Consider the following 72,089-nt stretch of genomic DNA (forward strand, 5'->3'; position numbering starts at 1 on the left):
GCACAGAAAAAAATTTAGATTGTAGAACATAAGTGTGCTGAGTGTAGATAGGAAGGAACAGGAGGAACTGTAGATATCTAAGAGCCAGGAGGCACCAACACACTAATGTTGGTTATATACTAAATATTTGGTAGTCTTAGGAGGCACTAAATACATGTGAGCATTGAATATATCTGAGGGCTTAATTCCGTTGTCCTTTGGAGACATTCTTTCTGTCTCTATTTATACTCTATCCAAGAAACACAAATAAAATAGAAATTAACTGTTCATCTGGCCAACTGGCCAGTGTACTTACCCTGTGTCTTTTCCATAGAGCCAGGATGTGTTACTGATCCAGGGTCCCTTCCATTTGAGTGCCTCTTTCTTGGGTTTCAACCCTGGTCCCTGTTGCCACATCATCATGGAGAAGGCCAAGGCTGCAGAACATGGACAGACATCCAGAGACAATGAATCCCTAGATTCAGGTCTGTGGTCCTCCCATCCCACCTCCAGGCTCTCTGAAGTCCCTTCGAAGTGGCTACTTACACCATCTTTTTCCCTTTGCTTTCCACTGTGTGTTTCTATTGACTTAATGAAGGGTATGATTTCATCTCTGAGTCCTCCTGCACTGAGGTCTCTGGGGTGGCCAGAGGAAATCACACTGATTTCCCACATAGCACAAGTCAAATTTTAAGTTAGGCATGCTTTTTCTACTTTCTCAAGAAGTCACTCTTTATCTTTATTTCCCTGATACTCGTAGAGATAAAAACTTAGCAGCTATGTGCCTATAAAGAAAGTGCTTCTTGTCTACAACCTCACTGCCTTGAGTTTGCCCTGCCCACTTGATTTGAACATTGATTGTTCTCTGGGATGAAGAGGTGTGACCATCCTGGCTCAGTCTTTGTTGGGTTAATTTGGCTCCTACTAACAGTAAATGTGTTCTGGATTGGCTGTTTGCCTCTGGTCACCAAGTCGTTGCATTTTGCAGCATTCTCATCTCCTCCAGTATATACTGAGGACACTGAATACCCTGTTCATTACATATCATATAAAGGAGCACCCAAATTGGTGCCAGCATAAGCTGCGGGCATTGGAAGATCTGTATGAGGTTTATCCACCTTGACATCTTCCTTTTATAGGAATGCAAATTTCTCTCTTACCATGTAGAGTGTGGCAGGAAAGAGACACCACATTGAATAACCTCAAATTACTTCTCATTTTCCTGAGTGTTTCATCAGAGATTTTTATGATCTGTGTTAGTTAGTTTTCTGTTACTATAACAAATACCCACATTAATCAAATGATAAAGATAAAAGGTTTATTTTGACTCACAATTTTGGAGGTTTGCATTCACGATGAGTTGGGCTCATTGTTTTGGGGACTGTTGTGAGGCACCACATCATGGTGGGAACATGTGATGGAGCACAGTCATTCCCCTCATGGTCAGGAACAAAGCAGACAGAGAGGAAGAGACTGGGGTTTGACAATCCCTTTCAAGAGAATGTCTTCAATAACCCAAAGACCTTCCTCTAGGTTCCACTCCTTAAAGTTTCCCCCACCTCCAACAGTGTCAAGCTGGAGACCAAACCTTTAACATGTAGGCCTTTAGACCTGAATGTAATATCATTTTATCCCTCCAAACAGCCCAGCCCAGTGCCTATAAAAATTGAGTTTCTGCTCAGGATTAAGACATAATAATTGGCCCCAGTATGAAGATTTTGTTTTCTTTCCAGTTTTTGAGAATCTGGTCTGTATCTCGCCATGCTGTTTCTTAGAATAAAACCCATTAGGAAAACCTTAAAGTTTTGCTCTTAAATTTTTTAATTTACTCCTCTTTACCCACCCCCTCCCTGTGCAGTCTGAGTTCGCTCACCTCATCAGCATCCCCGTTTTTCCAGGCCCCCCCACCCCCCCCGGACAGGACCCCCTTGAGCTCGCCCCTCAGCTGCCACCATGAGCAACCAAGCTTACTCCATGGATGAAATAATAGCAGTGGGGAAGATTGAAAAAGGAGTTGGTGGCAATAATGGGGACAAATGGAAATGGTGATGGTGCCTTTTCTCAGACTTGAAGCAGCTGCACAGGCAGTAGCAGCAGCAGTGGAGGAGGAGGTGGAAAAGGGGGAGGGCAGGAATCCCAGCCATCCCTTTTGGCTCTGCTGGCAGCAGTCTGCAGCAGAATTGAGTCACCCAACGAGAACAGCAACAACTCCCAGGGTCCAAGGCAGTCAGGGGGCACAGGTGAGCTTGACCTCATAGCCACACAACTTTCACAGGGTGCCAATGGCTGGCAGATCATCTCTTCCTCCTCTGGGGCTACTCATACCTCAAAGGAACAGAGTGGCAACAATGCCAATGGCAGCAGAGGCAGTGAGTCTTCCAAGAATCGCACAGCGTCTGGTGGGCAGTCTGTTGTGGCTGCTGCCTCCAACTTACAGAACCAGCAAGTTCTGACAGGACTGCCTGGAGTGATGCCTAACATTCAATATCAAGTAATCCCACAGTTCCAAACCGTTGATGGGCAGCAGCTGCAATTTGCTGCCACTGGGACACAAGTGCAGCAGGATGGTTCTGGTCAAATACAGATCATACCAGGTGCAAACCAGCAGATCATAACAAATCGAGGAAGTGGAGGCAACATCATTGCTGCTCTGCCAAACCTACTCCAGCAGGCTGTACCCTTCCGAGGCCTGGCTAATAATGTGCTCTCAGGACAGACTCGATATGTGATCAGTGTACCAGTGGCCTTGAATGGGAATATCACCTTACTACCTGTCATCAGTGTTTCTGCAGCTACCTTGACTCCCAGCTCTCAAGCAGTCATGATTAGCAGCTCTGGGTCCCAGGAGAGTGTCTCACCGCCTGTCACCTCAGGGACTGCCATCAGTTCTGCCAGCTTAGTGTTATCACAAGCCAGTTCCAGCTCCTTTTTCACCAATGCCAATAACTACTCAACAACTACTACCACCAGCAACATGGGAATTATGAACTTTACCACCAGTGGATCCTCAGGAACCAATTCTCAAGACCAGACACCCCAGAGGGTTAGTGGGCTACAGGGGTCTGATGCCTTGAACATCCAGCAGAACCAGACATCTGGAGGTTCACTGCAAGCAAATCAGCAAAAAGGAGAACAAAACCAGCAGACACAGCAACAACAAATTCTTATTCAGCCTCAGTTAGTTCAAGGGGAACAGGTCTTCAGGCCCTCCAAGCAGCACCATTGTCAGGGCAGACCTTTACAACTCAAGCTATCTCCCAGGAAACCCTCCAGAACCTCCAGCTTCAGGCCGTTCCAAACTCTGGCCCCATCATCATCTGGACACCAACAGTGGGGCCCAATGGACAGGTCAGTTGGCAAACTCTTCAGCTGCAGAACCTCCAAGTTCAGAACCCACAGGCCCAGACAATCACTTTGGCCCCAATGCAGGGTGTTTCCTTGGGGCAGACCAGCAGCAGCAACACCACCCCTACACCCATTGCCTCAGCTGCCTCCATCCCTGCCGGCACTGTCACTGTGAATGCTGCTCAGCTCTCCTGCACGCCAGGCCTCCAGACTATTAACCTCAGTGCGCTGGATACTTCAGGAATTCAGGTGCACCAACTTCCAGGCCTGCCGTTGGCTATAGCAAATACCCCAGGTGATCATGGAGCTCAACTTGGCCTCCATGGGGCTGGTGGTGATGGGATACATCATGACACAGCAGGTGGAGAAGAAGGAGAGAACAGCCCAGATCCCCAACCCCAGGCTGGTTGGAGGACCCGGCAAGAAGCATGCACCTGCCCTTACTGTAAAGACAGTGAAGGAAGGGGTTCTGGGGATTCTGGCAAAAAGAAACAGCAAAGGCTGTGGCAATGTATATGCAAGACCTCACTCCTACGGGCACACTTGCACTGGCATACAGGTGAAAGACCATTCATGTGTGCCTAGTCATATTGTGGGAAACGCTTTACACGTTCGGATGAGCTGCAGAGACATAAACACACGAACACAGGTGAGAAGAAATTTGCCTGCTCTGAGTGTCTTAAGCGCTTCATGAGGAGTGATCGCCTGTCAAAGCATATCAAGACCCACCAGAATAAGAAGGGAAGCCCAGGTGAAGCACTGAGTGTGGGCGCTTTGCCCCTGAAAAGTGGGGCAGGTTCAGAAGGCAGCAGCACTGGCACCCCTTCAGCCCTTATTGCCACCAATATGGTAGCCATGGAGGCCATCTGTTCTGAGGGAATTGCCTGTCTTGCCAACAGAATTGTCCTCAAAGCCCAGCCATTAAAGCATTGTCTCTCTTGACCTTCTGGTATCTTGTTATGAGAGCTTTTCACTGTGAGGAAGTGTGGAAATGGCTGTATGTTTGTGTGTTATCTGTTAGGTTGGGGATAGGTTTTGTTAGCCAATATTAAAAGAGACCTGCAATAAAAAATTACCCTGATCTGATAGAGAAGTGTTTGTGTATGACCGTGTGTATGACTGTGTGTTCGTGCCTGTGTATATCTACATACAGATGAGAAATTATATTTGAAATTGTTGGAAAATAAATTCAGATCAAAATTCCTTTCAGGTCCATTACCTACAAATCTGTCTTAAAACCTGGGTATGTTTCCTGAGGTCATTTCTCTGCTTTTGCTAAATCAGTTATAATTATGACTGGGGGATATTCTGTACTTTCTAAAGAAGAAACTATTTTTGTGTAAAAGTGAAACCCATCATCCAGCTCTATAGCAGAGTCCTTGTTCTTAAGTCTTTTTATCTTGGCTACCAATAGATGATGCTATGATTCTACTGTATATTTCATATAAAATCCACTCAAATTAAGTTTTGGGTAACTTTATGTTGTTGTTAAAATGAAATATAATAGCTGTTAATACTCTAAACAATAGTTCACTCCATTTGATCCTTTATCTACAGACTTAATACTGTTACCAACACTCAGGAACTATTGCAAGGAACTTTACCCAGATCAGATTCAGAATGCTGAAGTAAAAGTCATCCATGACTGTCCACCATCACACCCTTTATTCCCACTGAAAAGCAGAACTTAGAGTCGGTTATTTGATGTCTGTAATCATGTTCTTTGGCATCTTTTAGAAGAAAGGGACAGGATAATGTGCTGGAGTATATAGTATTTTGCTCCATAGAGCATTTCCAGAAATGGAATCTTCTCCAGTATGAAATTATTAGATGCAAACTAGCTTATTGATGCTGAGAACTACAAACTTTTAGATAAGGCTATTTGATGGTGTTTCTCTCTTGTGTGAAAAGTTGCTGGTTCATTACCAGGAGTGAATTTATATCCAATTCTTTTCACTTATCCTTTTTCTTTCCCACAGAGGAAACTCCAGATCCAGCATCTTGTTTGGCCCCCAAATGAAATCAGCTTCTGCTTCTATCTCCCAGCAGCAGCAAGCCATTCATTCAGTCTTTTCCAGGAGAAGGTAGGTGGCTACATTCCTTGAGTCAGGAGCTCTTTACTGAAAGTACCCCTTTCCTGAACTTTTGGTCAGCAGAAATTAATGAAATTGACATGCATGTTCTGAACATTTCTTCATGATTTTTTAAATTATTTTTTTTTGATGACCAAACCTTGCATGAACAGGACTAGTAATATGAAAGCACTCACTGTCTTGTACTTTCAGGTTCACCATTCACATTCATCTGCTTATCACTTATGTCTCACTTTTTACCCAGAGAAGTAACAACTCACACCATCTTCCTTCAGGGACCTCCCAGCTGGCACTCTGTTTTTGGGTGCTATGCAGAATGCAGTTTAATGGATATTTCTCAGCCTGGTTTCAGAATAAATAGAACTTTTGATTCTCCCCCCCCCACCAAAATAATTTTAATTTAGTAATCTTCTCACTTAAAACCAATCTTAGACTTTAAGACTACTGCCTTGCAATAGACTTGGAGCCTTGAAGCAGAGCAGTGCTCTCCCTAGTTCTAAGTTGGATCCATCTTTTCCATTGACCGGAGAATGCTACTGATCAACCCAAGTAGACACATATGCAGAGCAAAGGATGATCAGAAATGCAAATACAATGAATTAAAATCTCACTAAGATTATCACCCTAATTACAAGGTGCGCCTTAAGCTTGCATTTTAATCACAGCACCATTAAGCTTAATTCTTTTTAAATTTTTTTTAATTTTTATTTTTTTGTGACAGTAGAATGTGTTTTGACAATCATACACATATGGAGTATAACTTCCCATTTTTGTGGTTGTACAGGATGTGGAGTTACACTGGTCTCGTCCAGCGAGTACAACGAAGACTCGGCTCTCAAATGAAGTTTTAAGGTCTTTATTTTTATGGGAGAGCTTCTGAGCCGAGTGCCTGGTTCTTCCTCCTCCTCCACCGCCGCCATCTTCTTTTTCTTCTCTTGTCGCGCAGCTCTCTCTCTCCTTCTTCTCTTGTCGTGCAGTTTTCTCTCTCCTTCTTTTCTCTCGTGCAGCTGTCACTTCTCTCTTCTTCCTCTCTCGTCGCGCCGCGGCCGCCTCTCCTCTTTTCTCCTCCCGCAGCTGCTGCCTGCCCTCCTTGCCTTGCTTGCTCTGCCTTGCTTGCTCCCGCCGCTGCGCAAAATATGCAGCTTTATGGGATATAACAGCCAATCACCTTAATGGGTCAGGCGTTTGGCTCGTGGAGACTTAATGGTGGGTAATGAGGACATGTACTGATCACGAGCTAAGCACGGACGTGGAGGAGATCAGTCAGCCAATAGAAAGCACTTGCAGCTGGGCTTCTTGGCGCCATAGGGCGAGGCCAGCCACCACTGCGGGCCCTACAGGGCAGTGGCCTCCAACAACACTAGTCGTGTATTCATATACGAACATAAGAAATTTATGTCTGATTCATTCTACTGCCCTTCCCATTCCCGTTTTCCCTCACTTCCCCCCACAACCCTCTGTCCAATCCAGTGAACCTCCACTCCTCTCCTCCCTTCCTGATTATTGTGAGTCAGCATCCACATATTGGAGAGAACATTCAGTCTTTGTTTTGAGGGGATTGACTTATTTCGCTTAGCACGTTAGTGTCCAGTTTCATCTATTTACTGGCAAATGCCATAATTTCATTCTTCTTTATAGCTGAGTAATACTCCATTGTGTATGTGTACCACATTTTCTCTATCCATTCATCTGTTGAAGGGCACCTCGGTTGGTTCCATAGCTTGGCTATTTTGAATTGTTAGTTTGATTCATTTAACATATATTCCTTGAAGGCCAATTATGTTCCAGGAAATGTGCTATTCAACAACAACAAAAATATACACAGGAGTACAATCGTAGTAGAGCTTATATTGTAATAGAAGAGATTGACAAGAACTACTTAAACTAGGTAAAAATATTTTTCTTTTCTCTTTATTTTTCTCAGAGTAATAAGCATAAATTTATCAGAAAGGTTAGGAGAGGGGAAAGAGGGACGCTCTCATAGGAGACAGTGAGTGCTCTCAGAGGAAAGGACTAGCATTAGCTTTCACCCCTCCTGCCCTCCAAATTTATTGGGAATCCTAAGGAAGTTTCCAGAGTTCCACCTAAGTCCACCGTTTGATTTTTGACTGACAGCATAGAAACTCCATGGCCCACCTCTGAGAGAGAATGGTGTAGTACTCAGAGTTAGAGTTTTTAAGGAAATTGAGTCCCCCATTTTTTGTCTCAATTTCTTGCCCTTCTTCATTGGTTTATTGCCCTTGGAGTAGTCCCCATCAAACTTTCTTTGTGAGGGTCTTGATGTTTTAGTTGTCAGGGCAATTGGGGGTACTGTGATAGTTTCTGTGATAAGGGAGGGTAGAGGCCACCCTGGAGGGGGTGATCTTGAAATAATAGGATAATGGTGCTGTGAATGGAGAGCTTCGGACTGGGTGCAGATTCATTGGGAGGCTCAGCAGAAGTGATGAGGATAAGGGATATAATGGAGCCATCTAACCAGGTGGACAGTGATGCAGCTTGCAGAAATGAGGAAGACTGGAGAGGGGCTCTTCGAAGATTTTGGGGAGATGAGGAAGCAAGATGTTTCAGATGTGCCACCTTTGTGATGACCATTGGGCATTCCTGTGCTGGGAAGACATTGTCTGAGGGACTCCCTCTCCATCAGGACCCCTGTAGACCCCTGCAGGTAGGCAAAAGTCCACTCCATCCAACCATTGACAGCCCCTCCTGTCAGCATCCTACTTCCTCTGAGGGCAAGTCAGTCTGCACAGATGGCATCCTCTCCCTTGTCCTCTCCTGAGCTGAGCCACCATTTCCAGATTATCTGAGACATTTTTTCTCTGTCTGAGAGGTATCCATCATCCAGCTGCTGAGTGAGCAGGGAGGGAGAACTTGACTCCTCAGGGCTGCACCAGAAAGCAAAGGCAACAGCAGTACTACAAAATGAAAGCCCTTCCTCGCCATCTGGAAGGTGATATCCTGCAGTCCAGGCGGTATGGGACTCAGGGTTGGCCAGATACCCTGCCCAGGAAAAGCTGCCAAGGGAGGATCGAGGGCACATTCATATGGAGGTCTACATTCTTTGTCTCCTTTCAGGATCTAGACAAGGAATGGTTCCATGATGGAAAGTGATAAAGAAGAAGTGCCACACACACCTTGTATTTCACATTTGCTTCCTCCTGCCAGGAATTTCCCAAGAATGTCCACCCTCCTTTACATCATTCCCCTGACACTTAGAGTCTGTGCCAGGAAATATGTTCCTAATTGCTCTTTGATTATCGACTGTTTCCTAGATGAACGCTCACTTCTTTTTCATTTAAAAATGTATTACTGGTGTGAGTGGAGTTGAGGCACAGCAGGCAACACAGATGACACTGAGCTGCACAGATCAGCTCTGACTTTTGAGACCTCACACACTAATGAGGATCAGAAGATAAACAAAGGAGCCAATGAAGGTAATCTCAGAGATTGATGTGTGATGCAAAGAGAAGACAATGAAATGCAGGAGACAAGAGCAGGGTGGGGGGCAAATTGTACAGGAAGGGTTAGGAAAGATTTACTAAAGTGGTGATATTTGAGCTGAGAAGGAATTGATGAGCACAGCTTTAGAGGAATAGCTGATGATCAGCATGGTGCAGAAAGCCATCTAAGTGCTGTGGGAACTGGGCTTGCCCTGTCAGATCTCGAAGCTCTGCTCATGCTCAGGCACCCTAAGGCAGAAATCACATCTCATCTGTGTACCATTTTCCCCACAGGGTTTAACACAGGGTTAGGCAAATAGGAAGCATAAAAGACACAGTTGGGATGAATTGGACCAGATTGAAATGGAATCGGAGGGGACTGAGGGTCAACTAGCAAGAGGAACAAATCCTTCTTCCTAGCTGCGTAGGTTATATGCCAGTGTCACCAGACAGCTTGTGGCTCCCTGTGTATAGCTGCCTGTGCTTTCCTTGGCCCTCAGCTTGGAAAACTTCCCTCCCTAATCCTCCCTGAAGTTAGCTCCTCCTCACCCCCACTTAAGACACCTCTCAATTTCCTCTTCTTCTGTAGGAAGTACCAGCCGCACCCTGGAGTTGTGAGGACTGCAAAAATATCTCCCAGATGTCACAAAAATCCCTGAGTAGCAAAATCACCCCAGCTGAAATTTACCTTTCTGTGCCCCCACCCCCACTACTGCCACCATCTTCACACAATCCACGTCCACACACCTCCAGTTAGAAGAGAGGGAAGGGAAACACAGGCAGTCCATGTCAAGTCTTGTTGAATCATCACAGAACAGTTCTAGGCTAAACCCACTTTAAATTAGTATAGCCTGAAGCTCTTCAGGGAAAAAAGGTGCAACTAATTAAAAAAAAAAAAAAAAAGTAGAGAATGAGAAAGATCAGAAAACCCATTCAGGAAGGAAGGCTCTGTTTTTGTACCCCTAACTCGAAGTAACACTGTTACACTTCTGGTTGATGAGGTCAGGACTACACGAAAAAGATATTATCATTACCTTCTAGGTGTTATTAATTGTTACCTAAAATTGTTTGCAGTTTGATTAGCAGATTCAACTTCCTTGAAAATACGTTCATTCTGGTATCTGGCCATGATAAGATTTTGTGTTTATGACTTCTTGCCAACACATACTCTAGGCAGGCATTTTTCACCCATGCCAAGAAAAGTGGGGCCATCACCCCAGGAGCAGCTGGAAATGCATTTCTAAATGATATGGAGGTTAAGAGGCCCGAAGCAGGACCTTAGGTGACTGGAGAAGGAAGGGCATGTAACTTGAGTCTGACCGGCACCTCCAACAATGAGAGTCCCAGAGACTATGTCCAGGCTAAGCTATTTGCTTCCTCCTCCATGTTTTTCTAAAGAATAAGAGTGTGTTTGGCCAAAGTCATTTGGTCTTCTGAGGATGCTGTGGTCTATGACTCTGTGGAAAACCTTGCCAACACTTATCAACACTGGGAGGTTGAAACTCAGCTCTCAGTCCCCAGGTTGCCTTTTTCTTCTGTTCAGTCCACCTCCTAGCTTTTATTTTTCTTCTTCTTCTTTCTTTTTTAAGAATTTTAAGTTTATTTTTTCTTTTCCCCATCTTTTTGTGCCTTAAAACCCAAATGCAGGAAGAGCTCTGAGATGCTCATTCCCTAATAAATTAGGAAATTAAGAGCTGATAAGGACTGTCCCTCTCAGGAGAACCTACAAATTATTTTGTCATGGTAGAATTTATCATATCCTGGGTATAAGATAAATTCCCTTTTAATATTTTTAACCATCTTCATGATATCGACAATGTTTCATCTCTTTTTAAGGACTTGATGTGTTTTTTAAAAACCACAATTAATAATTAGATAGAGCTGATCTGTCCAGTACTCTTGCCACCAGCTACATGTACCTGTGGAACAACTGAAATGTGACTGATCTGAATTGATTTGTGTGGTTAGTATAAAAAGAAAACTGGGTTTTATTGCCTTGGTGTGAACATGTTATAAAATATCTCAGAATTTTTATATTGATTATATAATGGAATGATATTTTGAGTGTATAAGGTTAAATAAAATATACTAATAAAATTAACTTTCCCAGTTCCCTTTTCCTTTTTTATGTTACTAGAAAATCTGAAGTTACATGTGTGTTTTACATCGTATCTCTCTTGGATAGGGCTGATAAATTTGTACTTCATCAATGTACTTTGATAATCATCTAGTATCTAAGGACTTAACCATTAGAACATCTTATAAAAAAATAAAACTGAGACTAATAGTTTTCTTATGAAAATAAACAGATAAACAAACTTCAACACAAAGCTTCTTTTCCCAAACCTTTATAAACCCCTTAAAGAAACTGTTCACTTTTTAAGTCAGAACAGCGTAGACAGATGAAGGATATGGAAGTTGCAGCCATCAAGGGCACAGAACATTTCTGTATGCCTGGTAAATGGTACAATGGGGCAATGAAATAAACAACAACAACATCAACAAAGTGTCTTTTTCAGGTGAAAAAAATTAACTGAGCTCACTGCCTGGTTATTTTGCCTCAAACTCTCCCCTCACTTTCTCAGCCCGGCAGAGATTAATTACTCACATCTTGCATTTCACTGTTACAGTCTCTGAGCAGAGGCACACTTCGCCTCTTTCTCCTGAACACCTGCCACATCGTCTTTGCATCAACTGTGATGAATATTCGATTAGGCTGTTGCCACCCCATCCTAGCCGGAACCCATATGGTCATGTCCCCTCGTAATGGTTGAGTCAAAACTGAGGGCTACAGAAAGGCTAAGAGGCAGGGAATCTGCACACCTGGCTCAGGTAAGTGAGTTCTCCATCACTGGAGATATTTAGGCTTTAAACAGAGTTGATCTGGTTAAAATTTAGGGGATCTTCCAACCCAAAGGATGAATATATCTACATCAAAGGAATGCTTCAGAGGGAAGAGCCCCCTTAGAACTTCCTCCCTGTGACTGGCCCCTGCTGTACAGTCCCCAGTTCATCTGCCTTTGACCATTGCTATTGGGATGACCACCTCCACTTCTGCTGAGGTGTTTCTTCCTGGTTCCAGTATAATTGAGTCTCAAAAGCTAAAGATAAATGCAGCAACTCAGGCTGATAAACAAGCAGTCCTGATAATGGAGCTCAATCAATATTTCTGTGCTAGGAATTATTTAGGGATTTGAATGCAATTTCGAAGGTCAATAAACTTGCCAACCAAATGCAGCCTGAAGCTAAACACACACTGATAGCAGCTTGAGGGACTTAGGACTATTTTCCCATTTCTCTCAGGATTATTTTCACATTTCCTATGCTAAAAGAGTTTAACAGTTACCCTTGAAATTATCAATTTATTTCTAAAATTTTCATAGCAATGAAACATTCTTTTTTGCTCTTTATGGTTCTTTATGTTCTTTTTTATTTTACCCTCCTTTTTTTAGTAATCAGAAATTTTATGTATAACATAGCAAGAGCAATACACAGCAGAACTTTATTTTTTATTTACATTATTCTACATGTCACAAAGAGGTGAATCTAGAGAAAATATCCAGGGGTCAAGAAATTACCCAGATGTCTATTTCCACCTGACTTTGAGGTTCTCTTACCCAGTCCTGTGCTAGTTACTGTGGCACATTGAAAGACAAGGACACAGTCCCTTCTCTTGAAAAGGACAGGCATTCTTGGGGAGACACAAATGGGGGGAAGTATAAAAATCACAGCATCAGCAAGGGGCAGAGGGTCAAAACCATAGCTTCCACCTTGGGAATGGTAGAATGTCCACATGTCCTCCATGCCTTCTTACTGACAGCAAGGCACTGAACATGTCATCATTCTTGTTTAGTTATTTTCTCCACTCACCCACACTAGTGGATTCTGAGATCACCTATAATAAATGACTCCACTGTAAAACTCAAAACCTGAGCTTGTTCCTAAGATTCAGTCTTACATTTCCTGTTGGAATACTTCAGAAAAATCTGAATGAGTTAACTCTCCCAAACCAAATTTATTTCTGGTTCTCATCATTAAAATTGTCCTCCAGGTATATCTATTATTCCTACTTAGGTTCTAACTCAGCATTAAACTCACCAAAGGTTTGTATTTGAGCAGGTTACATCTTTCACATGTTCATCTGAATTACTAACACCCATTTGACTTTCCTTTGACTCATATGGTTTTTAAAAAATGATCTGATGAAATATGCTGCAAATATCAAGTATATTGTGATGGTAGTTTGGATCCAGTCTGTCTTGCCTGTATTTTCACACCTAACTGGTCACCCTAACTCTTGCAACTCTCTGGCGATGGTCTGTATCTTGAGTTCAGACATATCTCAGCATTCCTTTGGAACTGCCTTTGCCCATCTAAGCCCTATTTATAAGTAGCTGAGGAGTCTTTGGGGAGAGAATTCACCAAGAAAAGAGGATTAGACTGAAAATTCTGACTGTTACAAGGTTTGAGTCATGAGGGAAGGGGAAAGGAGTAACTGAATACAGTATGGCAACTATCCCCCCAAACCTGTCCCAGCCTCACAACTCAGAGCCATGTCTTTTCCTCAGGAGATAGAGAGACAGATGATATCTAACCAAAAACAGATTAAAGTGCACTCAAACAGTGGGATTAGTATAAGAAATGACAGGGCAGTAAGAGACCCCAGCGCTGCTTTGGGAGTCCTCTAACTGCGTTTAATGTGAAGTGGGGAGCTCCACTCCGCTTTCCACCCTGTGTGCATTTTCATAGCCCACAGATGAACACTGTAAGTCCTCCTCTGGAGCATCAGTGGTGACATTGGTCATGTGCAAACCATGCATCAGTGCTCGTGTCTGGTGGGAGATTTAATGGAGAACCTATTGGAAACTGGAAATGCAGCATCAGAAGACCTGCCCAAAAACCTATGTCAAATTATGAGTTTGCAGAAACTCTTGAGGTTGAAGGGAGATTTTACAGAAGTGCCTACATTAGAAAGAACAGTGGGATTACATGTGGCACATGCCTGTAATCTCAGCAGCTCAGGAGGCTGAGGCAGGAGGCTTGAGAGTTCAAAGCCAACCTCAGCAATTTAGTGAAGCCCTAAGCAACTTAGTGAGACCCTGTCCCTGCCTCAAAATAAAATATAAAAAGGGCTGAGGCCATGGCTTGTGGTTTAGCATCCCTGGGTTCAACCCCTGTACCAAAAAATAAAAATAAGAAATAATAGTCAAAAGCTAGTGAAATTCAAAATTTTAGTACTAATGGGACTCCATTGAAAACATAATTATTGAAATTCAGTTTATATTTTTAAGTCTCCAAATATCCCTAGATGATGACTATCCATTTGTTAGCTAAATAAATGTTTAATCATCTCCGGATCTCTGGTGTCATACTGGTGTTTTGTGTGGCCCATTTTGAATGTCCATGGAAAACAATCCTCTTCATGAATACCTAGATAACCAAACACACACACATATACATGCACTCATATGCAAATACACACACACACACACACACACACACACACACACACACACACACACACAAAAGGAATGAAAGGTTAAAAAAATTTTTCCCCAAGTAGCTTGTCATAATGTGTAGAATGAGTAACTTTGAGACTGGTTTTCATGCTTACATAATGATGTCTCCATTGAAAGATTTTTTTTATTTTTCTAGTTTTGTCTTATTAGCCTTTAGTTTGAAAGATTACCTGATTGTTACTTGAAAAAAAACAAAAAAAAAACAAAAAAACAGGAGCCTAATTCTCAGTCAAGTAAAACAAAATTAGTTTGGATAACAGAGTAAACAAAATAGTCTTGGACACAGATTTCAGATGGAGAATGTTGGACCAGAAGGTGAACTGTGATGGATAGCTATGGACTCAGTGGTACTACAGAAACACTGTAGGTTGATGAGTTAAAAAGAGAGGGTGCAGAAAGTGGGATCAGGGGTCAGGATTCAGAAGCTGTTAGCTAGTAGTGAATTTGCTTATCTTAGGATTTTGGATAGTAAATATCACCATCATCATTTAATAGAAGACAAAAATTTACAAACTAAAGTTGAGATGACTCGAAAGCATTCTCCAAGTAAGAATATGAACTATGAACGTTAGAATGGCTGGATCCAAAGCACCTGTTCCAGACTCCTAACCCTCATGCTATGCTTGGAGGATCAACATTTACCTTTGATTCTCAGAAGAACCTTGAAATATTATCTCCATCTAATCACTAACAAAGCCAAAGGAGAGTTATTTGCCTGATGTCATAGAGCTAGAAATGTCAGAGATAATATTTAAACCTATTTCTGAACTCAAAAACTCAATCCTTTTTTTCTTTTTCACAATTGCTTTGAGGGTAGGACCAGGAATGGATCAGGTTGCTCCCCTCCAGAAAATGGGGTCACATCCACAGTAAATCTTGGTGGTAGAAATTGCTTAGTGAATATGGTTAGATAGCAACTCTGTATCTGTTCTGCCTGCTGCATGCCTGCATTTATGAAGTGAAAGAAAGAACTTTAATACCATTTAAAGCACATATGATCAGAGGGACAAAACTACTTAGTTTACCACCAACCATCTCCCTGTGACAAGATTAAAACGTATTGTAGAGAGCATGACTGAGACGTTGCTTATGGTGGGGACAGGGGTGATTAATGGTGATAATTACTGATTCAAGGTTCTCTGCTTTTGCTTTAAGCTTAAGCCAAGAACACCAAGGTAAGCATGTTCTGCTAAATAATTCAAACACTTGGAACTTTTCCTATTGCCTTCTCTGTTTGAAAGCAATGTCCCTGGCCACCCCTTAGTACCCATTAGTAACGCTAAACTATGAGTCATATCCTCTGCATAGAAAAAAAGGTTATTGAAGCAGGCACCTTCCCTGCAAGTTCAGTACCTGCCTATATGAGCCAGATGGTGGGGTAAAAGGTCAAATTCTTGATTTTCCTCAAACCAGATGCACTAATTCCTAGGAGGTTAGGAAACAAACATCCAAGGACTCAACTTCCTACTGCTGTTTCCCCTTAATAAAGTAGACCAAATGGAACTATTTACTTATTTGGTTAGTAGAAAAATATAAATGTTCATTTAAAATCTCATAGAGGAAAAATTGTCCTGAAGGAGTTTGAAGCTGATTTCAATAGTGTTATTGACTGATCTTGAGTGAATCATGAGTTGTTTAAAATAATAATAATGATAATAATTTTTAAAACAGGTGTAAAATCCCAGCTCAAATGACCTCATAAGATGCAATGAATCTTGAGATATAAACAATTTTGAAAAGGATGATATCATCCATAATAATAATATCCATATTCTTTTTCTTGGTTACTTTGTATTCCCATATTTTACATGATTGGTCTTATTAAATTCACATGTCACATCTTGGAACTAGAGAGGATAAATCCTAGTTGGAGTAAATCCATAGGTCCCTCACACCCTTGAAACAAATTTTTTTAAAATTATTATTTGTACTGTTAGTCTATTCATCATGCATGAGTTTCAGTCTTGGTTTCATGATTTGTACAAGAGTCTTTGCAGTTTGGAAAATCCATCCTATATAGCTCTGGCAAAACCTTTCCCTAAGATTGCAGATATTTCCTTATGTTATCTCAGATCCTCCAAAATCAATACCAACTTCTGAGGTCTAAAACCACTGTTGTCCCCACATTTGACATTTATTTTGAATCTGTCCCCTTGGATGAAGACAGCTACATCTCATGGACTTTGATTTGTACTAATCCCTTGGATTTACTGTCATGGTTTTGGAAGGCTGTTCTCCTCTTCGTGAGTACTCTCTGTTCTCTAAGCATGCCAATTTTCTTATCTCCCCATTGCTGAGTAATTTCTCAGAATATACTACCATCAAGTTCTTGTAATACCCAGAGATGGAACAAATTTGGATGGTATCTTTTGTACCATCTAAAATAGTCTTGAAACACATGCTAATGTTCCCAAAGGAAAACCACCATTTTGAATCTATGTTCACATACCTGTGTACCTAAATTCACACACATGGATCCCTAAATATATCTAAGAAATCCCAATGATTTATCAAGTATTGTGGTTCAGTTACAAGAATTAGAACAATTTCTATTTGCTCACAGAAATTAGAGTAATCTTCCATGAAGTAAATATCTATGTATAAAATGACATTTAAACACTATGCAAGATTTCAAAAAGGTAGCTAACCAATCACCTGCTGAAAATTCTATTAGCATAAAGCAAATAAGATGTTCTAAAATTAATGAATCCATCATCTGGGGTGAAATATTTCAAAAACCCTCCGAGACACAGAGCAATTAATTGGGTCTTTTCAGAATTGAACTCATTGCTGCTGAATGCCTGAAGAATAATTGAAATGAAATAGTGTTGCAGTCTAGTATCAAGAAAGATGAATTTAGGGGGAGAATTCAACTGTTCTCATCCTGACTTGCCCACTAGCATGGAATGTGACCTAGACTAAATCATTCACCTTTTTTGTTTCTGAATTTGTCCATTATAATGTGGAGTAATTTATACCTGCTCTGTCTAATATACAGGGTAGTTTTTGAAGATAGCAGGAACTAACGGACAGTGTTGACACCATAGACAACTGTCTATAGTAAAGGGAAGTTGTAACTCAGCATTTGGATAACTTATAGGGAGAAGAGGAACCATATCAGTTATTTTCAAGAAATAAGGAATTTATGGCATTGTGTTTTAAATAAGTAAAGAAAATCTAATAACTCCTCTGAGCACTTTCTTTTTCTTAGCAATCATCAGGCGAGTGTAACTTAGCAAATAATCATACTTAGCTATTGGACACAAAATTTCCCTGGTGTTTTCAATTCCTTCTCCGTATAAGAGAAATCTGATTTTCTGAGCTTAGTTCTTCTAAATGTCAGATGCATCCCACTGGTAAATTGAACACCTTCAAAAACATTTCTCCTGTCATCATGTAGTTTGCTGTGCAGCAAACTCCAATACTCCATTCCTTTTTTATTTCCCAATCTCTTCCTTCTGGAAGCTGGTAGCAGTGATAAAGAGTATAGCTTTGGTGTTTAGTGGTGCTTTTGTGCAACTGTGACCACATGCTCAATCTCTAATTTTTCATTTCCTTATGTGAAAAATGAGGGTAAGTATGATGTTTTAAAATGATGCTTTGGATATTAAGTATGATGATTTATGTAGAGCTTTAAGCACACTGCCTGGCACAAAATTAAAACTGAATAAATGGTAGTGATAATTTGATGAGATCCTGCATGAATTAGTCAGAAGATTCTCTGATGACACTGACTTTATGAGTAAAGTGGATTCCTGAATAATATCTGAACAACTTCTTTTTTGTACCATGAATTGAACCCAGGACACTTAACCATTGAACCACATCCCCAGCCTGTTTTATTTTTTATTTTGAGACATGGTCTCACCAAGTAGCTAAAGCTGGCTTTGAGCTTGTGATCCTCCTTTCTTGACCTCCTGAGCCACTGGGATACAGGTGTGCACCACCGCACCCGCCTCCATTTGAATATCTTTTAAAAAATAAATATAGCTTTATTGCACTTAAACATAGAGAGAGAATGGAGAAAATTGAACAGTCATTGATCACTTGATTTCCCCCAGGAAACAGAGTTTAAAGAATAGATTAAAATGATTACAACTAATAGTAAACTACAGAAATGATTCAGATGATTTACTTCTCCATGACCTCCATCCACAGATTATATTTCTGTCTTTCCACTGAAAATTATTGAGCATTTATTATGGCATTACCAGGCACTATTATAAGTAATAATATTATCTGCCATTTACTATGTGACCATGTGTGCTAGGCACTTTGATTGATGAGATCCATGCATTATTTTATCCATGCATGAGATGGATCTGATTTGACAGCCTAACTCCTTAATTAACTGTGCTTTATGCTGGTCCACTCTTTGGGGCTGGCATGGGGGCAAATGTACATGAGAATGGGTATCTGAAGGCACAGGGGACATCATAGGTAATAAGGAGAGTGCCACAACCTTAGAGCGTTCATAATATCTTAGATAATTTCCAAGCTAGGAATCTTATTGGTAATCCAATCCCTGTTTCCCTCACCCAACATACCTGGATTCCCTACTCTGGCTCAGTCACCTAATTCCAAGTATTCCTTGAATGTTGAAGCTGGCCCTTCTTACTATCTTCTCAGTGAGCATTATCCACTTGAATTTGTCTCAGGAGGATTCTGCCTTCTAGCGAGACATGTTCTACTTGGCACTCCCCAGTATTCTTGAATGAACCCTGTCATTGAGATACAACTTACATTTTTTTCCTGTCTACAACTTAGATTGCTGTGTATGTTTCCTTTATCTCCTTACATAATCCCCGTTTTGCTCTATCCCTGACTGTGGGTCTTCCTTTCAGTTATAATGGAATCTTCTTCTCCGTTATTCTCTAAGCAATGGAGATTGATAAACAGTGAATCTTAAGGAAGAGTAGGAAGGAAGTTTGAAAAAGGAAAAGCCTTGAATGCTACACACTGGTTTAAGCAGTATTTTCTATGAAATTCATTTTTTTCTCTCTGTTGTTCCCACCTTAGATCATGAAAAGTGAGGACCAAAGGACACAGTTTACTCTACTCTGAGTTCTTAACTCTAGCTAGCCCACAAGATTGGATATGCCAAGACACCCCAGATTATCCAATCTGTTTGCTTCATGTACTTGATCCTTTTTTTTTTTTTTTTCAGTTATGTGAACTGCTTAATTTATTTAGTCTGCTCAATGGCTCAGATCAGGCCCACACTCCCACACTTGCTGGGAACAGCTAAAGCACAATCGACCACACAACACTTAAGTCCTGGACTCAACCTTACAGCAAATGTGCAAACTCTTCAGGTAAGTAGTCTATGTAGCAGATAAACTCTGGCCAGAGATGACATCCCACAACTCATCCGATCTATGTACATTATTTCACATATCACCCAATCGATATAACAAGATAATGTTAACAGCAACCACTCCCCTGGATCACTCCCCCAACCCCATCCACCCTGAATACAACCGCCACACATTGCATTTATACCCCAAACCCATTCCCAATTTGTTAAATATGGTGCAAGTTCACAGACACTTAGGAGAAGCAAATCTAGTTGTGTTGTAGAATCCCTTGAGGTCTGAGAACCAAGGTGTAGGGTACCTCCAGGGCTTTCCAGTGTCCATGGCCCTGGAGTGCTGCTCAGGAGGCATAATTGGGAGCAATGAGCTGGGCCAGCCTACAGGGAGGTAGAAGCCAGATGGCCAAGCTCAGGAAGTTGTCTCTGTCTCAGCTCTGAGATTCTGCCACCACTTCTTCCCAATCCAAGTTGCTATTTAGAATATAAATGTTGAAAGGTGAGCAGTGGTTGTAATAAGGGTGGGGCCAAGAGGCTGTGAGAACCCCTACTTTCTGCCTCAAACCCTAGGCCTGTGACAAGCCACATAATCCTCCAGAACTCATCTAGTTCTAGGCAAAATGTCTTGGGCTTTTGAATGAAGAGCCCGCCAGGATATGAGTAGCAGCAGCCAGGATATGGGCTTTCTAAAGGACAAAACCTTTTTCTTTCTAGCCCCAGTCCCTTTTTGTGCTCCTGGTGACTGCTTGGTGAGACACAGGATGCCACCCAGAAGTTCTCAGACTCCAGCAGTACAGTTTGAGAACACAAAGAAATCCTCACACATTGATGTGGTTCCTAAGCTGTCTAGAGCTACCCACTGGTAGATGAACATGAATTAACCCTCTTGCAACTCCTGGTCAGTTCCATCCTACACTAAGAGACTCTTCAAACCCTACTCAGAACATGGAGTGGAAATGGGGGATATCACTGTCATTTTATACCCTTCAAGTTCCACCTGGCCATCAGTCTTCCTCTCATCCACACTCCTACTTGAAGTCCTTCCTCAACCCAGCTGGTCCAGAGACTTCAGAGCCCATAGGCATGTTCGACCCTGGGATCCTGCCCAGCAGGTTCAGGTCATGTCCATTAATGTAAACAAGAGCAGCCTCCTGGAATCCCACTGCCAGAAAGTTCCCAGGGGGTCCCGAGTAACAGATTCTTCCTGGCCCAGAGTCCAAGCTTTTTCTTCTTCACAGCTTTCAGGCGAGTGTTGAATTTATAGACAGTAACCAGGCCCAAAACCTGTGGAGATATGTTTTCCTCGTGTGCACCTGCTCACCTCCTGGGGAGATAGTAGAGATGGCTTATTCTGCTTCTAAACAAGCCACCAATCCACAGGAAGCCCAGACAGCCCTGCTCACAGCAGGGACGGCACAGAGGGGCAGTGCTGACTGTGGAACACCCCCCCCATGAGGGAGCTGGGCTTGGGCTAGGGGGGTGAATCCCAGGTCAGGCCATACTGCATGCTCAGTGTGGTCCAGCTCCTCCAGCTCTGCAGGCAGTGGGATGCCCAGCTCTCCCAGGTACAGAAAGAGGGCCTCAAAGAAATCTTCCAGTTTTGAGAAAGTCAGTCTGCTCCCAGGCTCCAGTTTGCAGCAGATAGCAGCCAGGGGAAAGAAGGCTGGGGGCAGTCCGTAGAGACGAACTTCTCCCAGAAAAACTTCAGGTTCAGACCAAAGTCCAGTGTTCGAGGCAGGCAATCAGGATCTGCATACACCTGCCAAATGATCTCACAGAAAACAATCCCAAAAGAGAAGACATCCACTGTCTCATCGTAGCTCTTTCCATTCAGCATCTCAGGAGCCATCCAGTAAGGGTTTCTCACCACTGTGAAGCGTTTCTTGTGGTCATTCTTGTGCAAGGTGCGTTTCTTGGTGGTGGCCTTCTCCACCAGGGGCCTTTTCCTCTCTTCCACTATAAGCCGTGACAGCCCAAAGTCTGCTACCACCACAGTCTTGTCCACCTTGATGAGGCAGTTGTGTGAATTCAGATCCTGGTGGATGATGCACATGGAGTGCAAACAGGTCATTCCAGAGTCGATGCCTTTTGCAAATATGACCTTCTGCTGCCAGGGGAACGGGTCCACACTACTCAGAAAATCTTTTAGTGTGCCCCTTCAATGTATTCTGTCAGCAGGTTCAGCTTCTTGTCCTTGTATAGCACGTCAATGAACTTGAGCACAATGGGATGGTCTAGGCTGCACATCATTTTCACCTCAGTCAAGAAAGTCTTCTGTGTCTCCTCATCACATCAAATTAACTCCTTCATGACCATCACTTTGCCCGTGGCTTTGTGTGTGTCACCATGATGGCCTGCCCAAAGAAGCCCTTTCCCAGGACCTCCCCATGAATCAGGTCACATGGCTGGAAGATTTGCTGTGAGTAGCTGCAGGAACAGCGGAGGGATTCTGAGTGGTTGATGTCTCCACTGAGCAGCAGGGGCTCCTTGGGGAAGCATATGCCAGGGGACTTAGAGATGCTGTTACTGCACCTCAGGGAGTGTCTCCTCAATGTCCCTTCCAGATTGTACTTGGTGTCCAGAGTGCTGAGGGTGTGAGAGTGTCCATCATTCTGCATGCGGGGAGAAAGCTGGGCATCTAGCCGCAGCTGGTCCAGTAGCTGGGAGACGGGGTCATATTCAATCAACAGCTGAAGTGTCTTACTTGTTTGGCTAATTACATCTTCCACCTCCTCCACCTGGAGTGTGCGGACAGGTGTGCCATTGATCTCCAGGATGCGGTCCCCAGGGTGGATGGCATCCGGTTGACCTCTTTCACTTGCACAGTGGTGGCATAGTTGGAGCAAGCACTTTCTACAGACACAGAGAAGCCCCGCCTACCCTCAGTTGTAGCTGGCATGGAGATGAGCGTGACAGAGTAGGAAAGCTGGTCCTGAACAGATTCTGTGGACAGCCTCTCAAACATGGGTGCCAACACCACCTCACTATGGCACTTTGCACAGTAAATTGTGGCATGCTGCACCAGGGCATATGCATCGCCATCCTTGATGATCACCTTGCAGCTCATACAAGCAGAACATTCTGGGTGGTATTTGAACTCCCCAGCCACCATGACGGGTCCTGTCTTTAGCAGGGAGCACCCCTGGCAGAACTCCCCAAACTTCCTCCACTAGTCTTTGCGGCAGTAGAGCTTCCCATCCTTCTTGTAGTACCAGTTGGTGAGGGAATCCTGGCATTGTGAACACCGGAAGCAAGAACTGTGCCAGGCTTCATTGACAGTCCTGTACAACCTCTGACTCGGAGCAATATGGTCCCCGCAGCCACGACACCTCCAGGCATCCTCACCGGCCAGTGTAGCCATGGTCCCAGGGGCGCGGAAATGAAGAGGAGCCGGTACAGCAGTAGATCCCCTGACTCCCACCGCCACCTCAGGCGAGGGAGGAGCTCTGCCCCCACTTGATCCTTTTTGTCTGAAATTAACCATCAGAACACTTTCCTCCATAGACCACATTTCTCATTGACCTGCTGTCCCTATTCTGCTCCTTGATTAAACTCAAATATATATGCACCAGGTGCCAGGTTAAGTCCTTTATTCAAAATACTCTTTCTTTTGAAGCCTCATAGGAGTAAGCTCAAAAGCTTAGCAAACAATCATCCTTTGAATAAAGTTATTTAATCTGAAGTGCTCTGTGGTGATTCTGTAAATACATTCTATTTATACAGATATACAAGGAGAACCCCAGGGTGCATGTTTCTATTTTAGAAATAAGTTATTTCTAATAGCAAATATAAAAAAATAAAGTGGATAATCTCTGTAATAGCTTCTTTCCGACTGGTTTTATAATATTTCACTTTTTCCAAAACTTGTTCACAAATGATTTCTCTGGTTCCATAAGAAAAAAGTCTTCTCAAAGGTAGAGATTTTATTTTTTTTAATTTTTTTTTAGTTGTTGATGGACACAATACCTTATTTTATGTATTTATTTTTATGTGGTGCTGAGGTTTGAACCCAGTGCCTCACACGTGCAAGGCAAGTGCTCTACCACTGAGCCACAACCCCAACCCAAGATTTTAATAAGCAAGCAGTAAGCTGTTTTGTAGTTTTTCTTGTTGTTGTTTTGTTTTAGGGAATTTCATGACGCCACACCCATAGTATGCCAGCATTCCAGTCAACAGTAAGAAAACTCTAGAATGTACCACAGAAAGTTTTTGGTTAACATTTCACTTGAAAATTGAGAAACATAGGTCAAGGGTGATAAATTCACCTGCTCAAAATAACACATCTAATGAAGGAAATAAAATTAAAACATAAAACATTATGAAGTTAGGAACAGCTGCCATAATTATTAAAATTATTGTGAATAAATATGCTGATTTATTCAATAAAAATTATTGAGGGTTTTGTTCCAGGTGCTAAAAATATAAATTCATGTTTGGTCAATAGAGATTGACAAAAATGACATTATGTGATTTCTTGACCCAGTCTAAGAGTACTTTCACTTCAGTTTGCCCTCTTTTTTTTTTAATTCATTTTTATTTTAAACAAATGGGATATATCTTATTTCTCTGTTTGTACATGAAGTAGAGGCATACCGTTTTTGTAATCATACGTTTACCTAGGGTAACAGTTTTTGATTCATTCTGTTATTTTTTTTCTTCCCCCCCACCCCTCCCACCCCTCTTATCCCTCTATACAGTCCCTCTTCCTCCATTCTTGCCCCCCATTATGTGTCATCTTTCGCTTATCAGCGAGATTGTTCATCCTTTGGTTTTTTGAGATTGGCTTATCTCACTTAACTTGATATTCTCCAATTTCATTGATTTGCCTGCAAATGCCATAATTTTATTATTTTTATGGCTGAGTAATATTCCATTATATATATATCACAGTTTCTTTATCCATTCATCAATCCAAGGGCATCAAGGTTGGTTCCACAATCTGGCTATTGTGAATTGAGCAGCTATGAACATTGATGTAGCTGTCTCTCTGTAGTATGCTGATTTTAAGTCCTTTGGGTACAGGCCAAGGAGTGGGATAACTGGGTCAAATGGTGGTTCCATTCCAAGTTTTCTAAGGAATCTCCACACTGCTTTCCAGAGTGGCTGCACTAATTTGCAGCCCCACCAGCAATGTATGAGTGTATATTTTTCCCCACATTCTCACAAACACCTATTGTTGCTAGTATTCTTGATAATCGCCATTCTAAATGGGGTGAGATGGAATCTTAGGGTAGTTTTGATTTGCATTTCTCTTATTACTAAAGATGTTGAACATTTTTCCATAGGTCTGTTGATTGCTTGTAGATCTTCTGTGAAGTGTCTGTTCATTTCCTTAGCCCATTTGTTGATTAGGTTATTTGTATTCTTGGTGTAGAGTTTTTTGAGTTCTTTATAGATTCTAGAAATTAGTGCTCCATCTGAAGTATGAATGGCGAAGATATTCTCCCACTCTGTAGGCTCTCTCTTCACATTACTGATAGTTTCCTTTGCTGAGAGAAAGCTTTTTAGTTTGAATCTATCCCAGTTGTTGATTCTTGCTTTAATTTCTTGTGCTATGGGAGTCCTGTTAAGGAAGTCTGATCCTAAGCCCACATGTTGAAGATTTGAACCTACTTTTTCTTCTATAAGATGCAGGGTCTCTGGTGTGATTCCAAGGTCCTTGATCCATTTGAGTTGAGTTTTATGCAGGGTGAGAGATAGGGGTTTAGTTTCATTCTGTTGCAAATGGATTTCCAGTTTTCCCAGCACCATTTGTTGAAGAGGCTATCTTTTCTCCATTGCATGTTTTTGGCACCTTTGTCTAGTATGAGAAAATTGTATTTATTTGGGTTTTTGTCCGTGTCCTCTATTCTGTACCATTGATCCACCCGTCTATTTTGGCGCCAATACCATGCCATTTTTGTTACTATTGTTTGTAGTATAGTTGAAGGCCTGGTATTGCAATACCCTCTGCTTCACTCTTCCGGTTAAGGATTGCTTTAGCTATTCTGGGTTTCTTATTCTTCCAGATGAATTTCATATTGCTTGCTCTATTTCCGTGAGGTACATCATTGGGATTTTAATTGTAATTGCATTGAATCTGTATAGCACTTTTGGTAGTACAGCCATTTTGACAATATTAGCTCTGCCTATCCAAGAACATGGGAGATCTTTCAGTCTTCTAAGATTTTCTTTAATTTCTTTCTTTAGTGTTCTGTAATTCTCATTGTAGAGCTCTTTCACCTCTTTTGTTAGATTGATTCCCAAGTATTTTATTTTTTTCATGGCTATTGTGAATGGGGTAGTTTTCCTAACTTCTCTTTCTGAAGATTCATCACTTATGTATAAAAATGCATTGGATTTATGAACATTGATCTTATATCCTGCTACTTTACTGAATTCACTTATGAGTTCTCAAAGTTTTCTGGTGGAATATCCTAGTTCCTCTAAATATATAATCATGTCATCAGCAAATAGGGATAGTTTGAGTTCTTCTTTTCCAATTCGTATCCCTTTAATTTCCTTGGTCTGTCTAATTGCTCTGGCCAGAGTTTCGAGGACAATGTTGAATAGAAGTGGTGAAAGAGGGCATCCTTGCCTTGTTCCAGTTTTTAGGGGGAATGCTTTCAGTTTTTCACCATTTAGAATGATATTGGCCATGGACTTAGCATAGATGGCCTTTACAATGTTAAGGAATGTTCCCACTATCCCTATTTTTTCTAGTGTTTTGAGCATGAAGGGGTGCTGTATTTTATCGAATGCTTTTTCTGCATCTATCGGAATAATCATGTCATTCTTGACTTTAAGTGTGTTGATACGGTGAATTACTGATTTTCGAATGTTGTACCAACCTTGCATCCCTAGGATAAAACCCACTTGATCATGGTGCGCTATCTTTTTAATATATTTTTGTATGCAACTTGCTAAGATTTTGTTGAGAATTTTTGCATCAATGTACATTAAGGATATTGGTCTGAAATTTTCTTTCCTCAGTGTGTCTCTGCTTTAGGTATCAGGGTGATATTGGCTTCATAGAATGAGTTTGGGAGGGTTCCCTCCTCTTCTATTTCATGGAATACTTTGAGGAGTATTGGAATGAGCTCTTCTTTAAAGGTTTTGAAGAACTCAGCTGAGAATCCATCTGGTCCCGGACTTTTCTTTGTTGGTAGGCTTTTGATGACCTCTTCTATTTCATTACTTGAAATTGATCGATTTAAATTGTGTATTCTTCCTGGTTCAGTTTAGGTAATTCATATGTCTCTAGAAACCTGTTGATGTCTTCGAGATTTTCGATTTTGTTGGAGTATAAGTTTTCAAAATAACTTCTAATTATGTTTTGTATTTCAATTGTGTCTGTTGACATATTTCCTTGTTCATTCCAAATTTTAGTAATTTGGGTTTTCTCTCTCCTTCTTTTTGTAAGTGTGGCTAAGGGTTTATCAATTGTGTTCATTTTTGAAACAACCAACTATTTATTTTGTCAATTTTTCCGATTGTTTCTTTTGTTCCAATTTTGTTGATTTCAGCTCTGATTTTAACTATTTCCTATCTTCTACTACTTTTAGTGTTGCTCTGTTCTTCTTTTTCTAGGGCTTTGAGCTGTAGTGTTAGGTCATTTCTTTATTGATTTTTTCTTCTTTTATTGAATGCACTCCATTAAATAAATTTTCCTCTAAGTACTGCTTTCATAGTGTCCCAGAGATTTTGATATGATGTTTCTTTGTTCTCATTTACCTCTAAGAATTTTTTAATTTCCTTCTTGATGTCTTCTATTATCCATTCATCATACAATAGCATATTATTTAATCTCCAGGTGTTTGAGTAGTGTCTGTTTTTTACTCTGTCATTTATTTCTAATTTCAATCCATTATGATCTGATAGAATACAAGGTAGTATCTCTATCTTCTTGTACTTGATAATATTAGCTTTGTGGCATAAAATATGGTCTATTTTAGAGAAGGATCCATGTGCTGCTGAGAAGAAGGTGTATTTACTCTTCGTTGGATGGTATATCCTATAAATGTCCGTTAAGTCTAAATTATTGATTGTGTTATTGAAATCTATGGTTTCTTTGTTCAATTTTTGTTTGGAAGATCTGTCCAGGTGTCTAGGTGTGTTAAAATCACCTAGTATTATTGTGTTGTGGTCTATTTGATTTCTGGAATTAAGATGGATTTGTTTGACATATATGGATGAGCCATTATTTGGGGCATAGATATTTATGATTGTTATGTCTTGCTGATTTATGCTTTCCTTAAGCAGTATGAAATGTCCTTCTTTATCCCTTCTGACTAACTTTGGCTTGAAGTCCACATTATCTGGTATGAGGATGGATACTGCAGCTTTTTTGCTGTGTCCATGTGCATGGTCTGTTTCTTCCCATCCTTTCACCTTTAGTCTGTGTGTATCTCTATGAGATGCGTCTCTTGCAGGCAGCAAATTGTTGGATCTTTCTTTTAAATCCAATCTGCCAGTCTATGTCTTTTGATTGATGAGTTCAGGTGTTCAGGCCATTGGCATTCAGGGTTATTATTGAGATATGATTTGTATTCCCAGTCTTTTGGCTCATTTTTTTTTTTTTTTGACACGACTTGGTTTCTCCTTATTTGGCTGTTCCTTTAGGGTAGTTCCTCCCTTTGCTGATTTACATTATTATTTTTCATCTCTTCCTCATGGAATATTTTGCTGAGATTGTTCTGTAATGCCAGCTTTCTTTTTGTAAATTCTTTTAGATTTCATTTATATGGAAGGATTTTATTTTGTTGTCAAATCTGAAGGTACATTTTGCCGTGTATATGATTCTTGGTTGGCTTCCATTTTCTTTCTGGGCTTAAAAAATGTTCCAGGCCCTTCTAGCTTTTAGGGTCTGGGTTGAAAAATCTGTTGATATCCATATTGGTTTCCCCCTGAATGTAATTTGATTCTTTTCTCTCGCAGCCTTTAAAATTCTGTCTTTATTTTGTAAGTTAGGTATTTTCATTACAATATGCCTTGGTGTGGGTATGTTGTAATTTTGTGTATTTGGAGTCCTATACGACTCTTGTACTTGATTTTCCATTTCATTCTTCAGATTTGGGACATTTTCTGATATTATTTCATTGAATAGTTTGCTCATTCCTTTGGTTTGTTTCTCTGTGCCTTCCTCTATCCCAATAATTCTTAAATTTGGCCTTCTCAAGATATCCCATAATTCTTGTAGATTCATTCATGATTTCTTACCATCTTCTCTGTTTGGTCAACTTTGTTTTCAAAATTAAATATTTTGTCTTCAATGTCTGAGGTCCTGTCTTCCAGGTGTTCTACCCTATTGGTTATGCTTTCTATGGAGTTTTTAATTTGGTTTGTTATTTCCTTCATCTCAAGGATTTCCGATTGGTCTTTTTCAATATCTCTAACTCTTTATTGAAATGATCTTTTGCTTCCTGTATTTGCTCTTTTAACTGTTGATTGTGGGATCATTAAATGCCTGCATTTGCTCTTTCATCTCCTCATTCAATGTCTGCATTTGCTCTTTCATCTCCTCGTTTGCTTCTCTGATCGTTTTAATTATGTACATTCTGAACACCCTTTCTGACATTTCTTCTGCCATGCTGTCATTGGATTTTATTGCTATACCATCTAGGTTTGTTTGGGACATTTTCTTCCCTTGTTTTCTTTTATCGCTCAGGTATCTACCCCTCTAGTAGTGAAACTCTGGGATATTGCAGATTTCCTTTATTGACTAATATTGTCTCTGTAGATTTCCCATAACTCACTTCTTAGCCTTGAGTAGCCTGAAATCTTGAAGGAACTTGATAATGTGGTGCTCCACTAAGAAGCTACCCCTCTAGTGGTGGTGGCCTTCAGGTGATGTATATTTCCTGTCAGTGGCCAGAGGCGCCTCCACTTGTTGACTGATGGTCAGTCAAAGGGGGACTAGACTGCAGACTGGGGCATGTCTGATCTGGGCCTGTGTCTCCGGTTCTATCGCCCTGGTGGGAAATCCTCGCCCAGCGGGGAAGACTTACCTGATGGGGAAGTTTCACTGGGCAGCTCTCCTCTGAGAAGTTCCCTTCAGTCCAGAACTACCACCTGGACTGGGAAGCCCTCCTTTGCGATGTTCTCAGGCATCCTGACCTACCACCTGGACTGGGGAGCCTGGCCCTGAGAGGGATTCCCTCGCTGAGTGGCCCTCCTCTGCTATGTTCCATGGGGACCGGAGCTACCACCTGGGCCTCGGACCCTCACTCTGAGTCGAAGCCTCTCGCTGTGTGGCACTCCTCTGCAATGCTCCCAGTTGACTGGGTACTTGGCTCCAACAGGGGCGTCTCACTGGGCCACTCTACTCCACGAAGTTCCCTGCATTTCGGGACTACTGCCCCATCCGGTAAGCCTGACCAGTGGGAGAGATTTACCCAGTGACCCTGAGTTGGTCCCGAGTCTCTCAATACCTCCTCTTCTCTCAATACCTCCTCTTCTTGACTCCTCGGCCTTCTCAAAGGTTCTCTAGTCTCCTGTAGATGTCTCAGGAAGGGAGCTGCCCTTCCAATGATGATGGTCACACCCTCAGGAATAATTCAAAATGCCTGCACCAGCCTATAAAGAAGCCTCTGGCTAGCTCCATGATGCAGGCATGCTGGCTGGTCTGCTGGCTTGCTCCGCGATGGCGACCGACCTCAGCATGGTGGTGGTTGGGCAGGGTTGCTCAGTGATGGTGTCTGTCTTCGGCCTGGTGGTTGGGCAGGTTGGCTGCCCGCTGCCTAGCTCCGCAAGGCTGGCGGGTTGGGTACTCACCTGCTACCTCCGCGATGCAGGCGGCCTGACTCACCTGCCAGCTCGCTCTGCAACTGCGACTGACCAGTGATCTCAGTTTGCCCTCTTGAAGCCCGGACCTACAAGGAGAGAAGTGCTGCTATCCTGACACACCCATGCTATAAGAAGTACAAGCCACATGGAAAGTCCTGCATTGGAGCACTAATTAACAGTACCAGCAAGGCTCTCAGTTAATAGGTAGCTCCACCTACCAGTCATGTACATGGTCATCTTTAAAATCTAGTCCATTTGATCTTTCATATGACTCCAGCTCCCTTTATTGTCTACAACTACATGAGAGACCCCAAGGGAAACCACATAGATAAACCTAGTCACTTCGCAGAAATATGAGAAATAATAGTTGTTTGAAGTTGCAAATTCTGGAAACTTGTGTGGTATAGCAATAATAAACAGAGAAGTAAAAAATGGAGAAATAGCTGAAAAGTCTAAACAGGATTTATACTCATTACTGAACTTTTTGAGTAGATAATGATTTAGGATCGAACAGTAGAAGATAAATGTCCCTTTCCTACTCTCCACACGTCCAAGTTCATGTGGCGCTTGAGGGCTGACAGATGGAATTGAATGTAATTCCTTCTCCTGCATACAAATGGCATTTCAGCTTTCCAGCAAGGTCTACTCTGGGGGAAAAGACCAAGGCCTTGACACAGGACTTACAACCTGTGGTTCCAAAACTGGTAACAGCCTATGTACCAACAGGAATGATCACGTGCAACTTCTGAGGTGATGTTTTAAGTGGCATAGCATTCATAGTATCCCTCTTGGGATACTCATTCTGGGAGAAACCAATTAGCATGTTCTCAGGGCACTCCAGAGACTTGATGGAAATGTCCACATGGTGAAGAACTGGTCTCCAGACAACAACCAGCACAAATATAATAACCAAGAGTAAGTCATCTTGAAGCAGACATTCCAGTCCCAATCAAGCCTTCATATGACGGTAACCTGGCCAACATCTTAAGGAATATTTTATCTGAAGCTCAACAATTATATTAGTTTGATTTTTGTGGATGAACTTCAATTAACTAATCTAAACTCATTCTAGCATTCCTACATTAACTCAATTAATATTATTTTCTTTCATTTTTATATATTTTGAGTGTATGTTGAAGATAATATATGTAGCATGTATAAGAATAAAGAATACTTTTTTAAAAATTCAGGTACTTGCTACTCTATTTTAAAAATACATACTTGATATATAATATCGGAAGCTGCTTTGTTCTCTGTCTAATCATATCTTCCCTTCATCCAGAAGTAACAATTCTCAATTTGAGTGTTTCATTCCTTCATCTCAATATAATTTTATAATTTTATTATACATGTATGCCTAAATAATATATTGCCCACTTGTTTTTGACTCTTTAACAACTATTATTATACATTATGTAATCTTCTATAATTCTGCTCTTTTCCACGAACATTGTGTCTTTGAAGTTAATGCATGCTGAATCCTGTAACTGGTTCATTTTCACTAATGTAATGGTCATTTAAACCCAACATATTCAACTAGTCTCCTGTTAAAGGTCTTGTCTTTTGTCTTTTGCCCTTAGAAATAAGGATACCGTGAATATCTGAGCACATACCTCTGTGCATGCATGTTAAGGCTGTATATTTCTCCAGTACATTGGAGTGTAAGAAAATGCCAGTTTTCCCAAGAAGCTATAGCACCAATTCATGACTCTGCCAGCAGCAATATGAAGACTCACTGATACAAACCCTCAACAAAACTTTGTAAAGTCAAACTTTCTTTTTTTGCTAATGTGGTAGGTATGAAATTATATTTCATTTTCATTTTCATTTTAATCTTATTGATAATGAGGTTGATATATTGACATAGACAGGTGTATTTATATACACGCACACATTTTTTATTTTACATTCTCTTTAATGAAATGTATGCTCTTTTTTGTTTTTTCCTACTAAATATATTATTCACTATCTTGTTGATTTTAGGTCTTATTTACACATTCCAGATAATTACTCCTTTGTCAATATGTCTATTCCAAAGCATTTTTTTATTTGTGCCTTACACATTTACTTTTTATTTTTAAAGTTTTAATGTGGTCACCTTTCCCAATATTTATATTACAATTTGTGCTTTTTGTCTTTAAGAAATGGACCTAAGCCAAAGTCAAAACATATTTTTAATATTTCTTTACTTTTAGAGTTTCAGTATTTTTATTTAATTCTATCCCCTTATATAGATGTACACACACACGTGTGTGGAGGGGTTCTTGTTATATTTTTATGATGTAAGGAAGTAGGAATCCAAACTATTTTTCTGTTTCTATGCATAATAAATTAAACCAAATAATTTAGTCTGTCTTTCTTTACTGATCAACTATAACCCTCCATATTTCCAGTTTCCAGATATCATGCTTCTGGGTCCTACATTTTTTAAAACATTTTTTCTTTAATTTTTAGTGTACTAGAATTATAATTAAACATAATAATGGGATTTATTTTGACATATTCATAAGTGCATATAACATGGCTTTCTCTATTTCAATTGCCCTTCCTATGTTAATCTTCTATTTATTTATTTTTAATTAATGCATTATAAATATACATAAAATTAAAATGCATTGTGGTATATTCATACATGCACCTTGTATAATATGGTCAACTTAATGTTGCTTGTAGTAAAATAGTACTTTGTAGTAAAAAGTTTCAATAAAACAAAATTCTTCATCTTATTTTTCTTCAGAAGTTTTTGATTATTCTTGACATTATGAAGTTTTAACCTAGTTTATAGCAGCTCAATTCACAAAAGCTAAGCTATGGAACCAACCTAGGTGCCCTTCAACAGATGAACAGACAAAGAAAATGTGGTATATACGCATAATGGAATAGTATACTCAGTCATAAAGAATGACTTTGTGACATTTGCTGGTAAATGGAAGGATATGGAGAGTATCATGTTAAGCAAAATAAGCCAATTCCAAAAAAACAAAGGCTGATGTTCTTTTTGATAAGTGGATACTAATACACAACATGGGTAGGGGGAAGGGGAAGAATAGAAATTCAGTGGATTAGACAAAGAGGAATGAGGGAAGGGAGGGATCAGGAAGAGGAAAGACAGTGGAATGAATCTAACATGATTTTCCTATGTACATGTATGAACACATCACAGTGAATTTCAACATCATGTATATTGCCAAGAATGGGATCCTAATTAGAATAAGATATACTCCATGTTTACATAAATACATCAAAATATATTGCTATATATAACTGAAAAGAACAAATAAAAACTAAAAAATTTAATTTGATTGTTTAATAAGTGGTGCAATGAAGCATTTATATAATTATATCAGGTAGTTTAACATAAAAAAAATTCTATCCTTTCAAAGCATACATGGTATTAATGAAAAGAATCAGTGAGGAAACTTTCATAGAACTGATTTTTAAGGATGTTTTCAGCATTTTATCTTTGAGCTTCTTTAGAATTCTTTATCATATTAAAGTTATTCCTTTCTTCCTCTTACTTGTACAGCATGTTTATTGCTCATTAATGAAAGTTAAATTTTACTCAGTAATTTTTTTTCTTTTTAAGATGATCATATAATAGTTTTCTCTTTAAGATTCTGAATGTAAGAATAACAATAAGGATTCCTCATGACTAACCATCTTTACATTGACAGGATGAACTCTTCATTCTCTTTGTTCATTATAAGTATTGGAGAAATGAATTTGTTTAGTAATTTGTTAAGGAATTTTGCATCTATGTTCTCAGCAAGATTGACCTTTAGATTTCCTTTTCTCGATTTTTTCTTCTTCCAAACTCTTTCCCCAACATTTTATGACAGAAATTCAGACAAGCCCAAAGAGAATAGAAAATGAATTCTATGTCTATGTTACCAAGTAATAACAGTGACCACCTCATGGTCTCCTATTCAATCTAAATTCCCCTTTCTTTGCCACCAAGACACAGCAGTACATTGACGCAAACTCTGAGTAATTTATTTCATTTGTTAGCATTGTATTATGTATCTTTGAATGATAAGGACACTTTAAATTATACAATCTTAATATTATTTTAATTTTATATAGCTCCTTAAATTCATCAAATGCTTAATTTTACCCAATCATCTCATAATTATTGTTTGCCATTTGGTTCATTCAAATAAGAATCCAAATATGTTGATTGGGCAGATATTTCTTTCATATGTTGACTATTGCATTACTTTACTTCTTTAATCTATTTATGGGAAACCTGGAGTCATTTTTACTGTAGGGTTTCCCACCTTTTGAGTTTGTCACTTATCACATTATATCTTAGTGTTATAACATAAAATCTGTTTCCATCTTCTGTATTTCCTTGAATCAAGTAGCTAGATGATAGTCAGGGATTCTCAAGTGTTTTTCGTATCAGAAAACGTACATACCTGTAAAATTTATTGGGGATCCTGAAAACTTATCACTCATCAAAGTCATCAATAGTACTAGACATTAAAACATGAATTTAAAAAATATTTATGAACTCCCTCTTATAACTTTTGAAGACACTTCAGCAAGATACCCTTATGTAAATAACCAGTTTATATGTCAGCTTGGTTTTCAAGTAAACAAGACATTAGAGGAAAACAATGAATAGTACCTCATTGTTACAAATGCTTTTTTCCTCAATATAATCGCTATACTTCAGTATGCAAATTCCCATTCAGTTACAAAGAATATTAAAGGTGTGTGTTCGGGAGCAAGCTTTACTAACATCAACCAAATTCATTGCTTCCTTAAGTTCAAAGCCGTGTTTAAGTGCAAGTGTCCTCTGTGCTTCTTCCAAGTGCATGGCTATAAGGACACAGGTTAAAGACTCTACCTTCATTTGTCCCTGTCACTGCAAATGTCAACATAGTAGAAAAAGCAAATAACATTTTACTCTAATAATGAAAACTCAGACTTCAAAACCATTCTGAAAGGGCCTTGAAAACCCCTGAGTATGTGATCAAAATCTGAGGATGCTACTCCAGCATCAAACCACCAGCTCACAATTACAGTGATCCAATCCTCCTACACAGAGGCAGCTGGAAGGCAGGTCCATTCAGCTATTGTTCCTTAGAGCCTGGCTGGACTATTGACCCATAAGATTAACTCCAGCTTCCTTTACATCTTACCACAAAGGTAAAAGAGGAATTCTGAGCCATTACTTCTTGTCTGGATTTAAATGTTCTTTCTTCAACCACGTCATGCTCACTAACACTTCCAATTATTAACCCAAACAATGCTTGCTTACTAATCTGTATTAAATCTTACTAGATAGATATAAAGTAAAATGTTATGTATGGTCACAGGAATGACTTCCTCCAGATGATCTAAAATGCACCGCTGATATTCATTTCCTTCAATACACAAGGTCATAATATTTGCAACACTGTGTAACAGCATAATTTCTACCTTAGGGCTACAGTCGTTCTCTTGGGTTTCTCAGAATGGGATATCTGGGAGGGGTGGGGAAAGTTCAAACTTCACCTGCCCTGGAGATAGAGTTGGCCTGCTAAAGGAAGCAGGCAACAGCTGCTCTGATTCCCAGGTCTGCTAGGAAGACTCTCCTCCCCTTGGTGGGAATCTCTTGAATCCATGCAAAGGCTTCCCATGACCCCCGCCTGTGCACACATTCCACCCACTCCTTCCAACACCCCTCCCTCAGATCCTCTTATAAAAGTCCAGCTATTCTCGCCCCAACAAAGCATCCCAGATCCTTGCAAGACAGGTAAGTGAGAGCTGAAAGAAGCTGAGCTGAGCTCTGCAGGGGATGGACCTCACACATCACCAGAGAGGGCAGCAAGGTGGGGGTGGTTCCTGTCCTTGAAGAGCATAGAAGTTCTGGGGACTAAGCAAAGGCTGGCCAGGGAGCTCTCAGCAAGACCAGAGAACACAGATTTTCCAGTTCGCTCCAGGTTTACAGAAGGGCATGGATAGCAAGAAGACCAACATATCTGTGCAGGACTGGACAAAAGAAAGGCAAGATGCAGTGAGGTCTCTGCATGTCTTCCCTCTGAGCACATTTCCTTCAGTGATCTGACTGTCTCCTCACTACAGACGTGATGCTGTCTCCCATGGCCCTGCCCAGCATGTCCTGGATGCTGCTTTCCTGCCTCATGCTCCTGTCTCAGGTGCAAGGTGAGATCTCTCTGCCTCTAGCGCTAGGTTTCCTGTGAGCATTGAGATCCAGGTAGGGGAGGAAGGCTCCTTTATGGGGTAAGGAGAGGTGTGCCCACACTCAGTGAAACTGCCTGCTGTCCCTCCATGGCCCTGCCTTCCTTCAGGTTGGCAGTGGTGGGAGGCCCCAGAGTGGTGCATCATCAATGGAAAGAGGTGGCTTTCCACTTTGTCAGAAATTTTAAATTTGTGAGTGAGTTAAAGAGGGCAAGTGTGAAAGGACCATAATGAAGTGCAAGGAAAAGTGAAAGACTGGAGAAGTCCCTTGTGGGGACTGTCAGCCCAGACTGGGAGGAGTCGTGGACTATTGAGTAAGGGGAAAGAGTGAAATGAAGAAGTGCTCCACAGCATGGCTGACCCCCGTGAGACTGAAAATTCCTGAAAGCATGAGCAGAGCTGAGAGGTAATGAGGCTTGTGGTTTCCCTCCCAGAAGGAGACCTTATAAACATTCCCTAAGTTGTCCTTCCCACCAACCTCCATTCTTCATTTGACCCCATCCCTCTCTGTATCTCCCTCCACCCAGGTGAAGACACCCAGAAGGAAGTGCCCTCTCCTCGCATCAGCTGTCCCAAAGGATCCAAGGCCTATGCCTCCCACTGCTATGCCTTGTTTAGCACACCCAAATCCTGGGTAGATGCAGATGTGAGTGCTGAGGGTGGGGCTGGGGTGACAGGGGAAAGGTCACGTGTGTCTCAGGGTCAGGGTCTCCAACCTCCAGGATTCCTGGAATGAGAATGAACACCCTTATCAATTCTCTTTATCCTATATAACTCTGCCCTGTCCATCTCTACTAAGGTCTCAGGCTCTCTCTTATTTTCTTGTTTCCCAACCATGCAGTTGGCCTGCCAGAAACGGTCTGAAGGACACCTTGTTTCTGTGCTCAGTGGGGCTGAAGCATCCTTTGTGTCCTCCTTGGTCAAGAGCAGTGTGAATAGCTATCAATACATCTGGATTGGACTTCATGACCCAACACTGGTGAGATTCAATCTTTTCATTTCTGTTAAATCTCAAGTGACTATTGTCACCCAGGTCTACTCTCCTATGCCTACCCAGCAGGAACCTGAGGGGACCGAGACCTCAGATTCTGGGTGATATTTAGAGCAAAGGGAAATCCTTGAGGCTATGTTAGGACCTAAGTCTGTTGGGTTCCCTAGTAATCAGATGATGTTAATATTCTTCTTGTCAGCTTTCATACTATTCTCTTGTCAGCTTTAGAAATCTTTAAATAGCCTGAGCATACTATTCTAAGGAATCACTACATGAAGATAGGAGCCATGTTTCCTCTTTTTTAAGAATAGATCCTGTCTTTGAATTTCAGAATCTATTCACAAAAATGTCACCAATTATGTTAAGCTAGTTCCTTATTGATTTCGAGTGGTTCCAAAGTTCTTGGGATAATTGGTTGGGATTTTCCTGTAGGAATGCGGAATTCAGGGAGAACATTCCTTTAGAGGGCTCTGGGTATCTCATGGAGAAGGTCACACTCCATGAAGATGTGGAGGATATCAGAAGTTCCAGCTAGGGTATCATATAAGCAGAGCTCTAAAGCTCTAATCCCTATACACACCACACACAAACACACACACACACACACACACACACACACACACACACACACACACACACACACACCCCTGCCTGGCTCCATCCTGTACTCCATAGGGCCAAGAACCCAATGGTGCTGGATGGGAGTGGAGTAGCACTGATGTGCTGAATTATTTTAACTGGGATAGGAATCCTTCCACTGGTTATTGTGGGAGCCTGTCAGGAAGCTCAGGTAAGCATCAGAGAAGTCACTTCTGCCCTGTCTTTCCCACCTCTTCTAATGGTCCCTGGGCCTGACCTTTAAGGAATCCCTCTGAGAAAGGAAATCAAAAGTTGATTTTTCTTCTACCTGAGATGCTGCTTCATTGGGTTCACAAAATCCACCTGTCCCAGTCATATTACATCTTCTATCTCTCCAGGATTTCTGAAGTGGAGAGATTATAACTGTAATGCAGAGTTACCCTTTGTCTGCAAGTTCAAGAACTAGGGTAGGTGGGAAGTCATCAGGCTGGATTTGTGCATAGTTCCATCATGAACAAGAGTCCAAGGTGAAGATCCACCCAAGGAAGGACACTCTGAAACCTGATCACCTCATCCCAAGCTTCCCTCTTTTCTGTCCTTTTCGCATCCTTATTTCAGGCTCTTCTGTATTTGTTATGGCCTGTGGTCTCAGAGAGCAATAATTAAAAATTCTAATTTAAACTTATGACTTTTGTATTCTATTCTTATAGTTTATGTTCTAAGTGTGGCAATTAACAGAAAGAGATAATTGTAGTGAATTAAAAAGAATAAGACTCTACCGTACCTTGTCTACCAAATAACTACTTTTGATTCAAATATAAGACATAAGTAAAAGAATAGAGTACTGGGGTACAGGCCTAGCAGCGGTCGGGGGTCCTAGGTGGATGGAAGGCATTCATGCGGTGGAGAAACGGCAGACAGAGACACCAAGTGTTCTGAGGCTGAATATCTTTATTTTTCTGCCAGCCTTTTATACACTTTTTCTTTGGTAATGATTATATCATTTTATGGTTAGTTTAAAATAAGAAAAACCTTCAAAAGTACAGTCTATGCTTCTCCTCAAAGTACACATTCCCTCTGTATAACAGCCCAGACCAAAACAACCTTATTTCCCATCCAGACCAAAACAGCCCATCCCCCAGCCAAACCAAGGGCACCACAATCTGCCCGCCTTCAACCTCCAGAACAAACACATCACTGGATTTTCTGAGAAACCACCCCCACCATGAACTCCAGTGTTTAACAGTGAAAATCTTTTACTATTATTAACAAAAGGCAAATAAATCAATTTATAGTAAATATTTAGTCTGTTCTATTTCATTTAATGGTGGACTACAATCTTATTTTGATTCTCAAAGAATTAGACCAAACATAGGAAAAACACAAATTATATTTATGACTAACCTAAATATTTTTATTATGTAAAGTATCTCTAGAATCAACTATTAGAACTAGAAAAGCAACAAAGGCTAAACACTGCATCCAAGCTCAGAGGAATGCTTCTTTATCCATCTATATTTAGAAATTATTATAACTAAAGTAATCACAGGCTCCTTTTAACTCGAGCATAACTACAATCATTTATTTTCATATATTTTATCTATGTATTACTACTAAATTTTTATTAGGTACTATTTTGTGTCCTAATACAGTAAAACCCTCCCAATGTTTTCCCAATAAGTTTCTAATGATATATTGATTATTAATTTTAAAAAGCAACTACACATGGAAACATGCCACGCCTATGGCCCCCAAGAGGGAGGATGATCAACAGAACCGTGTCAAGTGTTGGAGTGGAAGGAAATAGATGCGGCAATAGAGAAAGATATACCATAATTAAAAGAAAAGTAGAGAAATCCTGTTAACTTTAGGCAAACAGATTTCAGAAAAAGGAACATCGAGATTCAAGAGAATCCTAAAAAAAGGGAAAAAAGGTCAATTTCTTAAGGTTGCATAACAATGTTTAACATGTAAAGCACTTAACTATGGAACTTTAAATACATGCATCAATTGCAGATAAATGGATTGAATTGGAGAATATCATGCTAAGAGAAATAAGCCAATCCCAAAAAACCAAAGGCCAATGTTTTCCATGATAAGTGAATGATGATATATAATGGGAGTGGGAGAGTGGGGGGTGAGAGAAGAATAGAGGAACTTTAGATTACGTAGAGGGAAATGAGAGGGAGGAGGGTATGAAAAAAGGTGAAATGAGACAGACATCATTACCCTATGTACATATATGATTACATGAATGGTATGAATCTACATCATGTACAACCACAGAAATGAAAAGATGTACCCCATTTGTGTACAATGAATTAAAATGCAGACTGTAAAAATAAAAATAAATAAATATATGAATCAGTAATATATAGAACCACAATGAAAAATAGAAAAATAAAGTATTGTACAGATACTTTTTGACATGTTATGGGGTCCTCCCTGATAAATGCATTTTAAATTGATAATATGTTAAAAATGCCATTATTACATCTAAATTAACAAACATCAGTCGTTTACTCTCATGATCTTGTTGTTTGACTGGGAACTAGAACTCACTGCTGCTGCCCAACCTTATGAGAACAATGTACAGTATACCACTAGTCCAGATATAATGCAAAATGTGAGATACGGTTTCTAATGAATGAGCATTACTTGTGCACCATTGTAAAGTCAAAGTCATGAGTGGAACTTTTACACGGTGGAGACCATCTGTACTTAGAAACTTCAATACCTCTCTGTTCATCATTGATGGATCAAGCAGGCACAAAACTAGGAAGAATACAGTTGACCCGAGGAGCAGTATGAATCAACTTAATCTAGTTGACATTTAGAGAGTACTCTGTCCAAAAGTATAATAGACATTCTTCTAAAAATCAAATGGAACATTTACCCAGATAGGCCACAATCTGAGGCAATGAAACATTTGAACAATTTTAAAAGTGAAAAAAAAATCATATGAAGTATTTTGTCAAATCACAATAGACTTCATCTAGAAATGAAAAACAATATAGTGGGAGATCCAAAAATATTTAGAGTTTAAGCAACATACTTCTAAATTTCACATGGAGAAACAAAATCGAAAGAACTTACAAAGTTTGAATGAAATGAAAATAAAATACAACTTATTAAAACTTGTGGTATACTGTGAAAGCAGTGCTTCAAGGGAAATAGAGAGCAATTGATGAATATATCAGAAAAGATTAAAAAGTCTAAAATCAATAATCCAAGCTTACTCTTCAGGAAACTCTGAAAAGAGAAGCAATTTGTTGTTCTTTCCAGCTTTTCATTCTAGGAATTCAAACCTAAACTATATTCTTAGTGAACAAAGTCTGTTTGAAGAGAATGTCCAACTAATCCAGCTACAGTTGGGTGTTCTGCTCAATTTAATCCATTGAGGCAGGAAATTTTAGTCATATGGTATCATTGTAGGTGCTACCTCTACCTCTTAAGTAGGATCTGTGGGTGAGATCCCGTTCTTAAGGAAGGGGAACAAGAAGGACCCTCAAGAGATGTTCCTGCAGAGAACAAGACTGTTCCCTGGGTCTGCCTCTTAAACTGACCTTGCCTTGTTTTCTGTTCTAGATTTCCTTGCGTGTATATTGACAAATTGTCCCAGGTAGCCTATCTGCTCTTAAGGAATGTCTTTCACTTTCTGGGAGCTATCCATCTGGATGCTGTACTCCTCTTCTTATCATATTTAAGCAACCCTTGTCAGTCTTTAGAATTATGTATTTAATCTGCTATGATTTAGATTCTGCCAGTCGTGGTCTGTGAGTCCACGACTTGGACAAAACCTTTTCCCAATTTAGGTCAGCAGATCTTCCGAGGCTCCTGGGCCTCTGTTATTTCCCTCCATCATTGACTTTCCTCTTCCTCTAGAATGCATGTGACAAACCATCTGATAGCAATCACAAGTCCCAGAAACATCTGGTTCAGTTGGTTAGATCAAAGGATCCAATTTCCCAATATTTCTGCATGTAAGTTGTTGATGTTCCCTTTCAACTTTAATAGAGCTCTTCCTTCTTTCTTTCATATTCTACCATCCAATCACATTCGTCCATTCTTAAGTAATTTTTAAAGCACACCTCTAAGAGACCATTATCCATCAACTGTATAAATTTGTGCTACAATCTATGTGTATCTCTGGCATTTGGATTTATTTATGTACTCCCTTCTTATATCTCAAAAATTACCTATGATTTCATTTCTTGGACTAATCTTTCTTTCTTTCTTTTTCTTTCTTCTCTTATTTTTAATTTTCTTTTTTCAGTACTGGGGATTACATCACAGACTTTAAACCCAGGCTTTCTGAATTTTTGGTTTTGAGACAAGAGTTTAAGTTGCCAAGATTGGCCTCAAACTTACAATCCTACTGTCTCAGACTTCTAAATAACTGGGCATACAGGTGTGTATCACTGAGCCAGGCAGAATAATACTTTTTTAACTACTTGTAGATCTATTTATTTTGTTGTATATGCATATTTTGGAAATGCTCCTCTATGGTTAAATTCAGGAAAGACTTATGAAAAGTGAGACAGTTTTCTTTCCCATAAGTCTTTCCCAAGTCATTGAATACAAATGTGTTGTGAAAATAAAAGAAAGTCACAGGGCTTTGCAGATCATTAGGCATTTGTTCACAAGTGGCTTTTTCTGGGTGTGTAAATTTGTGTGTCCCTATTTGGGAAAAGTACCTGTTCATAGAACACAAAGATAAAACAGTTTTAATAGTAGTCTAAATCATTTATTTTCAAAATGTGGTTTACAACTTGTAGTGGAAATCATTAATTTAGTGGGTAAAAACTAACATAACTTTTTAAATAAAAATACAAAACACCACAGTATAGTCAACAAAGCTGGGACAATATTGTTTTGTATAAAAATTTTATTGTATTTACAAGTGTATGTGTGAATGGTGTTAACAAAAATATCTTTCATATTTTGAATAACAGTCAGACTTTGGAACCTACACATGCAAGGCTTTTAGAGAAACCATAGTTAGATTTAAAAAACCACCACTAGAGGGAGGGTTGGACCTGCACAGAGGATAGTCCTGGGGAAAGGAGAACTTGAGCTGACTACTTCCACAGAAGGGATTAGAAAATAGATTTTAGGAAAATAAGGATGTTTATTCTGTTTCTAAACCCTCTAAGATTAAATGTCTACTACAGAACATCCCATGAAACTGAAGGAACAAATCTTTGCAAATGAACATGCACAGTGTGTAAATAACAGAGGGGTCAGAAGTCTGTAGTTCATCTATGGCCCCAGCTTACTAGAGAGTCAGGAGTGGATATTGGAGGAAAATGATGTGCAAGAATAAATGAATGGCCTAGAACTCGAAGGCTCCTTATACTTACAGAAACTGAATTATATGAATGCCTAGAGAAACTTAGGTCTTTATTTGTTTGTTTTCCTCCTCTTGACTACTCTGAAGGAAAACACTACCTGTGTACTGAGGGATGCCCATTGCTGCAGTTCAGGGTGAGAAATAGTGCCACAACTGTACTATAGAGGCAAAGGTGGCAGGTCTCTTCTACTCTAGGCCAGGGCCCTGGAAATGATCGTAGCACAACCATAGTATGCCCACCCAGGGAGTGGCACAAAGACTGTACCAATAAGTGTTCCAAGATTTTAGCTTACATCAAGCTTCATAATCAAATTGGTCTAACTACATGATCTTGCCTGGAATTTTTGCTGCCACACTTCTCTGGTTCTTTCTTATTTTCCAGACCTGGTTCCCCAGTCTCTCAAAGAATTTCCAATCTTGTGAAGGGCCTTTAGATTTGTTTGCCAGGTTTAGAGCATTATCAAGATATATGTGAGATGCAATAAGCTGCACATGTTGGGTGATTCTCTTCCCTTGCATGGAGGATGAACCTAGTGACTCGTTTCCCCAACAGCATATTACAAAGAGATAGGACACCATGTTGATGATTAAGTGATCACAAAAGACTGGGACTTAGTTTGACCTTCACTCCTTTCTCCCTAACTGATACTCTTTCTTGTCCTCTTATAGTTACTGGCTCTGATGGAAAAAGCAAATGTATCCTGAGCACAGAAAGAGAAATTTGGAGAGGCTCATGAGCAAGGAGTAAAAGGAAGCAACCAATTAGAAAACAGTCAGGAACAGAAGTTCTCAGCTAACAGTCCATGAGGAAATGAACTCTTCTAATAACCATATTGTGATTAAAACCAAATCTTTCTCCTGTTAAAGTTTCAAATGAGACTGTAATACATAAGAGCTGATCACAGCCTCAACTAAAACCCTGATTCTTAGAATTCAGCTAAGCTGTGCCTAAATTTTTGACCAAAGAAACTATAAGATAATAAGGGCTTATTCTTAAACCACTATATTTTGGAATAATTTATCATACAACAAAAGGAAACTAACATAATAGTTTTATAGTATAATAAAAGAGCAAGCGAGAGTTCCAATTGTCGGATACCAATTGTCGGACTTGAATTCAAATGTCTTAAATTGGATCTTAGTGCTCTTGTCATGGAAACTGTTTGTGTGCTTTTGTAAATATTTGCCTCTGGACTTTGTTTTACTTTTTAATGGAGAAATATATATAGACATAAATTTATGTAAATATATATGGATGTTTTTGAGTTTTAACCATCCTATGTCTGTTCATTATTTCTTGTCAACATATAAAGGCATTTGTGTATGTGTGTGTGTATGTGTGTGTGTGTGTGTGTGTGTGTGTGAGGGGAAAGAGTTTTTGTCTGAAATATTTGTTCAAGAATGTCAAGATAGAGCTGGAGATGTAGTTCAGCAGTATATGCTTGCATGGCATATGTGAGGTCCTGGGTTCAATCCCCAGCACTTCAAAAAAGAAAAGAAAAAAGAAAGAAAGAAAAAGTAGGAAGAAAGGAAAGAAAAAATTAGTCAAAGGTTAATCTTCACTTTAAGCTAAAAGTGAAAAAAGACTGACTAGGATCTCACCAAATAAAGTCCAAATTAAGAAATGGAGCATGGGTTCATTTAAGCAAAAATAATGCCAAGATGTACCATGATCTGGGACTTTATTCTCCAGTGAGTCTCCTTAGGAGGGGCATGGCATCCATTGTCAACTGTTCTAGATTAGAGCTGAATCTACAAGAATAGTGTTCAAGAACAGATCTAATCTTAAGGGGCAAAGATTTCTCTCCCTTCCAGGCCTTCTACTGTTTGACCTTAAATCCTGAGTAAGAGGCCATGCTCTAGACCTGGCTATTTTACATTCCAGAAGCTCCTTAGAAATACAGAACTTCCAACCAAATGAATTATGATGTGCATTTTAACAATATACCCTGTCATTTGTAAATGCAAATTAAAGTTCCGAGATGCACTGCTCTGGAGTTCAAATATATTTCAGCAAGACAAACTGGCTTGACTCATGGCCTGTGAACTGGAACTGGAGAACACCAAATTCATTCCATGGTTGAGACTGGTGCAATCACAACAGTCCAGCTGCAGAGACAAGGAGGCTTTGCTTCATCAACATTTCAACTCAGTATCATGCTTCATTCCTGCTGGTGGCATCCTTGGTTTGTTCTCTGTCTCCGTTTGGCTTCAGTGCCCAGATTTTTCTAGGTTTTAGCATCCATTCCATTGTAAGTCTCTAGGTTCCACTGCATCTATTACCAGAATTTGCTATATCATGTCTCTGAATCTGGGCAAGTGTTGGAATATTTTGGTCTTTGAGCCTTACTCTGGCCCATTTCCCTGCTGCATTCCCATAACAGAGCTCCCAGAAAAATCTTGATCTAACTGTCCTTTGTATCCCCCCAATACCTATTCACAGGATAGCCCGAGGTTGGGTGGTAGAGGGTGATGGGTATGTACAGGAAGGACTGGGCATAGCATATGGTGCTGAGTTGCTGATTATAAGCAAAACTCACTCAGAGAAGTCATAAGATTTCACTGAAGTACATAATAGCTCACCATTAAAACAACAAGAAGTGACAAAGCATATGCTTGTGACTTACAAAAACTGCTAATTAAACAAAATATGCGCATGCCATCAGCTTACTAAATGTAGTATGTCACCACTTAGATTCCTGGCACCCACAACAACCTTCCACCCCCATCTGCCGACATAATCTGAGCTCTGCAAAACAGTGCCAGCTCTCCCTCAATAAAGTGAGGGAAGGCTCACCAAGAAAGAAAAGTGGGAGATCTTTACAGGAGATCCCAGACACTTTCTGGATCTTGGTACTAAGTGAGAACAGCAGGTTGTAGATTCCTTCCAGTTACAAGCTCCCAACACCATCAGTCTCCAAAAAAAACTGTCCTTTGATGGAGAAGAAGCAATAATTGGAAATGTTTCAAAGTGAAACCGGCTGTTTATTCTTCCTGAGATCTAAAAGCATCCACATCCAGCTGCCAAGTTCCTAAGGTGTTTGGAAATCTACAGCTTCTTTCAGGTAGAAAACTAGTTCCTGTATGAAGCAAAAGCCATTGAGCACTTTGTTCTCATATTTTGAGAATGTTTCCAGTGTTTTCATGACATTCTTCTCTTTCTTTCACTCTGCCCCTCCCACTCTAAAACCCTTCAGTTTATACTTTTTTTTTTTTTAATAAAAAAAAATCTTGTCTCTCACAAAAGGAGTCCAGGCTCCAAAGGAATTAGGTCAGGATTATGATCATGGAAAATGTTAAAATAATTCCAGTAAATTAATAGGATGGAAAGGCAGTGCCGTAATCCAGCCTTTAGGAAAATACCAATATTCTAACATAGTATTATTCTGTTTACTGAGTGACCCTCCAGGTTCCTCTCTCCAGATGAACTTTCAAACATCAGTTTTCAGTCACTCTCAGGGGAGAAAGTCTGTGATATTGAAGGTCCCAGAATTCTATAGGAATATTTGCCCAGCTACCCCTAAAACCCACGTTCTGCCTTTCAGGCCCAAAGTATATAAAACCGTAGAAAAGAAAAAGCCATGTAGTATTGATCTGTCGTTCCTCTGGGATTTTGTGACTGCATTACCATTCCTAAAGTAAGCCACTCAAGTAATTATTCACCAAGAATGGCCCTAAAGCTGTACCTATAGAAAGGGAACAACAGGCAATGAATTCTGCCTCAACCGTAGTCCAGTTTGATCTATAAATTTATGGATCAAGAGGGATCCATTTGGCTATTACACCAAAAAAGACACTGCTCTTTCCAAAATAATAAAATCCAACGTTTATTAAATGTTGAACAAGTGCCAGACATTGTATACAGTCTGTATATGTATTAATTTATTTAATAATCACAACCAAACTTATGAAGCAAATATTATTACTGTCCCAATTTTTCACATGATGGAGCACAGAAGACATCACCATTGATATATCTTTAGCCAAGATTAAATATACAGTGGTCTTGAATCTGACCCCAGATTATTGAACGAAGGAATGAAGGACTCAAACTCTCCTTCAGGCTCTTTCTTCATTGAGCAGTCCTTAATGAATGGGTAAATTATACAGAAAAGGAATCAATTTATAATAAGATTTTCATTGTTATTTTTCTACACACTGAAAATTTTAAACTCAGATAAACCTTGTTTATTCTGACTAGTAAGTTCATATGTGCTTTTAAAGTTAATATGATTTATTTCTTCATTTATTAAGCTTAAAAGCATAAAAAATATGTCTTTTTTTCCCATAAATAAGAGAACAAGTCATATGTTTCAGTTACTGAAGTATGCAGTGAAGGTCCAGGAACCATGACAGATGTATCCTCCAAAATGAACGATTTTCTTAACAAATTAAAACAAAAATATTTTGTTTCATAATTTTTATAAATATGAGAGATTTTGCTTGACTTCAAGGTTTCAAGAATGCAGTGAAATTTCAAGTACAAAAGATTTGCTAGTTTAAAATTCATAATAAAATGCATAGTAGCTAGCACAATATGAAAGAAAGAGATTTAACACAAATAACAATTGACATAGTTCACTCATAAAAATCTTTATTAGCCCCATATCAGCATAAACATTAAGATAGTTACACCTATTGCTTACATATACGGCTGGCCAAATTCCACATCCTAGGTAATACAATTGAGGACTTTTACTGGCAGCATTTTTGATTTCAAACTGATATCTTTTACAGGAAAGCCATTTTTCTCAACCTCTCAAGACTTATCTCATTGTCCCCAGAATGTTCAAGGTCCTGTCCTTCGACCTACTTTTACAGTGTTCCCAGAAGTTCATTTCAGGAATTCCCTTCCTATTCCTTCTGGAAGATTTCTAAGAAATGTAAAAAAGTCTTCTGGACTTCCAGTGTTAGTTTTCTCCAGGTTGGGCAATTTCTTGATAATCCTCCAATAAGGCTTAGGAAGTTTAAAATATAGAGCTAATGCTTGGTGATGTTTGCCATCTTCACTCGCTATTCTCTACTTTCAATCCTGATAATAGAGATTTGGGACTTAATGCAAAAAGTTCATCTCCCTCTTGTTTTAATCCATGGCAGGCAAGTGAATAACAGCCTGTCTTCAAAAACTACATTGAAGAGAAAAGGAGCTGAAGAAGTATTGGATGAATGAAGGTCTTTCTGCCTATGTTGGTGCAGTGCAGTGGGTATAGGAAACCTACTTATAACTTAGCCTTTTTCACTTCAAAGGCAAGCTCTAGTTTACTTAACACATTTATCTCATGCTCTGTGTGCTAGGCACTATTCCAAGTGCTTTCCAAATAGGAGCCCATTTAATCCTCATGACAACCTGATAATATAGGTGCTATTGGAACCATATTTAACAAATGAAGAAAGAGAAGGTCAGAGAAGGACTAAACAACTTATCCAAGATCAAATAACTAAGCAGTTTCACTTCTAGGTCATTTCATTGTCCAAAATAAAAAATAAAAAATAAAAACCTTGCTGACTTCCTTCTATTTTGTTATCTCTGTATCCAACCCATTCAGTTCTCTTAGGCCTGTCTGATTTCAGTAAATAGTGACCCATTTGACATAGCCATGGCCACCGATCCTACAAGAATAAGCACTTTATCTTTAACCTGCATTTTTTGTCTTTTATATACACCAAAAACACAAATATGCATGTGTGTATCAGTGGCAGGAGGAATTGTTCTTTTTTATCTTAGCATGGATATGAGCAAGCATATGGTCACAAACACATAGAGTCAGATTACTTCAAATTCTAATGGAGTCTTGGGAGGACAAAGACAAAGTCAGGAACCCCACGTCTCCTGTCCTATATCTCAGCAAATGTCCATGGGAATAAAGGACACAAAAACATCTGAGAAAGAACAAGCTATTCTAGAAAGCAGTTCAAATGCTCTCACCTCCTCTAAATCTGTCTTCCTTGAACAATCAGAAACACATTGTGCATAGTCACTAGTTATTTATTTAGAGTTTGGAGTCTCCAGAAGAGTAGTAAATTCCTCAACTCCAGAAACAGAATTATTTTCATCTAGGTCCCTCTTCTTCAAGGAAAACCTTTCTTGCATTTGAATTCCAAGAGGAAGGCAAGGGTAGAAGTCCAGAGGCCCTACAGAGAACACTGACACAACCAATCCTGGCATCAGGAGTAGCCTTTTCCTGGTACACCCTGGGTGTGGTCACAGATGAGGTCCCTTCTTGCAAATAAGTAGGCAAATCGTCCAAGTCAAAGACAGTCTCTGCCCTTCCCCAGCAAACCAGAGGCCCAGCTCCCATTACTGTGGGCAACCCAAACAGGAGCAGAGACCCTCCAGAAATCACTATGGATGATGAGAGAGGGAAAACAGCAAGAGGATGGGCTAAGATTGTGTGATCCTGGGGCAGGACAATTTGTAGCACACAGGGACAGGAGAGGCAACAGGACAAAATGCAAAGCCTTCCTGCTTGAAGCAGTGGGGAAAGGGAGAAGAAGAACTTCCTGATCTCCAGTGTCTTTCTCCATGGAAGCCTCTTGTCCCAGCCATGCATAACTTGGAAAAGAGACTGTGGAAAGAGAAATTCATATAGAGGAACTGAAGAGATGGGAACTCTCCCACCTCACTGTTCCAAATTAGTAATTATTAATTCCATGCCACTTCAGAATTATTACCAGATAGATGAAGGAGTAAGAGAATAAGGAAGAGGAAGATGAGAGAAACTCATCCAACTTAGCTAACTCTTTTGGAAGTTCTGTCTGCTAAATATTTGATCTTGACAATTTAAGTTTAAACTATAATTTCCAATGTACTTGCACAATACCTTCAAACACACTATTTCCTAGACTAGAATATTATTTATAACACTTCAGTTGTAATTTTGATGTCCTGAAAAATATTTCAAATGTCTTAAATATTGTTAATTTCTTTTTGATCTCCCAACTTAAAGTGTACATACAGTAAGCAAGAAAATTCAGGCACGGAAGAGAAATGGCTCTCCCTGAGTTACACAGGAGGCAAAATAAATGTCCCATTCATAATTTCGGGTCCAGTGAATCAGACACCAGTGCCTGTGTTCTTTACTTGGCTACTCCATTACCACCCTGTAAAACCTATTACATTACAGCATATCTGGAAGGAATAGAATCTTACAGGTAGATGGAATCACATATTGTTCAACACTTTCTCTCATAAAAACACAGATATTCAGAGAACTTCACTAACTATCTAATAGTTGAAGAAGAAAATCTAAAATCTAATTTGCTGTCCTACCTGATATCTCTTCCATCACTTTGATTTCCCTTTGCTCTGTAGACTCCAGCAACTTTCTTGCTATGTGGTTATGATAATTATTATTATTGATTTTAGTTTTGGTTTTAGGTTTTTTGATGCTAGAGGGCAAACCCAGGGCCTCATACATGCCAAATAAATGATCTTCCACTGAGCTATACCTCCAGTCTATGGTTATTTTGTGAACTCTTTCTATCCATAACACTTTATCCGTGTGCACTGTGGTCTCTGCCATGTTCTCATCTACAGTCTCACAGGTTTGGTAATTGCCATCCCGCTTGCTCCATTTTTACACTTCACAGTCAAGCAAGGTCAAACTGAGTCTTATAGAAAGACTGTCATGACTTTCTAGTCTTTGGGCTAGTTAACTAATCAGCTTCTATTGTTGTTGAAGTTTGATTTCTTTCTTTGAGATTTCTAAGGAGGAATCACTCTGTCTGCTGTCCTCTGTATACCTATGCTCTAGAAGATCAGGCTGGGCTCTGGGAAGGGTAACTCAGAGTCTCAAGATCCCAGATTTTTATGAATGAGATACAGGTATAGGAGAGGTATGATGTCTTGAACTTACAGATGTTATGGGCTGTATAGTCTTTCATGCATTTCACTTGTCAAATGCCTGGATAGCTGGAGTATTAAGCAGCCATCTTGGAATATGAAAAAAGGGTGTAGGAATTAAATACATGAAAAAATTTTTGCATTATTGCCTTAGTCCCTTTTCTCTTGCTTTAACAAACCAGGCAAGCCTGAGTACTTTAAAAAGCAAAGACATGGGCTGGGGTTGTGGCTTAGTGGTAGAGCACTCCCCTAGTATTTGTGAGGCCCTGGGTCCGGTACTTAGTACCACATAAAAGTAAAATAAAGGTATTATGTCCATCTACAAATAAAAGATATTTTTTAAAAAAGCAAAGCCATTTAGTTAGCTCCTAGTTTTGGAGGTCTAACAGTATAGCAAAAACAACATCTCAGATCTGGTGAGGGCCTTTGCTTATATCACAACATGGTGAATGACATTATGGGAAGAACAGAAAGCAAGAGGGACTCAGGGGCCATGTCTGCTCCTTTTATAGTAACTGACTTTCAAAGAACCTACTAGAGTCCTGTTAATCTCTCTGATAGGGTTATCCTCAATGATTTAACCACTGTCCACTAGCTCTTGTCTCTTAAAATTCCACCACCTCAAAATTACCACACTGGACATCAAGATTTCAGTACATTTAGAAACCTTTAGTAGGTACCCTCAAAACATGTCCAAATCATGGCAACTGGAAAAATGGAAAGGTCCAAGATAGCTGACAATTGTGAAACCTTCATACTAGACTTGTGTTTCTTTAACACAAGAGAGATTTAAGAATTATTTAAGTATCTTTTATTTTTAGTTTGCAATATTTACAACTGAACCATATTCCTAACTAAAACATATGGACCTTAATTAAAAGGACTCTTTCTGAAAGACTCTGTTTTTAGGGATTTGCTCAATAACAGGCCATTAGGGGGATTTCTTTAAGGCCTGAGACATCAAAAATTGCCTTTTTTTTTTTTTATCAAGAGCTTTTGGACAGAAGAATTTTATAAAAGCTATTAGGAAAAAACTGAATAAACAATAACTTTTATCTTAATCCATTTTGAAACTTAAGAGAAGTTAGACAAATTCCCAGAAAAGTCTGCCAAACTCACTAAAAAGAAGTAGAAAACAAATAAATTTATGGCTTCAAAAATATTGAAATAGCATATAATCTACTAAAATTAAATTAAATAACCATGCTTATAATATTTTAGGGATGTGGACCTAAAGGAATTAAAAATTAACAAGCCTTCAGGGAATGGATAATTCTAATCTTACACAAACTATCAGCAGAGCCTAAAAAAGAAGAAATTTCCCCAATGCATTTCATTAGTATATTATAATTTTGATATTAAAACCATAGAAGAAACTAAAAGTCTACATCAATTACAAATTTAGATGTAAGCATCCCAAATAATAACAAATAATAGGCCTATGAAACTATGTGCCAAGGAGGCTCTAAATGTTCAAAATAAAATCATATTCCTTTTCAACATAATCTCAGAAGTGAAATCCATCACTTTTGCCATATTCTCTTTGTCAGAATCCAGTCACTAGGTCCAGCCTACCTAATGGGTAAGAGAATCAGATGAGGAGTTGAAATGCAGTGATGGGGATCATGGTGTGACCATTTATGTTCAACATTTTTGGGGAAGTGTCAAGTTGTTTTCCAAATGGACTGCACTGTTTTTTACTTCCTGTCAGCCCCGTGAGAGGATTTCAGTTTCTCCACATTTCCATCAGGGCTCATTATCTGTTTTTCTGATTGTGGGCATACTAGTGAGTGTGTGATTGTTTATCAGTATGGTTTTGGTTTGCATTTCCCTGGTTTCTAATGATGCTTAGCAGTTTTTCATGTTATATTGGTCATTTGTATATCTTCTTTGGGGAAAGGTACACTTAGAACATTTATTTTTCTTCTTCTTGGGTACCTGTCAGTGTTGTGTTTATGTGTGTGTGTGTGTGTGTGTGTATGAGAGAAAGTGAAAGAGAGATCCATCTTATCTGTAAGTCCCTCATCAGATAAATTATTTTTAAAAATTTTCTGACTTTCTGTGAATCATTTTATTTTTATGATTGTCACCTTAAGCACAATTTTTTTAATTTTGAGGAATTCATATATAATTTTTTTCTTTCATCATTTTGGTGATATAAGTATTGTTTTGATGATATAAGTAAATGTTAAATATAAAAGGTCACACCATGATCCCCAAGGAAGTATTGCCCAATCGTGGTCACAGAGTTACTTCTATATTTTCTTCCAAGTATTTGATACTTTTAGCTTTTAAATTTATGCCTATGAAGATTTTTTAATTAATTTCTATGTGCAGTAAGAAATAGGACCAAATTCATTCTTTAGCATATAGCTATCAGTTTTTTCAGCAGTTTGCTGGAGAATATTCCTCTTCATTGAATTTCCATGATGTTTACAGAGAATTAAACTACAAATGAAAAATTAAATTACAAATTATTTCTGAACTTTGAAATTGCACTTCTGTTATCTGTGTTTATCATTACGCTTTTTCTCCACGATCTTCATTACAGTAGACTTGTAGTAAGTTTTAAAATTTGGAAGTCGATGTCCTCCCTTCTTCTTTTTTTTAGTTGAAAGAACATCTTACTACCATTGGATTAATTAAAAACCTTTTCATATTAACAGCACTTTATTAATCAATTTTGAATCTACAAGGATAATAAACATTGTAGAAAGCAAGTTAAGGAATTGATATGTGAATATCTTTTTCAAGACAGGTACACATAAGTTAACCATTTTTCACTACCTATTGCACCAAAATTACCTTTCCTGGAAAAAGTTATGGCCCTAAATTTCTAGTATAGTGCCCCGAACTAGTACTACTAACTTGAATAACAGACAGAAAAAAATTATACACCTAGTTTGCTTCCTTTAACATTTTGTCTCTCATGATTGGTCATCATTTTTAGTCCTAAATTTTGACACATCCCTGCATCTATATCCTTGTCAAGGCTTTGTGATGGGCTAAGAGCAGGTTCCTCTTCACTGATTTTGTGTTTAGTCATGCCCTGAAAGTAAAGAGGTGCAGTGTTGTTTTAATGCAGGTAGACAGGAGGGCAGAGTTCTCTATCAAACAAAGGTATAGTTGAGGGCCTGAGAAGAAAATACATACTATTTCTTTCTAATATTTTATGACTTTGAGTTGGAGAAATTGCATCAAAACTTTAATAATACAAAATTAAGAACTAATTGTTCACAAGATGTGACTTGATGGTAGCTCTGCCTCACGCCACAATGGCTGGGGTGGCTTTGCATCTCACTGAGGTTTTGATAGACTGGAGCCTGCTGAGTAGCTAGGCTGGAACAGTAGTAGCTGTCCATCAGAAGCCCTATACCGGTTAACAGCACAAATGCCACAAAGTGAAAAAGAAGCAAAGGAGGCCTCTTTATGTCCAGCTTCCAGAAGGTCCTTTATTACTTTCAACTACATGCTATTGGTCAAAGAATGTCACATGACTAAGTACATTTTTCTTCTTTATCAAGATTGTTTTGGCTCTTCTGGTTGAGTGTTAGTTTAGCTATTCTAAACTTTTATATGAATATAAATGTAAACTTGTCAATTTCTGTGAAGGGACAATAGTACTTTAATGAGGACTATGATTTTATTTATCAATCAATTTAGGGAGTGCTTCTGCCTTTATCTCAGGTCTTCTGATTCATGAGATATCTTTCCATTTATTTAGAACTTCTCTAATTTCATATAATAATGATTTGTATTTTTTGGTGTTAAAGATTTGCCCTCATTTTCAAAAATTAATTTCTAAAAATTTATCTCTTTCTGATGTTATTACAATGAAATAGTTTTCTTGATGCCCTTTAATTTTTTTTTTTATTTGTAGCATATGGTTCATTCTAGAGAATGTTCCTTGCTTTCTTGAGAACATGTATTCAAGTGGTGTTGGATACAGGATTTTATTGATGACTTTGCTGTCTAGTTAATTTAGAATGGCATTTTCAGTGTTTTGCGTCTGTGTTGTCTTCTATGTGTTCTGTCCATTATTGATTGTAGTATATTGAAATTTCCACCTACTATTTATGAATTACCTGTTTTCCAGTCACTTCTTTCAGATTGGTCTCATATATTTTGGGACTCTATTATTGTGATATATTTAATTTTATATAAATATATTTTATATAAATATATAAAATTATATCTTTTTTGAAGCATTAAACATTTTATCATAATAAAGTGCTCCTCTTTCTCCACCAACATTTATTGTTTTGAGTCTACTATGTCAGATATTGATAAAGACATATCAGTATTCTCATGGTTGCTATTTACATGATATACATTTTTTTGTCTTTCTTCTTTCAGACTGTTTCTTTGAATATAAGTCATGTCTCCTATGGATATGTGAATACATATGTTGCATCTCACTTTTGTTGTTCTCGTTTTTGTTGGTTTTATAATCCAGCCTGACAATCTGTACTCTTTTATGGAACTTTTAAAATCACATTTAATGGTATCACTGATAAAGTTTGTGTTTGGGGCTGAGTTGTGTCCCCACCAAATTAATTTTAAAATTAATTAACCCTCAGTACTTCAGAATTTGTATTTGGAGATAGGATTTTTAAAGAAGTAAATAATTATCCTGTATATTTTGCTTACCTAGTTTATATTGTATTCATTTGTTCATTCAAGGAGTGTCCTTTTGCAAACTTTGCTGACCTCCATGTCCCTTTTCTTTTCATCACCAATTCATTCAGCACTCTAAACCTGACCATTCTCCTTAACATATCACTTCAATTATGGCTTCAACTGCTTAAATGAGCACAGATAATGGATTCCTTAGAACTCAAGAATGTGAATCCTTCCAGAGTACCAAATGCCCCAGTCATCCATGAACCAACAATTTAATAATTTCTATACATTACAATGAATTTATGCAAATACATAAGTTATAGGTGAAATCTTCATGTTTTTAACCTCATTATAAATAAGGCCATGGCAGTTTCATGAACCAACATGCACACTATTTGGGTGGAGTTCTGAAAGTCCTAGCACAAGCACACTCTAGAGTCTCACAGTCACTTCCATCCCATCCACCCAAACATCAGCAGTGGACACAGTCAATGCAGAAGACAGCAGAGTGGGAAGAAACATGTTTATTTTCATGTTTGCAGGGATCCACAGACTGGGGTAGGGAAAGGTCCTGAAGGTGAGGGATGCAAACTCAGCAGGGAAAAGAGGGTCTTGTTTGGATGGGTAATTTCAGGACCTTTAACTTTTAAACTTGCAGACAAAGGAGAGGTGAGCCTCACAATTGTTATCCTTCCATAGCTTGTATCCTACAAGCCAATGAGAAAAGTTAGACTGGGAGAATCAGAAAAAGAGTGATCCACCCTCCCTTTCTGACTCCAGGACTCAGGAGAAGAACCGAGGGGAAGGGGCTGGGGAGATAGCTCAGTTGGTAGAGTGCTTGTCTTGCAAGCACAAGGCCCTGGGTTCGATCCCAGCACCACCAAAAAAAAAAAAAAAAAAAAAAAAAAAAAACCAAGGGAAGGGACTATGCTATTTCCTGGATGAGGAGCTATGCTTTCTCTATCCCCAAACCCAGGCCCATTCCCAGAATTAAGCAGAAGAGGACAGCAACTGGTGTGTGAATTCTCTGCCTCTCACCTGATTTTGCAGTCAGGCTTACACAGAAGCCATGGGTGCCAATGTTTGGGGATCCAGGAGCCCAGGCTTTGTGGGAGAACATGGCCCCATTGCTCCAGTGCCAAAGGTGGTTCTAGAGGGAAAAGATCAGATATCCATAAATAACTCAGAAAGAGATAACACTTACCATGTGTACACTCAGGAATGACCCAAGATATTTGACAAAAATATAACTCAATGTCCTCCTGAATATCATATCACTTCTTCTGCTCTTGCTCTAAGCTTATTCTTTCCTGGAACGTCCAACTCCTTCCGCTGTCTCAAACAGCAAGTGTTCTCAATTTCATAGAGCCTCATCAAAGCTATTTACAGAAAGTGGTTCCTGATTTTTTCCTCCTTGAGGCCTACAACCCTCATAATCCAGGATAAATTGGCCATTGCTATCTTATTTAGTATAACACCAAATTCCCCAAATACTCGTCATAGATTCTCTTCTACTAGTCTTTTTTTTTTTTTTTTTTCAAATAGTCTGAAAAGGGCTCTATTCTAACACAGATAATAACAAGGTGGGTAAGAGGTGCCACATAAAGATGCTCTATCCATGGATCGATGACTCCGTGAATACCTGGAAATCCAGTCTCAGCTCTTTCCAACTATCTCCAACTCCCTATGCATTATAGGGGCCAGAGAGAGTTGCTTTTATAAGGAAATTATATAAGCTGGTTCTTGAGGCATTAGACCTAGTTCTGCCCATTCCCTCTCAAGCTTGATCATTAGGAGATAAAAGAGGTTGCAGACTAACCTTTTTGGGGTCATGGAGGCCAATCCACACATTCGCATCTGTAGTACCACTCTCCTTAATCAGAGATGCCACGAAATTGCCCTCGGACTGGCTAAGCACAGACACCAGGTGGCCAGCATGTGTGTTCTGACATAAGAGCTGTGGGGGTGGGGAGAGAAAATAGAGTACTCAGCAAAAGAGAAAGATTTGAGCAGTATACTGGGTCCTCTCCCAAGGAATGTGGCAGAAAAAGGACAGCACAGAAAAAGGGTTCCCGATGATGCTGTCGCTGACCACCAGCAGCCCTATATTGGGAAGGTACAAGATGATAGGACAAAGCAGAAGGGAATATTTCAGATTAGTAATGGGGTAAGTAGGTGATTAGTCTTATCTCCTTGAAGCCACCAAGAACACCAGAAAGAGGCAAGTGCCTCTAATTTCATGTTCTTCCCCCTCCTACTTTCTCTCCTCACGTACATCGGCTTCCATCCAGGTCAAACTGTCTTCATAAAAGTAGTAGCAGTAGGAGCCATATGCATGGGTGCCTTCTGGGCAGCTGATCCGGTGGATGGGGAGGTGTGCCTCATACTCCTGACCTGGGGACGAAGAGGCAATTAAAGGAGATTAGCACGGCAGGACAAAGACTGGAAGGTGAGGTGGGAGCTTATGAGGTTCCTTTATAGGAATATGAAGATACAGTGTAGGCACTAAGTGACTGCCTACTTCTTTCCTCCTGCATCCCGCCCTCCTTCTCTATCAGGCTTAATTTCCTTAAGACAAGATCTCTCAAGGGAATTGGCCAATGATATTTGTTCCAATTTTCCCCCTTCTTTTCTGGGGCTCTGGCTTCTTTTTTCTCAAGCCTCTCTTGGGCTTTCCTTACACAAGTCTCCCATAGGTTCTCCATCATGTTCATGACCTTCTACACATAAACCTCCCCAACTCTGTCAATCAGATGAACTAATTACACTGTGTGGTCATGGACAAAGGGTAATTCTAAATTCCTTCTCAAACTCCCTAATGAGGTAAGAATGTCTGAATGGGTTTAAAGCAGCAATAATAATCACTGATAAATAACATTTGATGTTGACTCCATCATTTTTTCAGGGAGTGGAGTGACTGGGGGGTTCCTTTATGCATAGAGATGGAGTGAAGACTTAAGGTCTGGGTTGTGGTGGGCATGGGCATGAAAAACTCACCTTGGCTCAGAGACAGGAACATTAGGCATGTAATCAGCATCAAGCATGAGTTGGTCTGAGCCATCCTGAGAAGCTCAGAATCTCCTGTTAAGGAGCGAATCTATAATCTTTATTAAAATAAAAAAACACAGAGAAGGTGATTTTAGAGGTGGAAATCAAAGCATCTATTATCTTTCTCACAGCAACCCCCCCCCCTCCCATTCCTAAAAGCAAGAAGACCCTCTGAGATACCCTCACGTTCAGATACTTCTCTTGAGAGTCTGGCATTATACAAACCAAGTAACTCAAGGACAGTGCTGAGTGTGGCTAAGGCATCAGTATTTCTAGGACTTTTTGTACAAAAAACGCCCTGGAGCTCCCCAAAATGTAAGGGGAGCAGGCTGTGTTAGAAGGGCCTTCCTCTAGTAAGTCAATTTACCTGTCGGCTGAATCTGAAGTATGCGATCAGACCAGTCAATGGTAGTCCTTTAGAGAAGGATCTGAGAAAAAAGACATATAACATTTGAGCAAGGAGAGGGACAAAGAGTGTCAGAGGGCCTACATAAGGCAATGTCACACTCCCTGACACCAGGAGTACCCTCTTTCTGGTACACTCTGAGAATGGTCACAGATGAGGTCCCCTTCCCATAAAGAGTTTGGCAAATGTTTCAAGTCAGGCTTTCTCCTTCCCTAGAAGCAACCAGATGGCCAGTTCCCATGACCCTGGACAAGCCAGACGGGAGCAGAGAACTTCCAGAAATCACAAGAGCTAATGAGAGGGGGAGGGCAGCAGGAAGACAGGCCGAGAGGGTGTGAGCCTGGGGCAGCACCACCGGCAGGAGACCTGGGCAGGGGAGGTGGCAGGACAGGAGCATTACTGCTTGGGAAAGTGGGGGAAGTAGTTTAAAACGCAAAAGTGTTGACTTGTCCAGAATCACACTGTGAAAGAAAAGGTAGCTAAACACAACTCTTCTCTCCTCCAGTCTATTTTCTCTCCTTTCTTCCTTGTTTTCTTTTTAACAAGGTACTCTTCTCTCTCCGGTCTCTGAATATCTCCCAATTGCAGATTCCTGCTCAGACCCTGTTTTGTCAATTCTCCTGCCATGTCAGTTTCCTGACGTGACTTCTGCTTGTACAGCCCAGTTAACATCTTCCTGTCCTTGCAAACCATGCAATCATTTGAACATTGACATCTCATAAGCAGCTAGAAAGCCCAGGCCATTCTTTTAAGTACACCTTAAGATCAATCAAGATTGATTTCCACCTGTGCGAAAGGATATCAAAGTACTTTGATAGAATCTCCCTAACTAGACCTGCTGGCCTGACCTCAGATTCTGACATCCAGTTCAATTTCCTATTGGTTATTTTCAACATTAGTACTTTTTTCCTTATTTTTGTAATTAAAGAAGGCAGCAAGGTCAGACCTGAGAATTCTTCTCTACAATGTTTAGAGATAGCTAGTCCTTGGTCCCTAGAGAGAACAATTATGACTCACAGGAAGAATTCCAGGCTTTGCCCCATATACTTCTTCCCCTGGAAAACCAGTGTATTTGTTTAACTTTGCTGTGTTACAAATTCCCACTCTCATGCAGGTTATTGACTAAACGCAGTTTCTCTCAGTTGTACAGTGACAACATCAGGGTCCCCATTTCCTTGCTGGCTATCAGCTTAGGTGGCACAGAAACCTGCATTTCTTAGGAAAAGGTCTTCCTTATCTTCTAAAACATCATTGACATATTTATGCATACATGGAGTACATTGTATGCTAATTAGGATCCCAGTCTTGTGTTTGTACATGATATGGAGATTCATTGTGGTGTACTCATACATGTATATAAAAATGTTGTGTCAGATTTGTTTGACTGTCTTTTCTATCCACCCTGGCTTCCCTTCATTTCCCTTTGTCTAATCCACTGAACTTCTATTCTTCCCCTCTGGCCCCCTATTGTGTTAGCATCCACATGTAGATGCTAAGAAAGAACATTTGACCTTTGGTTTGGGGGATTGACTTATTTCACTTAGCATGCTAGTTTCCCGTTTCATCCATGGCAAAATTCATAAAGTCATTCTTTTTTATGACTGAGTAATATTCCATCATATATATATATACCCCATTTTCTTTATTCATTCATAAAGAAGGTCCAGTTACCTCCAATTCAGTACACTAGAAGGGCACCTAGTTTGGTTCCATAGTTTTGCTATTGTAAATTGAGTTGCTATAAACATTGATGTGTCTGCTTCACTGTAGTATGCTGAATTTAAATCCTTTGGGTATATACTGAAGAGTGGAATAACTGGGTCAAATGGTAGTTCCATTCCTTGTTATTTTCAGGAATCTCTATACTGCTTTCCAGAGTATATTGGTTACACCAGTTTTAGTTCCACCAGCAAAGTATGAGTGTAACCTTTTCCCCACATCCTCCCCAACATTCATTGTTACTTGTATTTTTGATTGTTACCATTATGATTCTGATGAGAGGAAATCTCAGTGTAGTTTTAATTTTCATTTCTCTAATTGCTAGAGATGTTGATCATTTTTCACACATTTGTTAACCATTCAGATTTCTTCTGTGAAGTACCTATTCAGTTCCTTTCCCATTTATTGATTGGGTTTTGTTTTTTCTCTTTGTTTTTTTGAGTTCTTTATACTTCCTGTAGTTGAATGCTGTATCTGAGATACGTGTGGCAAAGATTTTCTCCCATTCTGCAGGTTCTCTCTTCATGCTCTTGATTGTTTCTTGCTGTGAAGAAGCTTTTTAGTTTGATGCTATCCCATTTGTTGATTCTTGATTTTACTTCTTGTGCTTTAGAAGTCTTTTTGAGGAAGTCTGTTCCTGAGCCAATATGATGGAGAGTTGAACCTACTTTTTCTTCTAGTATGCACAGGGTCTCTGATCTAATGGTTCACCTTGAGTTGTGTTTTGTGCAGGGTACAATATAGGGATTCGATTTCAATCTACTACATAGGGATTTCCAGTTTTTCCAGTTCCATTTGTTGAAGAGGCTATTTTTTCCCAATGTATGTTTATGGCACCTTTGTCTAGTATGAGATAACTATTTATGCGGTATGTCTATAATTCCATTCCATTATGATCTCATAGAATGCAAGATATTGTCTCTATTTTTTGAACTTGCTAAGAGTTGGTTCCTGGCATAAGATATGGTTTATGTTAGAAAATAATCCAGGAGCTGCTATGAAGAAAGTGTATTCAATCATTGACGGATGAAATATTCTATAATCATATGTTAAGTCTAAATTATTAATTGGATTTTTTTAGTTTAACTTCTTTGTCTATATTTTCTTTGGAAAAGCTACCTAGTAATGACAGAGTCACATTAAAGTCACCCAGTATTATTCTTTTGTGCTTTATTTGATCCTTGAAATTGAGATGAGTTTGTCTGATGTATGTAGATGGCTCAATTGTTTGGGGAATAAATATTGATGATTGTTGCTTTTGATTCTTGTATGATTCACTTAAGCCATATGAAACATCCTTCTTTGCCCCTTCTAATTATTGTTGGCTTGAAATACACTTTTATTTCATATGAGGATAAAAACCCATGCTTGTTTAGGAGATGCATGTGAATGATATTTTTTTCCCATTCTTTTACCTTCAGTCTGTGAATGTCTTTGCCTATGAGGTGAGTCTGTTGGAGACAGTATATTTTGGGGTCTTGTTTTATAATTCAATCTACCAGTCTATGTCTTTTGATTCATGAATTTAGGCCATTTACTTTCAACATTATTATTGATTTTTTACTTTCAATTTTATTATTACTTTCAATGTTATTATTGTTGAAATGGTTTTTATTCCCTGTCATTTTGATTTATTTCTGGTTTTAAATTTGAATTAGTATCTCCTTCGCTTGACTCTTCTTCTAGTGTAGTACCCTCCCTTTGCTGGTTTTCAGTTTTATTTTTTCTTCATAAGATATTTTATTGTGTATGTTTTTTAGTGCAGGATTTCTAGTTGTGAATTCACAATTAAAAACCAGAAATAAATCAAAATGACAGGGAATAAAACCATTTCAATAATAATAACAACATTGAAAGTAATAAAATTGAAAGTAAAAAGTCAATAATAACATTTGATTTGGTATGTATTATTCCAAGACCTCCTAGCTTTTAAGGTCTGGGTTGAGAAATCAGCTGAAATTCAGATTGGTTTTCCTCTAAATATGATCTGTCATTTTTCTCTGGTAGTCTTTAAAATTCTACCCTTATTTTATGTGTTAGGCATTTTCATAATAATGTGCTGTTCTGTGGGTCTGTTGTAGTTTTGTGTTTGAGGTCCTGTAAGCCTCCTGTATTTTATTTTCCATTTAATTCTTAATATTTGGCAAAATTTTAAATATTATTTCATTGAAAAGATTGTACATTCTTTGAGTTGTGTTACTTAGTCTTCATCTATCCTAATAAACCTTATATTTGATCTTTTCACATTATCTCATATTTATTTAAAGTTCTGTTCATGGTCTCAACATCTTTTCTCCGTGGTCAATTTTATTTTCAAGGTTATATATTTTGTTTTTGTTGCCAGAAACTCTATCTTCCAATTGTTCCAGTCTGTGGTGATACTTCCCATTTTTTAATTTGGTTTATTGATTCCTTCATCTTGAAGATTTCATTTTATATGTTTTCAGAATCTCTATCTTCTTATTAAAGTGATCTTTCACTTCCTGTATTTGTCTCTTTTACTCCTTACCCCATCTTTTACCTAGTAGATCAGTTTGACTATAAACTTTCTAAACTTATTCTTATATTTCTTCAATTGGTGTGTTGGTGGAGTCTGTTATTGAGGTATTTTGATTTGTTTGGCACAATAAGTCCCCTTGCTTTTTCATATTATTTGTATGTCTACCCATCTAAAAGTATGAATCTGAGGTAGTAGAGTTTCTATCTGTAAACTTATAGTGTCCCTGAAGTTTCCCAGTATCTTACAGTTTAGGGGAAAACAAATATTAACCACCACCAAGGCAAATGATATATAGCATTATACCAAACAGCTATTACTATGACATTTATGATGTCACAATAAACTGAAATGATGTCATCAGCTTTTGCCCTCAGTAAAATAATTAACTCTGAAAAAGTCTTTGCGATTTTGAAAAGTGAGCAGGGAGAGAACAGAATTGTAGGATGTGATGATTGTAAGGGAGGAGAGAACATAGAAGTAAAAAAAAAAAATTAAAGGAAGAATGAAATAGAACAGTAGAGTTTGGATGTTAGCAGAACAAAAGGAAGAGAATCAAGGGAAGAGCTAAGTGAGAGAGAAAAAAACCACAGAACCACATATACTATTCAAACAAAATATACTAATAAAACATACCAGCCCTCAAAAGACTCAGCCATGTAAAAGTAACTGCCTTCAAAAAAATACTATAAATTAGAAAAAAGACAAATATGTACATGTGTAAATGTCCATAAACCATTCAGCTGATAACCCTCCCCCCCCCAAAAAAAAAAAAAAGTTCTTGATGAAAAGTTAAGGAATTTTTCCCACTGCAGTAGTCAAATATTGTCAATGAGAATGTATGTTCATTGTCTATTCCCAAATGGCTTTCTTTCCATTTCTTCTCGAGATATGTAGTGTGTATAAGAGTATTGGCTACAGGCTGTCAAATCCTTCCTCTTTTTGAGTTGCTCACCAAGTTGCCAGTTGGAGTTCAGAAATTCTCAGTTTCCCTTTTTTGGCTATCTGAGGTGGAGTGGGCTATATTGTGATGTCTGCTCCACCCTCAGGTGGGATTGTTGTAGTGTTCTGTGAGAGAAGTCCCCATAAGTAGAGCTACTGAAGGTGGGGTTTAGCTCTAGATTGGCTCCAGTTTCTTCGTTGAAGGGCAATTGACCTGAAACTTTAAACCAGGGCGCCTCCAGGTCCCAGCAGCTGTGGTTCACTCTGGAAGACTTTACCTCAGGGAATCTCCCCTGGGTTCCACTCCTGTGACAGAGGAGCCAATCCTTTGCCCACTCCATTACCCTTGGACCCCACCTTTCCTGGAGTAATATTTAGTCCCCAAATTCAGTCACTCCTCATCCCACCCTTTTGAATTCCTAGTCAGGCTTGACTCTCCCAGACAGACCTGTAAGTCACTGGTCTCAAGGGAGTGTGGGGAGTCACGTGGGTTTCCACAACCCATATTCCCCTGTGAAAAACCCTTTTCATGTCTGATTTTTTTCCTGGCCCCTTAGGCACACTCTGATATGCAGCTTGGGCTTGTCAGGCCAGTTTTTCAGAAAGAGCTCAGGTTCGCCAGGACTTGGCAACCACAGCCTCTGGCTCCCACCCTGCGACTATAATATGACTCCTTCCTCTGCTCTTCGTGGGCAGCCTGAAGAAACATGGCTTCTTTTCTGAATAAGAGTATTGTACAGCACACCTTCTGGGTCCTGGCAGTGTCTTTAATCTCTGATCTTTTCATACCAAGATACATCATAGGCCTCCTAAAAACGTGGGTTCCCTTTATCCTGCTAACCCTCCACTTTGCCCATATGGGAACTGCTCCCCCAAGTGCTGGCTGTGGCAGCCTCAGACACTTTCTTCCTTGCTCTATTATACCCGACCTCCTGAGTCCCCAATCTACTTTGAATGTCAGTATTAATTCCCAGCAAAGGCCCCCACCCTTTTTTCACTCTCCTCACTAAGTAGCTACCTACCTACTTTCTTGGTTTCTCGCCAAGGAGCAGCCTAGAAAGTGAACCCTCTTCTCAGTCTTCACACTAGCAGCTGCTAGTCTCTCAGTGAACTCTGGCTGAATCCTCTGTCCTTTTACATGAACAGGGATTATGATGTCATCGCACTGAACATTCACAGCTCTGGTAGAATTTTGCCAAACAATCTAGAACTTCAGTACCCCTGAGCCTATCTGAGATATGAGTAAGAAAATCAATTTGAGTGGTACCTTTCAATAAAAAGTGTTAATGATTTTAAATATCTAACCATCAGCACTTCAAAAAATGTTATGAAGATGTCTTTAGAAATGTAGAAAAACTCTAAAAAATAGAAAAATTCTAAAATTTTTTCCTTTAAGTATTCTTAAGGGTAGGCTAATTAAAACAAATAATATAATCCCAAATTTTAATGCTGCTCTGGTTTTTTTTCTCCTACACTTATTTTCTTACACTTTCAAGATTCACTAATCTACAATCATCTTGAGCTACAGAGCATTTAATATTTGTTTTTGTAGAATATTTGTCTAAGATCCTACTGTCTATTTGAGAAAGGTTCTTGAGAAGCTCAGGTGTTCCTAAGGAAAGAATGATAAGCCTCTTCCTTGGTCCCATGAAGGACTAGTCATCATGTCAAGGTAAAGTTGGTAGCACTCATAGATGTTATGCAGTGTGGGAAAGGACAGACAGTGTTGGGCATGGCAAGTGTACAGGAGTCAGTAGGAGAAGTATGCCAGAGGAATAGACCAGGACTACATAACTGGCAGATATAGGCCAAAAAAGAATGAGAAATACACATTTTTCTGGAAAGAGAATACAATGGGAAGAGCAATAGAAATTAAGAAATGCGACTCACTCCCTTTAGTTAAAATCAATTTCTTCCAATATGTTGCAAGAGAAAATTACTTCATGTCGAAAACTGTGAAGGCCCTGAGATTTTACCCCACTTGTACACTAAATCAGCCTGCCTGATGTTGGCAGAAGACAAAGGACTTTATGATTTACAGGACTCTGATAGCATGAGAAGCAGCACATTCACCTTTGTTCACTCTATCCTCAAGTCCAATTAGAGTGATGTAGTCAGATGCCTTCAGATCTGGTCACATTATAAGAGAGGGATACCCCCTGTAATTGTGCTCTGAGAGCTGAGAGAACCTAGATCACTTACAGGGACAATCAGCAAACCTACCTTTTGCCTGAAAGGGAGGCACCTTTCTTATACTGGGGAGAAAGCATGTCCATCTTTATGTAGAAACTATCTTTCAAGCCCACACAGCCCCACCCTTTGCTTTGGGGGAGGAAGCCATCTCTATTTTCAAAAGGTCTTCACTACACAGACATTCTTAAAAGAGTCTGGAACAAACACATCAGGGACCCTGCTTGAAGAAAGTGAAGACATATGGGAGACCCATTGAATATTGTCTCTCAGCTCTTAATATTCTTTTTCTCCCTCAATCAACAAAAGGGCTCTTCCACTTGAGGTTGTCTATGAGCTTTGTTTGTTGTGATACTGGGGATTAAACCCAGGGCAAGGCGAGGCAAGCACTCTACTGCCGAGCCTATGATTTTTGGCAAAAGGTGATTTGTATGGGTCTAATGGTCTGGGGAAGTATTTGTGGGAAGTTGGCAGCAGAGAGATGCTGACTATTTGAAAATCTTTAAAATGATGGAATTGAAGAATGAATGCCCATAAAACATTATAAAACTAAAAGTAGCTTTTGAATCCCCATGATAATCCTTTTGTTCCCCAGTGCTACGGATTGAATCAGGGCCTCATGCATGCCAGGCAAGCACTCTACCACTGAGCTACACCCCCAAGTGCCCTATGATAAATTCCGAGTAGCATCTAAAACATTACAGTCATTTCCTGCAGACAACATCTTCAGTTAACATTTCCCTGATAGCATATCTCTTGGTTTAATTCCAAATCCTACACAACATATACCCCTCATAATGCAACATCTTTCAGCCAAAGCTTATATAAAACATTTACATATGCATCTCCACAACTCAATATAAATACTTTAATAAAATTACAAGTTGACTAAATCAAAAAGTCATACTGCAAGCACAATGGATTACAGATTAGAATCACATATCATTTGAAAGGAATACTAAAGATCAAAAAAGGGGCATGGGTCACAAGCTTTACTGGTACAAAGAGAAGCATCCCAGGGCCTGGCAACTCATACCAAAAAAAAAGAAGAAAAAAAATGTGTCTTAAGAAACATGTCTGTTTTCTACCAATCAGAAAACTAAGTTCTGAAGGATTTTCCACTCTAGCATGACATTTTGCTATTTGTATATAGGTGCTTATCAATTTGGAGAACTACTTGAGACTTGGAGTGGATACTTAAAGTACTCTACATTGTATTTATTATTTATCTATTTTTTATACTATAAATTTTAAATATAAATGATTAGCTGTAAATTCACATCTCAGTCACATGTAGAATGTTTACAATGAAGTCAGATTGAAATTGGAAGAATTTTTGTCATCTTTTATATCCTCATATAGACAAGGAATGACCATTTTTATCCTTTGTGGGGGAAAGGGCGCAAGTTGAACTGTGATGAGGGGTTCTGTAAGAAGGTCCTCTACTGCCTCCATCTCCTTTTCCACATCAACCTTTTCTACTTTAATAAATATGAATGTTTTCTAGTGTCATGTATAATGGCGCAATCAGAAGATGTGATGGACCATCAGTAAGAGAAGTTCTGTTCTCTCTTCTGTTTTCCTCTTCTGTGATTGTCTCCCCAGATGACTTTGGTATTCTCTTGATCCCCCTCTGGGCCACTTCATCCTTCCTTTACAGTCTCTCCTGGGAGGTTTTATTTTGTTCCCTCTGCTTCTCAAGGACATGGGAGCTGGGCACCTGGGAGCACTCAGAAAACAGTGCAGTTTCACTTTTGCCTGAAGAAAAGTTTGTTCTGATTGTAGGCAGGCTGTCTTACGTTGGCAGTCCCAGACCCTGACTGGAAGAGCTTCTCCTCCTGCCAGGCTGCCCTCTGAGCCCACCATCCTGAGTCGAGTCTCAGTGTTCTGGGCTGCTTTGTTCACTTGCTGTGCTGTGATTTGTTTTCCCTCAGGTACTATTGTAACAGTTCTTTCCCATCTAATCTGGGAAAACCATTCAAGTTGAACTGTGATGAGGGGCTCTGTAAGAAGGTCCTCTACTGCCTCCATCTTCTTTTCCACATCAACCTTTTCTACTTTAATAAATATGAATGTTTTCTGGTGTCATTTATTATGGTTCAACCACATTCAATCCAGTAATTGTACCACAATATCACAAATGTATCTAGTTTGCCGAATATCTCTACTATCTTGCATTTTCACTTTAGAAAGGTAAAAATAAGTAGTCCTTTAAATAAATGACTTTAAATGCTCATAACCATAACCTTTCTTTTTCTTACTCTCTTCCTTTTAAGAGAGTCAGAAGACGAAAATGGATGGCAGCAAAGAACTGGTTATAGATTCTCTACATTATTAACCAATCACATAACAGCCACTGGCTTATCGACCCAGAATACCAAAAATCTTATTATAGTTTTAGGTAAATTAAATATTAGGTTGGTGAACTCATTTGTTTTCCCTCAGGTACTATTGTAACAGTTCTTTCCCATCTAATCTGGGAAAACGATTCAAGTTGAACTGTGATTGAGGAGCTCTGTAAGAAGGTCCTCTACTGCCTCCATCTCCTTTCCCACATCAACCTTTTCTACTTTAATAAATACAAATGTTTTCTAGTGTCATTTGTAATGGTTCAACCACATTCAATTGAAAAGAGCATTGAGATCCAGTATAAATCTGACTTAGAAGCATTTTCAAAATATTTAATAATCTAAAATATCACAAATTCTCCAGGTCCTTTTATTTCTCTCTCCTTTCATTACCCAAAGAAGAGGGCAGGATTTTTATTTTATCTTCCCCATATAGCTCTTTTCCCATGTACTTGCTGAAATATTAAATCTCTCCAACTTTTGATTAGAAAATCATGTCACCAAACTTCAGGTGTCATTAGGGCTAGATGGTTATTTTCAAAAGGTGTCTAGGAATGGCTTACTTACAGAGTTATTTAAGCAAAAAGAAATTAAGAAGCACTGATAATTGACAAAGAAAATTGAAAAAAAAAGGTGAAGAAAATTGGAAAGATTATATTTTATAGATGGCAAGAGTCAATGTAAAGTGACAAAAGGAAAGTGGCTGATTGCTGACTAGAGAATGATGGATGAAGAACATCTTCCCTCTCTGTTCATGTCTGTACTTTGATTCTTTTGATGGAAATAATATGGTGTTTGAGAATTAACAGATAAGGAAAAAGACTTGAAGCATTTGATAAGCCCTTTAATCCTATTTGATTATGATGCCAAGTCTTACCTTTTCCCAATTGTCTGCCTGAATGTGTGTGCATTTGTATTTCCTGACCACCTACCTGGCTCCATTGCTCCATCCCTCTTTCTGTAATAGAACCCTGGCATTCCCCCAAGAAACCAAACCCTCCCACCTACTGAGAGATTGGGTTGGCAATGATCATACCCTAAGACCCCAGACAGTTTATAACTCATCTGATTCAATCAACATAACATATTGTCTTTGCTGTCATCATGATACTAAGTTACACAGTAATTCAGTTTTCAACAACTGGCCCATCACATAATCCTGACATGATGATTTCTCAAGTTTGTCTAAAAAGAAAGACGCTCAGAATTTTTCCTTTACACATTTAAAAAAAGAGTCTGAAAGTTTTTCTCTTCAGTATTGATGAGGAATAAGTATCCCCAGCTGCTTCTGGGGATACTGCCCAAGCTGTGAAGGAAAGTCATTAGGAAAAGAAGTATACAGATAAAATGGAAGAGCACACACAAGAGAATCCCAAAGAAATGGCAAGTGAGCCCTGAGTGAAGTTTGTGAGCTACCTTCCTGCTAGATTTTTTTTCAGTTATATGACCCATATACATCTTCATATTTTAAGACCCCTCAGTAGATTATCCATATCACATACAAGTGAGATCAAGCAGTATTTGTGGCTCTGTGCTTAGATTATTTCACTTACTACAGTGTCCCCCATGTTTATTCATGTTGTCACAAATGACAGGATTTACTTCCTTCTAAAAATTGAATGGTATACTGTTGCATGCACACCATGTAAAGAAAATCTATTTGTCCACAGATGGATACTTAGGTATCCATATTTTGGCTGTTATGAATAATGCTACAATAAATAAGGAAGTTGGAGAAATGCTTCTATTCAACATGATGATTTCACTTCCTTTGGATATTTACCCACAGTGGGATTACTGGATCATCTGGTAGATATTTCCAATGTCTTGTGGAAACTCCATACTGTTTTGCATAATAAAAGGTCGAATCCACACAGGAAGGCTCAGTGTCTAGGACTTCAGGGGCCAGTCTAGAGATAGGATGAGCACTGAGATTGAGTCTGTGGGGCTTGTCTGGCATCTGGATTTGCAAGGACTGGCCTGGCTTTGAGGCAGTCCTGGCAGTTTGGTCTGTGGGTACTAGATTAAAGTCCAAAGCTATATAGGACACATTGTTATTGTTGGGAATCTGGAGACTGAGTCCACTGGGCTAGATTGGAGCCTGGGGTCAAGGGGTCACCCTACAGTTTTCTACAACAGAGGACTTCTTGGAACTTGGGGCAATGGGAGCTAGTGTGGAATGGTGGGCCTGTGGACTCAACCCATGGATACCAACCTGGAAGGCCTTTGGGGGCCTGCCAAGTACTGGAATTAACTGGGGTGAGCCTGCTTTTGGGGTCCAGAGTAGATCTGGATATACATTTTGCTTTTCTTCCACTGAACGAAGGATAATTTCCTAAATTCTGTGCAGTCTGGGGTTAGGGAAAGGCTAACATGTACAATGTAAAACTGTCTTTCCTACCATCTTCAATACACCTATTGTTATTTTTTGTTACACCAATGTACTGAAGTCTCTTCTCCAGACTCCTTTACTCTTGCAAAGACTTTTTTTGTTAATGAATTTTTTTTTCAAATGGATATTTCTATGAGGACATAAGTGCTGCGAGTCCTATTCAGCCGTGTGGCTAATGTAACTTTCTAAGAAGTATTGTACTAAACACAATTGGAGCATCTTCAGGGTGGTTGTGTCACACCATTGGTGACATGGCCTGGAGGAATGCATGGGCAGTGGATGTGTGGAAAAGCAATGTTGTCATCTGTCCACACCGACCCCTCCACAAACAGGGACCTCACTCCCATCACAGCTACACTGCTCAGGATGCAACATTAAGCATGTTCCCTTAGGCCTGGGTGGACTTAGGAAGGGGAAAGTTCCTTTACCCAACCACTTTCTCCCATGTCCTCAGGGATCTACTACAAAAATGGTCACAAAAATCATACAAGTATAAGTTAAAATTTTTATTAATTCTC

General features: G+C 39.4%; 2 protein-coding genes and 2 pseudogenes across 5 annotated transcripts; 2 read left to right on the plus strand and 2 right to left on the minus strand.

Annotated features, from left to right (window-relative positions):
• The first annotated feature begins 1,888 nt into the window (after window positions 1–1,888).
• LOC306644531 (transcription factor Sp1-like) lies at window positions 1,889–4,266 on the plus strand (annotated as a pseudogene). Its single transcript has one exon. The product of its transcript is annotated as a transcription factor Sp1-like (transcript).
• Window positions 4,267–21,158: 16,892 nt separating this feature from the next.
• Window positions 21,159–23,071, minus strand: LOC306643842 (LIM domain kinase 2-like; annotated as a pseudogene). Its single transcript has one exon. The product of its transcript is annotated as an LIM domain kinase 2-like (transcript).
• Window positions 23,072–36,528: 13,457 nt separating this feature from the next.
• LOC306643630 (regenerating islet-derived protein 3-gamma-like) lies at window positions 36,529–38,676 on the plus strand (the record flags this gene model as incomplete). Of its 2 annotated transcripts, XM_079109843.1 has the most annotated exons (5): window positions 36,529–36,604; window positions 37,168–37,286; window positions 37,482–37,619; window positions 38,307–38,421; window positions 38,609–38,676. In XM_079109843.1, 5 exons carry the CDS (start codon window positions 36,529–36,531, stop codon window positions 38,674–38,676), a joined length of 516 nt encoding a protein of 171 aa, XP_078965969.1. The 2 variants fall into 2 exon arrangements, with proteins under 2 accessions (XP_078965969.1, XP_078965970.1); XM_079109844.1 differs by lacking the exon at window positions 37,482–37,619.
• A 17,992-nt stretch (window positions 38,677–56,668) lies between these two features.
• LOC306644533 (lithostathine-1-like) lies at window positions 56,669–59,090 on the minus strand (the record flags this gene model as incomplete). The annotated part of the gene is made up of 5 exons (XM_079111591.1): window positions 56,669–56,736; window positions 57,068–57,179; window positions 57,849–57,986; window positions 58,305–58,423; window positions 59,027–59,090. The coding sequence occupies 5 exons, from the start codon at window positions 59,088–59,090 to the stop codon at window positions 56,669–56,671; spliced, it is 501 nt and encodes a 166-aa protein (XP_078967717.1).
• Between the last annotated feature and the right edge of the window lie 12,999 nt (window positions 59,091–72,089).

Source organism: Sciurus vulgaris (assembly GCF_902686455.1).
Source record: "Sciurus vulgaris genome assembly, chromosome: 14".
Lineage (NCBI taxonomy): Eukaryota > Metazoa > Chordata > Mammalia > Rodentia > Sciuridae > Sciurus > Sciurus vulgaris.